This window comes from Scyliorhinus canicula, chromosome 5, assembly GCF_902713615.1.
Source record: "Scyliorhinus canicula chromosome 5, sScyCan1.1, whole genome shotgun sequence".
In the NCBI taxonomy this organism is placed as follows: domain Eukaryota; kingdom Metazoa; phylum Chordata; class Chondrichthyes; order Carcharhiniformes; family Scyliorhinidae; genus Scyliorhinus; species Scyliorhinus canicula.
The window spans coordinates 45150126-45221903 of record NC_052150.1 but is presented as its reverse complement, the minus strand read 5'-3'; the positions used below and the strand labels follow the sequence as shown (position 1 = coordinate 45221903).

The following is a 71778-nucleotide window of genomic DNA, read 5'->3' as shown; positions in this document are numbered from 1 at the left end:
TATTAACAGGAAATGGGGACGTTCCAAAATAGTGCTAAATTTTGTACCCGAATGTTTCAACGTTGTTCTAATCGCCAACTGCCTTTGCTTTGCATTTAAAATTCCATGCCATAAATAAGTCAAACATAGGAAACAGTGTGCAGAGCCAAGAGGTCTCTCCGATTTAGAAAGTTACATAGTTCCAGTCTTGAGGAATTACGCTGGGACTTGCAATGAAATTGCAACAGTCCTTGATGAGCCATGTGCACCTCAAGAGCAAAACCTGCACAACCATATTCCTGCACCTTTAGGTAGTCTGGAGAATGCACCCCACTGTCACCATGGTGCTATCAGACTTCAAACAGGGTCCCCAAACGACAGAGGACCCAAAATGCAGGGCAAATCTGACAAATTAATTGTAAACTGCCAACGAAAAAGAAAAAGCACCTCTGTCTGCTGCATAATGCATGCACAAAGGAGCGATGACCAGAATCAAGATGACATTTGCTGGTTTCCTTGGCAAAAATAGACAGTAGAATGTGAGTTGGGCACGGTCTAAGATTGCTGGTTTTAGTGGTGTAAAAAAAGTCTCTAAGTGTGTGTTTGTGTGCATGCTCGTGGGTCAGGTCCTCTGCATTAAGACATGCATGGCTTAATCTTTGAGACAAGCATATGCTAATGGCAGGATCAACCAGATCCAGTCTGGCCAGTCCTGCTCTCCAAAAGGGCAACTGAGGGCCCAGGCGTGGGGGAGCAAGGTCACAGGGGCATGAGCATCACTGACATTGGCCGTTTGCTGAATGGGAAATGTTTGCCATCTGCACCTCTCAGCTTCGCAACAACACTTTGCCACACTCAGCTCTGTACCCATCCTCCACCCCACCTCAAGGCCCTGGGACTCATCCCCCCTTCCACCTCCTTCCACCCCCCCTTCCATTCAAGGCCCTGTGACCCCCTCCCAACTGACAAGATGGGATCTGGATGTCAAACGCCAAAGCTGTCAACGCATTGAGCAGCCACACAGCTGAAGTAGAAAGGAAAGGCAGGTGCGTGTTGTCAGGTTAGTTGGAATTATACCTTTAATAATCCACTAACAAATCCTTTTTAAAATATTTTTTTGGCGGTCATTAATTCCGCAACATTCAAATTCTTATGCTCCAATTTGTTCTTTATGAATGGGCTGGAGCGAGAGCCCTGGTTATGGGGTGGTCATGGAGCATTGGAGGAGGCCATTCTGCCCATCTGGCCAGTGTTGCTCTCCAAAAGGGCAATTGAATTATCAGAACGCACACTGTCTCTTTCATGCGCACCATCCATCTGCATTTTGCAAAAAAGCTCTTCTCATAAAGCACGCAAGTGGGTGTTGGACCTACTTTATTCAATGATAATTATCCTGTATTTGGCGACAATTTGATCTGGTTTATCAGGGAGTAGAGAATTTGCGATAAAAGTATCACTGCATAGTGAAAATTAAGCCTTTTTTTTCTGTATCTTTAAAGACGGTTGTATTTTTAAGCAAATAAGAATGATTGAATATTCTTTCCCTGACTGCTTGCATACGCGATATGTTAAAATAATGAAAATGGCGTCTACTTAATGAAAATGATAAATGCCCTCTTAACATTTTCAAAGAATGCAAAATGGGGGTGGGGGGAGATAAGAGAGAATGTTTATTTTCCTGGCAGGTTCCCGAGGTTGGGGGGGGGGAACGGGTGGTTTTCTGAAAATGAAGCTGCACACAGGGTCACTAACTTTTATCTGCCACTGGATTTCATTCTTGTTTCTGCTGCCCATTGTTCATTTCTGTTCAAACTGGCTTGGTGGAAAATGAAACATTGCGCGCGATTTAAAGGCTTTCCGATGTATTGTTGTACTAACCCCCCAAGCGACTTTCCACTGTTGCAAGTCTACTGCTGGGAGCTGGGGTGGGGGGAAAGCGGTGGGTTGATTCGGATATTGGTGACTTCATTGTACTGTTGACTGTTTCATGTTTCACATGCATTTGGTTTTCTTTGTGTGACTGGATTGTTGTAGATTGGTGTTTGTACCAGTATTCTGTCGTGTGAAAGGTGCTTGTGTGTGTATGGCACCGTGCCTTTCAATGTCATTTAATGGCTATTGCGATATATAGACTGTTAAGTAGTTTTACCTTTTTGCATAAAGGTATTGTTGATTGTTGAATGAACAAAATATTCTCAAGTGCTGCTGTTGCATGGTGTGTTTGCTGATTGCTCCTGCTTGTGGCTGTAAATGCTTGAAGGTCATGAGCTTGTTTGCTGCCACATCTTCTGCTTCTGTGGCCTGGAGTAAGGAACATGGAGGGAGTAAGTTGACCTATTGCCAGTGCTGGAGAAAGGGACAGGGTGGTGGACTGATTGGTCTGAGCAACTTGTTGCAGGTATTGAAGAACTGCTTTTGCAGATTGCTGGTGACTTTATTGTATTGTTGGCTGTTTAATGTTTGGCAGCTGTGTGTCTGTTCGCCCCCATCTCTTTTGCCCCTGTGGAGCCAATCCCATTTTTTGGGGAACATTCCATTCTCTGTTCGATCAGGAATCATGTTACCAGTGTCGGGCAATGAAGTATCCACCCCATAAAAAGGAAATGGGGAGGTGAATATTGCACACAGAAATGTGTACAATTACTTAATTACCGGATTAATTAGCTATTGTTGGTTGAGAAATATTGGGCTGCATTCTCTGATTTGAAGACTAAGTATTGATGCCGGTGTGGGAACAGTGGCATTTTACTCCAGAAAAAACAGCGCAAAAGCTGCACCAATCCTCCTTCTGATAAGGGGGTAGCAGGCACACAGCATAAAGCCCCTGGCTTTACCTGCGGATACGGCCGGAGAATTGTCGGGTCTGTGGCTGCGCGTGCGCACGGCGGCGGCCTGCAGCGGCAGCGGCGTGCAGCGTGGTGCACCGGACGTGCGCAGACCCGGCCTGACACATACTATCCCCCGGTAAACCCCCTCGCCACCCCAGGACCACCCTCCGCCAGTGCCCCCAGCCCCTACCAAAGCCCCCCCTCCTGTGCACGGAATGGCTCCCCCCCGACTGTAGCATCGCTGGACTCAGTCCACAGCCGCCATGCTGGGTTCACGGAAAAAAAAGGATAGGTTTTCCACGCCGTCGGGAACTCGGCCCATCCGGGGCGGAGAATCGGGGGAGGGCCTTGGGTGACGTCCTGAGGCCATACTGACGGCGTGTGACATACTCTTTGAGTACGCCATTTTCAAGGTGGCGGAGCCGCCCCTGGTTTTGGCGCAAACAGGGATTGCCGATTGCGATTTTGGCGTCAGCGACCGGCGAATCCCGCCCATTGGCTAGGACACCAGGAAGACCTCCCCCCTGCTCTTCCTCAAATAATGCTCTGTGATATTTTACATCCACCTGTGAGGACAGACACGTCTCACCTGAACATAACAGCACCCCCCTCCGGACTACACTGGATTGGAGGTCAAGATTCCATGCTCAAGTCTCTGGAATGGGACTTGAACTCAGAACCTTCTAACTCAGTGGCAGGGGCACAGCTGACATACTCCACAGAACAGTGCAATTCCACACAGCTTCTTGTGGTCTCTTGCTGCATCTCCAATGGAGGACTGGCCAAACGTGTCACTCTTCCCACCCTCCATAAAAAGCAGCTAAAACTGGGTCTGCACCAATTTTGGGGGATTCTGCCAGTGTTCTTGTGGGAAATGAAGAGAAACCTCAGAACTGCAGGCCTGTGTATAGTTGAGTATTGCCACTAGGTCACAAGTAGGTCAAGCCTGGCTGTGATGCCCCTTCCCCACAATTGTCACGGTACAGTGTTTTATTCCACACTTAGAAATGTGAGTGGGACATTCCTCCCCTCAGAGAAATAGGGGGGGATAAGAACCACTGTCCCTTTGGCCCACTGCAAGGTCCACCACACCAGGGCCATGATGGCAGAGACCATCCAACCCCATTCCCTCCCACCAGCAATCAGCCCTGAAATCATCTCCCCCCCGGCATTGCACATCAGCCCCCAACCCCAGATTTCCTGGGTGCCACCCGACCCGCACCACCCTCTCAGGACCCCTGTAATAGGGGGAGCCCCCACAGGGACCCCTGTGATAGGGTGAGCCCCGCGGGACACACTGCCCAAAGGAACTCTCCACAGACCCGCCAACCCTGCCCAGAATAGGGACCCCTGCCTGGATGCTATGGAACAGTCCAGACATGGGCTGTGGGAAGCATTAAAGCTGAAATACGTCCCTTACAACTCCATTCCTGGAAGGTGAGCAGCTGTGCCTTCCTCTGGTTCCACAGGTCCACTGTCTGAAATCTATTCATGGCATTCCAGTAGTGGAAAGCTCGTAAAAACATTTGCAGCTTTGATCTATTCATATCCTTTCAGTGGCCGATTCAGTATTTGCACATTGACCACAACAAAGAGAGGTAAGTGCTGTGAAATCACACGCTTGAGTGATTTGAATGCACTTAAGTGCACTTACATGTTTACAAACATTAGCGTATGTATTGCAGCTCTAATGCTTCCCATGGAGGTAGGGGGGTCATCTGAGTGGGGGGTGGTGTCTGTGTGTGTGTGGGTCTGTGGAGGGGCTACCCTTTAGACAGGGGGCATCTCTGGGAGGATCCCCCTTTTACAGGGGCCTCTCATGGGGGTCGGGGCTGACTTGCTGTACGGGGTGGGGGTCGGGGCTGACTTGCTGTACGGGGTGGGGGTCGGGGCTGACTTGCTGTACGGGGTGGGGGTCGAGGCAGACCTGCTGTACGGGGTGGGGGTCACGGCTGACTTGCTGTACGGGGTGGGGGTCGGGGCTGACTTGCTGTACGGGGTGGGGGTCGGGGCTGACTTGCTGTACGGGGTTGGGGTCGCGGCTGACTTGCTGTACGGGGTGGGGGTCGGGACTGACTTGCTGTACGGGGTGGGGGTCGCGGCTGACTTGCTGTACGGGGTGGGGGTAGTGGCTGACTTGCTGTATGGGTGGGGGTCGCGGCTGACTTGCTGTACGGGGTGGGGGTCGGGCTGATTTGCTGTACGGGGATGGGGGTCACGGCTGACTTGCTGTACGGGGTGGGGGTCGGGGCTGACTTGCTGTACGGGGTGGGGGTCGGGGCTGACTTGCTGTACGGGGTGGAGGTCGGGGCTGACTTGCTGTACGGGGTGGGGGTCCCGGCTGACTTGCTGTACGGGGTGGGGGCCGGGGCTGACTTGCTGTACTGGGTGGGGGTCGGGGCTGACTTGCTGTACGGGGTGGGGGTCGGGGCTGACTTGCTGTACGGGGTGGGGGTCGGGGCTGACTTGCTGTACGGGGTGGGGGTCGGGGCTGACTTGCTGTACGGGGTGGGGGTAGCAGCTGACTTGCTGTACGGGGTGGGGGTCGGGACTGACTTGCTGTACGGGGTGGGGGTCGCGGCTGACTTGCTGTACGGGGTGGGGGTAGCGGCTGACTTGCTGTATGGGTGGGGGTCGCGGCTGACTTGCTGTACGGGGTGGGGGTCGGGCTGACTTGCTGTACGGGGATGGGGGTCACGGCTGACTTGCTGTACGGGGTGGGGGTCGGGGCTGACTTGCTGTACGGGGTGGGGGCCGGAGCTGACTTGCTGTACGGGGTGGGGGTCGGGGCTGAATTGTTGTACGGGGTGGGGGTCGGGGCTGACTTGCTGTACGGGGTGGGGGTCGGGGCTGACTTGCTGTACGGGGTGGGGGTCGCAGCTGACTTGCTGTATGGGGTGGGGGTCGCGGCTGACTTGCTGTACGGGGTGGGGGTAGCAGCTGAATTGTTGTACGGGGTGGGGGTCGGGGCTGACTTGCTGTACGGGGTGGGGGTCGGAGCTGACTTGCTGTACGGGGTGGGGGACGCGGCTGACTTGCTGTACGGGGTGGGGGTAGCAGCTGACTTGCTGTACGGGGTGGGGGTAGCAGCTGACTTGCTGTACGGGGTGGGGGTAGCAGCTGACTTGCTGTACGGGGTGGGGGTCGGGGCTGACTTGCTGTACGGGGTGGGGGTCGGGGCTGACTTGCTGTACGGGGTGGGGGTCGGGGCTGACTAGCTGTACGGGGTGGGGGTAGCGGCTGACTTGCTGTACGGGGTGGGGGTCGGGGCTGACTTGCTGTACGGGGTGGGGGTTGGGGCTGACATGCTGTACAGGGTGGGGGTAGCAGCTGACTTGCTGTACGGGGTGGGGGTCGGAGCTGACTTGCTGTACGGGGTGGGGGTCGGGGCTGACTTGCTGTACGGGGTGGGGGTTGGGGCTGACTTGCTGTACGGGCTGGGGGCTGGGGCTGACTTGCTGTACGGGGTGGGGGATTGGGGCTGACTTGCTGTACGGGGTGGGGGTCGGGGCTGACTTGCTGTACGGGATGGGGGTCGGTGCTGACTTCCTGTACGGGGTGGGGGCCGGGGCTGACTTGCGGTACGGGGGTGGGGGTCGGGGCTGACTTGCTGTACGGGGTGGGGGTCGCGGCTGACTTGCTGTACGGGGTGGGGGTCGCGGCTGACTTGCTGTACGGGGTGGGGGTCGGGGCTGACTTGCTGTACGGGGTGGGGGTAGCGGCTGACTTGCTGTACGGGGTGGGGGTCGGGGCTGACTTGCTGTACGGGGTGGGGGTTGGGGCTGACATGCTGTACAAGGTGGGGGTAGCAGCTGACTTGCTGTACGGGGTGGGGGTCGGAGCTGACTTGCTGTACGGGGTGGGGGCCGGGGCAGACTTGCTGTACGGGGTGGGGGTCGGGGCTGACTTGCTGTACGGGGTGGGGGCCGGGGCTGACTTGCTGTACGGGGTGGGGGATTGGGGCTGACTTGCTGTACGGGGTGGGGGTCGGGGCTGACTTGCTGTACGGGATGGGGGTCGGTGCTGACTTGCTGTACGGGGTGGGGGCCGGGGCTGACTTGCTGTACGGGGGTGGGGGTCGGGGCTGACTTGCTGTACGGGGTGGGGGTCGCGGCTGACTTGCTGTACGGGGTTGGGGTCGCGGCTGACTTGCTGTACGGGGTGGGGGGTCACGGCTGACTTGCTGTACGGGGTGGGGGTCGGGGCTGACTTGCTGTACGGGGTGGGGGTCACGGCTGACTTGCTGTACGGGGTGGGGGTCGGGGCTGACTTGCTGTACGGGGTGGGGGGTCACGGCTGACTTGCTGTACGGGGTGGGGGTCGGGGCTGACTTGCTGTACGGGGTGGGGGTCGGGGCTGACTTGCTGTACGGGGTGGGGGTCGGGGCTGACTTGCTGTACGGGGTGGGGGTCGCGGCTGACTTGCTGTACGGGGTGGGGGTCGCGGCTGACTTGCTGTACGGGGTGGGGGTCGGGGCTGACTTGCTGTACGGGGTGGGGGTCGGGGCTGACTTGCTGTACGGGGTGGGGGTCGCGGCTGACTTGCTGTACGGGGTGGGGGTCGCGGCTGACTTGCTGTACGGGGTGGGGGTCGCGGCTGACTTGCTGTACGGTGTGGGGGTCGGGGCTGACTTGCTGTACTGGGTGGGGGTCGGGGCTGACTTGCTGTACGGGGTGGGGGTCGGGGCTGACTTGCTGTACGGGGTGGGGGTCGGGGCTGACTTGCTGTACGGGGTGGGGGTCGGGGCTGACTTGCTGTACGGGGTGGGGGTAGCGGCTGACTTGCTGTATGGGGTGGGGGTCGCGGCTGACTTGCTGTACGGGGTGGGGGTCGGGGCTGACTTGCTGTACGGGTGGGGGTCGGCTGCTGGACTCCACTATTTGGCTGCCCAGTCAAGATGGAGGCCCGCTATCGGGATTCCCCACCAGGCATAAATTTGGAGTAGCCATAGAACAGAGAATTGCATCACGCTTTACGACCGCAAGATGATCTTTAAACTAGTGCAATTCAGCTCCGGTGGGCGAACATCTCCCAAACGAAGAATTCTCTACAGATGTACCTCCTACCTTGACTCACAAAGAATCACATAAGCACTTATAAGGCTGTCACGTATTCTAATGGATCTTCTGTATCATTTTAGCAATAATTTCCTAGCCTGGAGCACCTAGCAGGCAATAATCATATTTTAATGAAGATTACTCTGCAATCCCTGAAGTGGCTACTGATTAAATGTTTAACATACAGCATCAAATAATAGTGCTTCCTGTATTGAAACGATACCATTATAGCCTTCTCCCCATGAAGTATTTTTATGGCAAGCCTCAGTATTCGGCTTTGTGATTGGTCAAACAGAGCAACGTTTGCTGTGGGTCAGTGACACTCGATGTCCAGTTTGGGCCCCGTTACTGCCCAGTTACTGATGGGACCACTTTGTGCTCTTAGTGGTGAGGCTCAGCATCTTCCTCCTTGAGATCCACTCCATGGGGAGAGCACTTCCATTCTGTATCGCCTCCTCTTTCCAGTGAAGTAATGAGCAATGTCTGGGCTCCATTGGCTTCAGTGAAATGCTCTGTACAACATTGTTATGAAGGTCACGACAAAATCTAGCAGAAGAAGGTTGCAGATTTCCATTTGTTTTGTGGTGGTTTGGTCAATTATTTTCAAGCCCCCTCAGTCCTTTTGACACCCCAGCCAAGGATTGCAGAAAGTTTTCTTACAGAATCCCTACAAGTGTAGAAGGAGGCCATTCGACCCGTCGAGTCTGCGTCGACCCTCCAAAAGAGCACCCTAGCCCATGCCCCACCTTATCTTCGTAACTCAGTAACCCCCACCTAACCTTTGGGACACTAAAGGGCAATTTAGCATGGCCAATCCACCTAACCTGAACAACTTTGGACTTGTGGGAGGAAACGGAGCTCCCGGAGGAAACCTGTGGTAATACCACTGATGTGTGCCTCTATTAGGGGATGTACAATAGTACCGGCTATTACAGGTTTGTCGGTAAGCCCCTGCATAGTTTGTCGGTGTGGTAATACCACTGTATATATATATGTGTGTGCCTCTATTAGGGGATATACAATAGTACCGGCTATTACAGGTTTGTCGGTAAGCCCCCGCATAGTTTGTCGGTAAGCCCCTGCCGGCTAGCTCCGCCCACAGGAGCAGTATAAATATCCATGAGGTCTCCTGAGCTGCCATTTTACAGCTCCACTTGAGGTAATAACATCTCACGGTAATAAAGCCTCTTTTGTACCGTTTCGTGTTTCTGTGTGCAATTGTTAGCGCAACAAAACCCACGCAGACACGGGGAGAAAGTGCAAACTCCACACAGACAAGGTCGGAATTGAATCCGGGTCCCTGGCGCTGTGAGGCAGCAGTGCTAACCACTGTGCCACCCCATTTTTCTTTACAACTCCGACAGCGCACCAATTGACTTAGGTTTTGCTGCTCATCAGTATGTATGAATTGACATCACTTGCTGTGGAGAAATAAAACTATGAGTTGCAACTGTGGCAATCTACTTTCTGCATTTTTGGAGAACAGTAATTAAGTCTTTGTGGGTCCTTAATAAACTGAGGCCACAAGATGACAGCTGATTTAGGATTCAGCAAGGTGTGGAGTGAAGGGAAACTGCAGCTTGTGGCACTGAATGGCTGCACGTTGTAGATAATCAGATGCCCCATGGTCTACCTGCATTAATTGACAGGAGACTCAGTGGTGTTGATTGCTCACACAGCTGACATTAACAGAATCGGCCCACAGCTCCCCCCCCCCTCAAGCCTGACTTTGCTCATTATCAACCTTGAACCTGAAAAGGTCACGGGACAACGCTGCTCATATCAAGGTGACAGGTGTCTGAAGGCTTTTAACCCTCCCTGGCATGATAATCCCCACCGACGATTTCCAGCAGTTTTAAAGGCGCATGACCATCTTTGACTGTACTGTAGCTGTCACTAGTTGGGTGGAAACAACCGTCTCCAGAGCTTTAAGGAAGTCTGATATTATGGATTCTTCCCTACACATACATTCATTTTAAGATGCTCTGTACAAGACAGGTAAATAGATTTGCTTTTTTCTCTCACTATTAGAACAAACTAGATACCGATTGACTCAACAGAAGACCCCGAGACCTGTTAATGCTCATGTACCAACATCTCGACACTAAGGTTGTGCACTGCACTTCCTCAGGTTTATTATCATCCTTTTTTTTAACAGGAATGTCTGCTTCGCTGTCTAGGCTGGCATTTATTACCCATCCCTAATTGTCCGTGAGAAGGTGGTGTTGAGCTGCCTTCTTGAACTGTTGCAGTCCATGTGGTGTAGGTACACCCACAGTGCTGTCGGAGAGGGGATTCCAGGTGTATGACCTAGCCACAGTGAAAGAACGGCGACGTATTTCCAAGTCAGGATGGTGAGCGACTTGGAGAGGAACCTCTGTTGCTACCGATCTCCGTGCAGTGTCCTTTTCCAGGGGCTGGTTTAGCACAGTGAGCTAAACAGCTGACTTGTAATGCAGAACAAGGCCAGCAGCGCGGGTTCAATTCCTGTACCGGCCTCCCGAACAGGTGCGGAATGTGGTGACTAGGGGCTTTTCACAGTAATTTCATTGAAGCCTACTCGTGACAATAAGCGATTATTATTATTCTATTATTATTATTCCATTCCACTGGCTCTCCCTCGTGTCACAATTTCCAATCAGCTTTTCTTTACTTACATCCTGAAATTGATCACTTCGATTAATGAATGAGAGTTTAAGGCACCCTTTCTACATTGCTTCAGATTTGAGACTGGAAATTGCTTCTCAAAGGTTTATTTATTCATTCACACTTTATAGAACATAGAACATAGACCAGTACAGCACAGAACAGGCCCTTCAGCCCTCGATGTTGTGCCGAGCAATGATCACCCTACTCAAACCCACGTATCCGCCCTATACCCGTAACCCAACAGCCCCCCCCCCCCTTAACCTTACTTTTTTAGGACACTACGGGCAATTTAGCATGGCCAATCCACCTAACCCGCACATCTTTGGACTGTGGGAGGAAACCGGAGCACCCGGAGGAAACCCACGCACACACGGGGAGGACGTGCAGACTCCGCACAGACAGTGACCCAGCCGGGAACCGAACCTGGGACCCTGGAGCTGTGAAGCATTTATGCTAACCACCATGCTACCGTGCGGCCCACTTTAATAAATTTGCGCCTGTGTTAAACACAGGGCATGAAAACGTCTCAGAGGAGTACAAATCAGCTATTGCCAATTTTTAAGGTACGGGGAGCATTTTGTTGCACTCCCCCGCCTGGGTTTTTGGAATTCACTGTCTGTGTGGCTCTGAATGCCACATTTGCAGTCTGTGGAGGCTGTAACATTTAAGGTCCAGGATGTTCCAATGTTTGTTACATTGGTTCCTGCCTGGTAACAAGGGTGGGACCTTCTGCGAGTATTTTGATAGGCCACCAGGTCAGTTCAAGGGTCAGTGAACAGCAGTTGGCAGTCAGTCGGTTCTGGGGAGTCTGCCAGCCAAGAAGCATTGCAGACAAAAGGGATGGAAACAGGACCCAGTTAAGTTAAAGAAAGAGCTGTGGGGAGCAGACTTGAAGAAGACCGTCGGAGAATATCCCTCTTTGGAGCAGCGATGTTCTGCTTGGCACGGCCCTCGATCTGAAAGCGTGCTCTGAGTTAGTGTTGAGCATTCTTGAAATCCAAGGAGGAGGAATCTTGTGATTGAGACCCTGTGAGGTGGGTCATTGTTAAAGCTGTCCGACTTCTGGGGAGAAGTCCAAGGGGAGATCTTCGAAAGTGAAGCTAGGATCCCTCGTGAGACAGAGTTTCACCGAGATTGTTTGACCGGGTTGACTTCTGTTAGGATCAGAGGCCCCAAATGTTTTTTTTATTTTGTAAAACTGAAGAAAGGCTACTTCACCCAAGAGTGATGACTTTGACCAATAGGTATCTTTTATGTTAAAACAAACTTTAATTTAATGGGCAGCACGGTAGCATTGTGGATAGCACAATCGCTTCACAGCTCCAGGGTCCCAGGTTCGATTCTGGCTTGGGTCACTGTCTGTGTGGAGTCTGCACATCCTCCCCGTGTGTGCGTGGGTTAGCTCCGGGTGCTCCGGTTTCCTCCCACAGTTCAAAGATGTGCAGGTTAGGTGGATTGGCCATGATAAATTGCCCTTAGTGTTGGGTGGGGTTGCTGGGTTATGGGGATGGAGGTGCTGACCATGGGTAGGGTGCTCTATCCAAGAGCCAGTGCAGACCTGATGGGCTGAATGGCCTCCTTCTGCACTGTAAATTCTATGAAACACAGAATTAACCACATTGACATTAAAGAAATAGCTAATTAGCCACATTGACGTCAAGGAAATAGCTTATAAATAAAGTTAACAAAACAGGTTTACTTGCTTTGCTGTGCAGATCTTTGGAGAGAGTTAAGAGCAGATCCTGTGCACTTCTGCTCAACTTAACAGCATTTGGCAAAACTGATGTTCAAATTAAAATCCTTCTGTCTTGTCGAACTCAAATCTTAAAGCAAACTTCAAAACTACAGACAGACTTGGCTCTTTCCATTAATTACATCATCTGTATCCCACTAAGATGTCACGTGACCTGCGTAGCTTGGACTAAATACAACCCCTCATAAAGTAACTACTCTCCAGGGAATCTCCAGTGATCTTAACAATGTCCCATTAGCCCTTTATCTCCAACCAAGCAAGTGGTTGGAAATAATCATGACCACCCTTTTTATGACTCCTTAATTACAGCTTTAGCAGTTATACTGCCTGCATGTATTTTCAACCAGGGCTTTCAATAACTTTACCGCAACAGACTGCAATATGTAACAATTTCTACATTCATCACACAGATTTGTAAATGGTTTTATCTTTCTGAACTTGTAAAGCTTGTTTTGTTCAAAATCTGTGAAATCTTGTGGATTATTCCAAAAGCAGGTGCCTTGAATCTCAACCTTTATCTACTTAAAAAAATTATTGATTCCTAATCAAATCTCCCCCCCAACCCCATCATGTCTTGGGTTCTGGCCAAGGATCGTAATACATTATTATACAATTAGATATTGGGGAGAATGGGTGAGCTGGCAAAATGGATACAAAACTGGCTCAGTCATAGAAGGCAGAGGGTAGCTGTGGAAGAGTGCTTTTCTGAATGGAGAGCTATGACTAGTGGTGTTCAGCAGGGAATTGTGCTGGGACCTTTACTGTTTATAGTATATATAAATGATTTGGAGGAAAATGTGACTGTTCTGATTAGTAAGTTTGTGGTCGACACAGAGGTTGGTGGAATTGTGGATAGCGATGACGACTGTCAGAGGATACAGCAGAATGTAGATCGGATGGAGACTTGGGCGGAGAGATGGCAGATGGAGTTTAATCCGGACAAATGTGAGGTAATGCATTTTGAAAGGTCTAATACAGGTGGGAAATTTACAGCAAATGGCAAAACCCTTAAGAGTATTGACAGGCAGAGGGATCTGGGTGTACAGGTCCACAGGTCATTGAAAGGGGCAACACAGGTGGAGAAGGTAGTCAAGAAGGCATACTGCATTCTTCCCTTCATTGGCTGGGACATTGAGTATAAAAATTAGAAAGTCATGTTGCAGTTGTATAGAACCTTAGTTAGGCCACACTTGGAGTATAGTGTTCAATTCTGGTCACCACACTACCAGAAGGATGTGGAGGCTTTGGAGAAGGTGCAAAAGGGGCTTACTAGGGTGTGGCCTGGTATGGAGGGAATTGGCTATGAGGAGAGATTGGATAAACTTGTTTTTTTCTCACTGTAATGACGGAGATTGAGGGGTGACCTGTTAGAAGTCTACAAAATTGTTGTTATTTTTTGTTTATTCAGGGGCAATTTAGCGTGGCCAATTCACCTACCCTGCACATCTTTGGGTTGTGCGGTTGAGAACCACACAGGCACGGGGAGAATGTGCAAACTCCACACGGACAGTGACCCGGGGCCAGGATTGATCAGGGCCTTCAGCGCAGTGAGGCAGCAGTGCTAACCACTGCGCCACCATGCTGGCCGAAGTCTACAAAATTATGAGAGGCATGGACAGAGTGGATAGTCAGAAGCTTTTTCCCAGGGTGGAAGAGTAAATTACTAGGGGACATAGGTTTATGGCGTGAGGGGCAAAGTTTAGAGGAGAGTGCGAGGTAAGTTTTTTACACAGAGGGTAGTGGGTGCCTGGAACTCATTGCCGGAGGAGGTAGTGGAAGCAGGTATGAGAGTGACGCTTAAGAGGCGTCTTGACAAATACATGAATAGAATGGGACTAGAGGGATATGGACCACGGAAATGTAGAAGGCTTTAGGTTAGACGGGCAGCATGGTTGGCGTTGGCTTGGAGGGCCGAAGGGCCAGTTCTTGTACTGTATTTTCTTTGTTCTTGGTTCTCTTTGTTCTTTTACTCCTCAACAGAAGGAACTCCGGTCAGTTACAGCATTACCATACCTATGAGAATATATAAGGTGGATCTGAATTTTGTAACCAAGCCTTGGCGATAGTAATAGTAATGAATCCCCTGGACTGGATTCTCCGATTCTGCGGCTATGTCCGGAGGATGCGTCTGGTCTTACGACCAAAAGGCGGGTGCCGCCGGCTCCGTCTATGATGCTCTCTCTAGCGGGGGGGGGGGGCTAGCAGCCGCGGCACGTAAAGCTCCCGGTTTTACCTGCCGTTACGGACGCACAATGGCCGGGTCCTCGGCTGCATATGCGCACGGTGGTGGGCGCGCCGGACAGCACGGCGCCTGCCGCGCACACCTGGCCTGCCAAAATCGGCCCCATGTAACCCGCCTCACCACCCCTGGACCACCCTCTACCAGTCCCCCCCAACCTCCGCTGAAGCCCCTCCTGCCAACGGAACGGCTCCCCCCCCCCCCGACTGTGGTGGCGCTGGACACAGTCCGCAGCCGCAACGCCAGGTTTACGAAAGTTGAGAGGACACGCGACCATAAGGAAGCCGGCCCATCGGGGTGGAGCATCGGGGGGAGAGCCTCAGGCGACGACCTGAGGCCTTCCCAACGGCATGCATGCCGTTTGGAAGGGGGCATGGCATCGTAAAAACGGCGCCGCCCCCAATTTCGGCGAAAAAACGGATTCTCCGGCCGATCGCCGAACACGATTTTGGCATCTGCAATCGGAGAATCCCGCCCCCCCCCCCCCCCCCGCCCATGTCTATGCATAAAAAGCATAGATATTTCTTGAATTTCTTCTGGGGCATAATGTCACTCACAGGGAGGATTAATCCGCACCTTTATTTGAATGGGGATGTTAGTTTGAGACAGTTTAAGGATTAAATATTCTCGTGCTGCCCAACTTTGCAAAATACACGATCGGTAAAGCAGCAGCATACTTCACTTTAGGATCAGATGGATCTAGATTAGTGGTTCTCGAACATTTAGGTTTAAGGACCCTGTTTCACGGACTCCATATATAAATTATAATACTATATTCCATTTCAATTCTCTTCCTACACCTGGTGGTGCACTGAGGTAAACATTCGTCTGTTTCCATAGCTAGTTATTCCAGGAACTGTTGGCCAGTCACGCCGGGGGCTTATAGCTCAGAGGGTACCACTCCACATCAAGCATGGTTGACCAGGAGTCAGGCCTGTTCTAACCGCCAGCCATTGGTGTGTGCGGAAGGATTTGCAGGTTGACACTCAACCTGTTTGGCTGTGTTCTGAATGCACATTCTTTGGCCATCAAGTCCTGGGGTGGGACTCGAACCTGGAGCTTCTGGCTCAGAGGTAGGGACACTACCCATTGAGCCACAAAACCTCCTGTGATACTGTATAATGTTCACAATGTGAAAGCGTTGTGTGAGAAGTGTTTTAATTATACCTTTAAGACAACAAGGGCGGGAATCTCTGTTGGCCGACGCCCGAATTGGAAAAGACGATTGAGCAGAGAATAGGTCAGGAAGCCAGAATCATGGCGGGCACCAATGCCATGCGCTGGTGCCTCGACAGCGGCGTCAATGCACTCTATTCCGCATACACAGTAAATGTCGTTCGCATATCATTAGCTGGCCTGCCCCCACCCCGCACCCCATTCCTCATCCTCCACCCCACCAACTCTCCCCCCCCCCCGCCTCCCCAAACCAGGCGACATCCGCCAGCAGGGCAGCACGCGGCCCACCCAAGGACAGCGCCCACAGTAGCCCCTGCAGGAGGATGCCGGATGGGGGCCGTGGAGCACAATGCTGGCATGGGTAGTGCCAGCCATTGGTATCCCTGGCAGCAGGGATGGATACCAGGGCCAGAGCCCACCCCCCCCCAATGCCAGGCACCGACAGGGCCAGGAGTGCAGAGTGCCCGGGGGAATGTCCCGGGAGTGAGTGTGGGGATGGGGGAGGAGAAGTGAGTGGCGGGGTTATGGGTATGTGGGTCGGGGGGTTATTGCCACGGGCAGAGTGCTGCATACTCACCCTTGCCGGCCTGAAAAGGTTGTGTAGTTTCTTACGGCACTGCTAGCCAGTCCCCCCGGTGTTGCCCACGGCAAGGGGGGTTTCCATGGGGGGCACACTCTGGCAGATTGGGTCCGCGCACAGCCGGCGCCATGTTGTACGGCGCGACCTCTGCAGATCGGCGACGTGCGAATGCGCGGCCAAAGGACCTGGCCATTCGCCAGCCGATTTTGGCGTGGAAGCTGGGAGTTTTACCTGGCGCCGGTGCTAGGTCCTCACTGGTCCTGGAATCGGTGAGGGTGCGGCGCCGATTTTGGTGTTGTGGAACGCCACAGTTCCCACGCCGGCGTTGTCACTTAACCGCAAAATCGGAGAATCCAGCCCATAGTTTTTGAAATGGAGAATCCCATTGCAGGTATTTACTTACTGTTAACTGGGGTGGCATGGTAGCACAGTGGTTAGCACCGTTGCCTCACAGCACCAGGGTCCCAGGTTCGATTCCCGGCTTGGATCACTGTGCAGAGTCCGCACGGTCTCCCTGTGTCTGCGTAGGTTTTCTCCGGGAGATCCGGTTTCCTCCCGCAAGTCCTGAAAGACGTGCTGTTAGGTGCATTGGACATTCTGAATTCTCCCTCTGTGTACCCAAACAGGCGCCGGACTGTGACGACTAGGGGATTTTCACAGTAACTTCTTTGCAGTGTTAATGTAAGCCTACTTGTGACAGTAATAAAGATTTTTATTATTAGGAGCAGTGTTCAGGAGCTCTGGGGGAGCAGGAGGTATGGGAGAGCAGGAGGTATGGGGGAGGAGGAGGTATGGGAGAGCAGGAGGTATGGGAGAGCAGGAGGTATGGGAGAGCAGGAGGTGTGGGAGAGCAGGAGGTATGGGAGAGCAGGAGGTATGGGAGAGCAGGAGGTATGGGGGAGCAGGAGGTATGGGAGAGCAGGAGGTATGGGAGAGCAGGAGGTATGGGGGAGCAGGAGGTATGGAAGGGCAGGAGGTATGGAAGAGCAGGAGGTATGGGGAGGAGGAGGTATGGGGGAGGAGGAGGTATGGGGGAGGAGGAGGTATGGGGAGGAGGAGGTATGGAAGAGCAGGAGGTACGGGGGAGCAGGAGGTATGGGGGAGCAGGAGGTATGGGAGAGCAGGAGGTATGGGGGAGCAGGAGGTATGGAAGGGCAGGAGGTATGGAAGAGCAGGAGGTATGGGGAGGAGGAGGTATGGGGGAGGAGGAGGTATGGAAGAGTAGGAGGTATGGGGGAGCAGGAGGTATGGAAGAGCAGGAGGTATGGGAGAGCAGGAGGTATGGAAGAGCAGGAGGTATGGGAGAGCAGGAGGTGTGGGGGAGCAGGAGGTATGGAAGGGCAGGAGGTATGGGGGAGGAGGAGGTATGGGGGAGGAGGAGGTATGGGGGAGCAGGAGGTATGGGGGAGCAGGAGGTATGGAAGAGCAGGAGGTATGGGGAGGAGGAGGTATGGGGGAGGAGGAGGTATTGGGGAGCAGGAGGTATGGGGGAGCAGGAGGTATGGAAGAGCAGGAGGTATGGGAGAGCAGGAGGTATGGGAGAGCAGGAGGTATGGGAGAGCAGGAGGTATGGGAGAGCAGGAGGTATGGGAGAGCAGGAGGTACAGGCAAGCAGGAGGTACGGGAGAGCAGGAGGTATGGGAGAGCAGGAGGTATGGGGGAGGAGGAGGTATGGGGGAGGAGGAGGTATGGGAGAGCAGGACGTATGGGGGAGCAGGAGGTATGGGAGAGCAGGAGGTATGGGGGACGTATGGGGGAGCAGGAGGTACGGGGGAGCAGGAGGTACGGGGGAGCAGGAGGTACGGGGGAGCAGGAGGTACGGAAGAGCAGGAGGTACGGAAGAGCAGGAGGTACGGAAGAGCAGGAGGTACGGAAGAGCAGGAGGTACGGAAGAGCAGGAGGTACGGAAGAGCAGGAGGTATGGAAGAGCAGGAGGTATGGAAGAGCAGGAGGTATGGGGGAGCAGGAGGTATGGAAGAGCAGGAGGTATGGGGGAGCAGGAGGTATGGGAGAGCAGGAGGTATGGAAGAGCAGGAGGTATGGAAGAGCAGGAGGTATGGAAGAGCAGGAGGTATGGAAGAGCAGGAGGTACGGGAGAGCAGGAGGTATGGGAGAGCAGGAGGTATGGGAGAGCAGGACGTATGGGAGAGCAGGACGTATGGGAGAGCAGGAGGTATGGGGGAGGAGGAGGTATGGGGGAGCAGGAGGTACGGAAGAGCAGGAGGTACGGAAGAGCAGGAGGTACGGAAGAGCAGGAGGTACGGAAGAGCAGGAGGTATGGAAGAGCAGGAGGTATGGAAGAGCAGGAGGTATGGGGGAGCAGGAGGTATGGAAGAGCAGGAGGTATGGAAGAGCAGGAGGTATGGGGGAGCAGGAGGTATGGGAGAGCAGGAGGTATGGAAGAGCAGGAGGTATGGAAGAGCAGGAGGTACGGAAGAGCAGGAGGTACGGGAGAGCAGGAGGTATGGGAGAGCAGGAGGTATGGGAGAGCAGGAGGTATGGGAGAGCAGGAGGTATGGGAGAGCAGGACGTATGGGAGAGCAGGACGTATGGGAGAGCAGGAGGTATGGGGGAGGAGGAGGTACGGGGGAGCAGGAGGTACGGGGAGCAGGAGGTATGGGGGAGCAGGAGGTATGGGAGAGCAGGAGGTATGGGAGAGCAGGAGGTACGGGGAGCAGGAGGTATGGGGGAGCAGGAGGTATGGGAGAGCAGGAGGTATGGGGGAGCAGGAGGTACGGGGGAGGAGGAGGTACGGGGGAGCAGGAGGTATGGGGGAGGAGGAGGTACGGGGGAGCAGGGCGTATGGGGGAGCAGGAGGTATGGGGGAGCAGGAGGTATGGGGGAGCAGGAGGTATGGGAGAGCAGGACGTATGGGGGAGCAGGAGGTATTGGAGAGCAGGAGGTAGGGGGGAGCAGGAGGTATGGGAGAGCAGGAGGTAGGGGGGAGCAGGAGGTAGGGGGGAGCAGGAGGTATGGGAGAGCAGGACGTATGGGGGAGCAGGAGGTACGGGGGAGCAGGAGGTATGGAAGGGCAGGAGGTATGGAAGAGCAGGAGGTATGGGAGAGCAGGAGTTATGGAAGAGCAGGAGGTATGGGAGAGCAGGAGGTATGGGGGAGCAGGAGGTATGAGGGAGGAGGAGGTATGGAAGAGCAGGAGGTATGGAAGAGCAGGAGGTATGGGAGAGCAGGAGGTATGGGGGAGCAGGAGTTATGGAAGAGCAGGAGGTATGGGAGAGCAGGAGGTATGGAAGAGCAGGAGGTATGGGAGAGCAGGAGGTATGGGAGAGCAGGAGGTATGGGAGAGCAGGAGTTATGGAAGAGCAGGAGGTATGGGAGAGCAGGACGTATGGAAGAGCAGGAGGTATGGGAGAGCAGGAGGTATGGAAGAGCAGGAGGTATGGAAGAGCAGGAGGTATGGGAGAGCAGGAGGTATGGGAGAGCAGGAGGTATGGGAGAGCAGGAGTTATGGAAGAGCAGGAGGTACGGGAGAGCAGGAGGTACGGGGGAGCAGGAGGTATGGGGAGGAGGAGGTATGGGGGAGCAGGAGGTATGGGGAGGAGGAGGTATGGGGGAGCAGGAGGTATGGGAGAGCAGGAGGTATGGGAGAGCAGGAGTTATGGAAGAGCAGGAGGTATGGGAGAGCAGAAGCCCCATGGAGTGCAGGATTGAAGGAAGAGTGGAACATGCCTCTGGCCAATTCGTTCGCTTACTCTTGACCATGGTGCCCTTGACATTCACTCAAGTCGGACCTGTATCATAGACCCCTTTGGAAGGTCTCTGCAGACCCTCAGGGATCCATGCACCCCAAGCTCAGTTGGCTGGACAGCTGGTTCGTGATGCGGAGTGAGGCCAGCAGCGTGGGTTCAATTCCCGTAACAGGCTGAGGTTATCCATGAAGGCCTCGCCTTCTCAACCTTGCCCCTCACCTGAGGTGTGGTGATCCTCCAGTTAAATCACCCCCAGTCAGCTCTTCCCCCTCAAAGGGGAAAGCGGCCTATGGTCATCTGGTGTCTTTACCTTACTCACTTTTAGACTTCCCCTCTCTTTTCTCTTACACTTGAACAAACTGCTCCCTTAAAATGGAGGACACTTCTTGCTGCCTGTCTGACTGGGTTACTTGACAAATGGGAAGTTGGTGCTTCCCCAGGGGCCTATTTCAATCTAAGATGCAAGTGGCAGCAAGCCAGTCTATCCTCACCTAGCGTCAAGATATATTCATGTACCTGCACCAATTTGTTTGGAACCCTCTACTGAATTGAAACATTTGCTTGTCAAGCCTGATTTATGCTGCAGCAGAGTTAATGAGAGGAGTGAAAAATCTAGCTCACCGATGCTTGCACAGCCCTGTCTCCCGTGCATAGGGTTCGTGCACTGATATTAATCCAAGGTCAAGTAGCTTGTAGTCCTATTGTCCCCCGTGCCCCTGACAACAGACTGTAAAAGAAACAAGCAGCTTGCATTCATATAGCATCTTTCACAACCTCGAGGCACCTCAGAGCACTTTTATTTACAAAGTGTGGCCACTGCTGCAGTGTGGGGAAATGCTGCCACTTCTTTACACACAGCAAGATCCCACAACCAGCAATGTGAGCATGACCAGTTCATTTGACCAGGGCAGCACGGTAGCATTGTGGATAGCATAATTGCTTCACAGCTCCAGGGTCCCAGGTTCGATTCCGGCTTGGGTCACTGTCTGTGAGGAGTCTGCACATCCTCCCCGTGTGTGTATGGGTTTCCTCCGGGTACTCCGGTTTCCTCCCACAGTCCAAAGATGTGCAGGTTAGGTGGATTGGCCATGATAAATTGCCCTTAGTGTACAAAATTACCCTTAGTGTTGGGTGGGGTTACTGGGTTATGGGGATAGGGGGAGGTGTTCACCTTGGGTGGGGTGCTCTTTCCAAGAGCCGGTGCAGACTCGATGGGCCGAATGGCCTCCTTCTGAACTGTAAATTCTATGAAATTTGTTTTTTTTGTGATGTTGGTTAAGGGACGAATATCGGAAACCCACCCACTCCCTTGCTTTTCTTCAAAACAGCATGGGATCTTTTATGCTCACCTGAGAAGGCAAATGCGGCCTCAGTTTAATATCTCATGTGAATGACAGTGCCTCTGGCAATGCAGTATTCCCTTAGTGCAGCACTGTGTTGTCAGCCCAGATCACGCCCACCGTTCGAGCGACTGGGGCTTGAATCCAGTGCCCGGTGATTCAGGGGTAGGAGTGTGACCTCAGTGCCAAAGTTTACAACCCTTAATGTGCATCAGGCATTGCTGCAGCTTCCGGAGAAGTGGCAAATAAGCTGAAAAGGCGATCCTCTGACCCTCTCCGGAGATTGCAGCCGCTCCGGGGGAGATGTGCACAAACACTGTTGTGGCTGACACAAAGCACAAGCAGTCAGCAGAGTGGTTTGCAGCTTATTACTGTGCATGAAGCTCCCCTGGGAATTAGGGATGCTGGGCATTTTCAGCTACGACGCAGAGGCAAGATTTACTTTGTTCAAAAATTGGGATTGGCTATGTGGGAACATTCATTGTGGGGAAGATTCTGAAAGAGGGGGAATCTGCACTTTACTGGCAGAACAGTTATTATAGTTATAAAATTATCAACCTCTGAGCAGTTGCTGAGGAGATTTACCAGAACGATACCAGGAATGAAGGAGGCTGGATTCTCCGCTTCCCAATGCCAAAATCACGTTCGGCGACGGGGCGGAGAATCCGTTTTGGTGCCGAAATCGGGGGCGGCGCCAGATTCTTATTTCTCTGCCCCCTGAAAAGTGGCATTCTCTAGGAGTACGCCGTGCCGTGTATCCACCGGCTCAGGCCATTGCCAGAGGCCCGCCCCGCCATGCTCCTTTGCTGACTGGCCGAATTCCCGACGGCGTGGGTTATGTGTGCTCACACCGTCCGGGATCCTCGCGTGGCGTCTGTGGACCCCTGTCCAGCGCCGCCACGGTCGGAGGAGGGCCGATCTGCGGGCGGGGGCGGGGGTGGGTCTATTCGGGGCTGGGGGCAATGTGGACGGGCGGTCCGGGGCGTGCGAGCGGTTGGAGGGGGGCACTACTTCGGTGGTCCAGGTCCGCGGGCTGAGTCCGCCATGGAGCACGGTGCGGCCGCTGCAGGCTGCCGCTATGCCCATATGTGGCCTCTGAACCAGAGGTGCTGGGGGCCGTATTGGCAGCTAGAGCTCTATGCAGGCTCTCTGCTAGCCCCCAGCAAAAGGGGGATTCGGTGGCCTTTTGACGCCAGTTTTCCTGCTGTAAAAGACCACCATTTTCACGCCGCCGTCATGACTTAGTCTCCAAAACGGAGAACCCAGCCTCAGATCTGCAGAGTGATAAGAGAAGCTAGGATTGTGTTCCTTACAGCTAGAGCTGTTGACTCGATTCACTGACATGGGAATCAAGTCAACTTTTTCTTGACTTGTGACTTGAACAAAGGTGATTCATGTTTTGCTGTTACTTGGAATAAATGGACTTGGGGACATTCCTCAATCAAAAAAAAAAGTTTGTTTTAATCCCAGCACAACACAGTCGATTGATGTTTCAGTGCGAATCGTGATGTATGTATCCACAGGGTTTTGTCCTGCTCCTGCCACTGATTGGCTGCTTTGGGGACTGGGCTGACAGATCCAGAGCAGTGGTTGGCTGAGCAGCCTGTCAATTGGGGAAAGTCCAAGTGCCTGATACCCTACAGATGCCCCTGACCCGAACCTTCCATGGCCAACCCTGAACCTCCTCTTCCTCTCCCTCCACTAACTGGGAAGGCGGACGGCAGGCTGGAGGAGGAAGATGGGATGAGAGAGGATTAGAGCTTCATGGTCATGGCTTCAGAAATGGCTCATGCCATAATTTTTAAGACATTCATTTGAGCGATGTGGGCTTCGCTGGTAAGGTCAGCATTCATTGCCCATTCCTAATTGCCCTTGAGAAGGTGGTGGTGGAGCTGCCTTCTTGAACCACTGCAGGCCATGTGACGTAAGTACACCCACAGAGCTGTTAGGGAGGAAGTTCCAAGATTATGTTTTTAGAAAATATTTTATTGAGGCATTTATAATCTTAACATTTTAAACAAAGAGATCCAACACACACAAAACCCCCACAATAACATACCCAACCCTCCCCAAGCATAAACCCTAGCTACCCATGCATTAGATTACCTAGCCTTATTCGCCACTCCCATGCCTCCCCTTTCCCTGCCCCCTGCTGACGGTCAATTTTCCTTGAAGAAGTCGATGAACTGCTGCCACCTCCGAGTGAACCCCTGTAGTGAACCCTTTAAGGTGAATTTAATTTTCTCTAAACTAAGAAACTCTAAGAAACTCTAAACTAAGGGGCAGCACGGTAGCATAGGGGCAGCACGGTAGCATAGTGGTTAGCATCAATGCTTCACAGCTCCAGGGCCCCAGGTTCGGTTCCCGGCTGGGTCACTGCCTGTGCGGAGTCTGCACGTCCTCCCCGTGTCTGCGTGGGTTTCCTCCGGGGGCTCTGGTTTCCTCCCACAGTCCAAAGATGTGCAGGTTAGGTGGATTGGCCACGCTAAATTGCCTGTAGTGTCCTAAAAAGTAAGGTTAAGGGGGAGTTGTTGGGTTACGGGTATAGGGTGGATACGTGAGTTTGAGTAGGGTGATCATTGCTCGGCACAACATCGAGGGCCGAAGGGCCTGTTCTGTGCTGTACTGTTCTAAATTCTAAAACCCTGCCATGTCACTGCCCCAAACACCCGACTTTGGAGGCTCCGAGTCCCTCCATCCCAACCGAATCCATCTCCGGGCCACCAAGGAGGCAAAGACTAAATCAACGGCCTCTCTCCCACCCTGGGCTCCCGGATCTTCCGACACTCCAAATATTGGCAACTCTGGACTCGCAGTCACCCTCCCTTCCAGGACCTCTGCCATGACATCTGAAAATCCCTGCCAGAATCCCCTCAGCCTCGGACACGCCCAAAACATATGCACATAGTTCGCAGAACTTCCCCCACACAGCCCACACCTGTCATCTACCTCCTCAAAAAACCTACTCATCCGGGCCACAGTCATATAAGCCTGCGGACCACCTTGAATTGGATCAGGCTAAGCCTGGCACCTGATGAAGATCCATTGACTCTCCTCAGGGTCTCCTCACATAACCCGACTTCCAACTCCCCTCCCAACTCTTCCTCCCACTTCCTTGTCACCTCCCCTATTGGGACCCCTTCCCATCCCATCAGTTCCTTATATATTTCCGAGCCTCTCCCCTCCCCGACCCCTGTTTTTGACATCACCTTATCCTGTAGCCCCCATAGTGTGCCATGCAGATGGTGGACAGGCTTTGGGGAGTTAGGAGGTGAGTTACTCACCACAGGATTCCTAGCCCCTGTCCTGCTCTTGTAATCACAGTATTTATATGGCTAGTCCAGTTGCAGTTTCTGCTCAATGGTAAAGCATGCAGGCGCACCTGTCCTTTAGCAGTTCTTTCCGGCTGTCTCTTGTTTGGCGTCACCTCCTGCAAGAAACAGGAAAGTGTGTCAGTAAGTGTCCTGCGGTGTGTTTGGATTATGTGGCTGTCATGATTGAACAGCTGCCAATGTAGACGTTCGTGTGTGTGTGAAGCTTGCAATAGTGCTAGGTGTCTGATAGTGAGGTAAAGTATACGATTTAAATGGTTGAGTACTGACTGACAGTTGATGGGTCAGTGATGGGGACATAGTGAATTGAGCAATGGATGAGATGATTGGCACAGTTGAAGGCATTTGAAGATGAACTCACTCACCTTGATGACACAGGTCGGGATCATTAAACTCATTCCTGCACCCCATTCATTTCCTTGGAGCAGTATTATTGGCATGGACCTCCACCACTACTTGTTCTCAATCCCTCCTGAGCATAGGTCTGGAGTGCATCTTGCTTCCTCTAGACGTAGGGCAGATGCTTCCTCTTGTGGGGCAAGCTAAAACGAGAGGTCATAGTCTTAGGTCGCAGATTTAAAACAAAGATGAGAAGAAATTACTTCTCTCAAAGGGTCGTGAATCTGTGGAATTCATTACTCGAGAGTGCCAGGATATTGAGTAAATTTAACGAGCAGATAGACAGATTTTTAATGAGTATGGGGTTAGAACATAGAACATACAGTTCAGAAGGAGGCCATTCAGCCCATTGAGATTGCACTGACCCATTTTAAGCCCTCACTTCCACCCTATCCCCGTAACCCAATAACCCTTCCTAACCCTTTTGGTCACTAAGGGCAATTTATCATGGCCAATCCACCTAACCTGCACGTCTTTGTGGGAGGAAACCGGAGCACCCGGAGGAAACCCACACAGACACAGGGAGAACATGTAGACAGCGTACAGACAGTGACCCAGTGGGGAATCGAACCTGGGACCCTGGTGCTGTGAAACCACAGTGTTAACCACTTGTGCTGGGCTGAAGGGTTATGGAGAACAGGCAGGTAAGTGGAGTTTCGGCCGAGAGGAGATCGGCCATGATCACATTGAATGGCGGAGCAAGCTCGAGGGGCTGAAGTTCTTTTGTTTTTCCCTGTGGGGACAGCATATGTTTCCTGCAGGAGTGAGCCAATTAAACTTCCCCCATATGTAATAAGAGTAAAACCAAGGGTGAAATCCTGTAGGCCATAGCGGTCTCGGCTGCCTGCTGGAAAGTCGGTAAGGGCCCAGCACCACCTCTTTTAAGGAAGGACCACGCAGCTTGTTCCACTCAGGCACTTGGTAGGTCAGCAGCAGACCTTCCTTGTGACCAAAGATCCCAGGACGGAGGTCCCTCCTGCTGATGGCTGCCGGCCAATCAAAACTATTCAATGGCCGTGACACCGGGGAGATGGTGCCTGGTGCTGGTACGGCATCCACCTGAAGCCTGGGTCCCAGGCCGCTTGTCACAGAGGAGGGGTGTCAGCGTCAATGGCAGTGGGCAGTGGGTGACCCCTTGATGAGGCACCGAGTCCCTTTGAGTGAGGAACATTCTCGCACCCCCTACACCCCACTCTAACCCGAGCCTGGTTTACTGGTGATACTTCCTTGCTTGGCCAACCCGGGCTTAATCGAGCTGGAGGCGGGAAAGTGGCAGGGTCCTCACTTGCCATCCTCCTGCCCGTTTGAATGCCTCTCCACTTCCAAACCTGCCACTGTGGAGGGTCCAATATTGCACCCTCTACATTTAGAGAAACAGAAAATGTTGGAATTACAATCATTAATTGGGGTTCACGAAGGGTTAATCCATTTAAAAAAAGAATAACGTACATTCTTGTTTATCTCTTCCGACCTTTAGCAATAGCAGCCGACCTTGCAATAGCAGCCATGAAGAACACCGAATCCCCGGACAGGCGCCGGAATGTGGCGACTAGGGGCTTTTCACAGTAACTTCATTGAAGCCTACTCGTGACAATAAGCGATTTTCATTTTCATTTTCGAATAGCAAAATTAACGCTGGCAAGTGGTGCTTTTCAATGCAGCAGTGTCAATATACCACTCTGAGGGGTATCATGAAGTTAGCTGACTGGATGCAAGAGGTTTATTCAGAAATAGTGCATGCTGTTTTATAGGAGTATCAGATGTTTTGACTGCAATGTTACAGCCCTGCAAGAAAAGGGCACAGCAGGCAAGTAAGTCAATAAAGTTGATGGGAGTGGACAGACAGTGCAGGGTGCCCTAAGTTGGCAATGCCACTCATGATGGCTAGAATGGGCAACAGGGGTGTTACTCTAGTGCAGTAGAGGGCACCTTCCTGAAACCAGGGCCAATATGCCTTGTTGGGGAAGAAGGAGGGAGGTTCTTGCTATTGCACAATTCCTGACCTGGGAATGCTAAGTATTGACTCTGGATGCCTGGAAACGTTCCTTTCATTAACACGACAATACTTTTCTGCTTAATCCATCACACATGTAGCAACTGCATCGAGGAGAAGAATAAAGTGATTGTCTTAAACAATGGCACTGTTCCTTACCATCACTGTGGAAATGGGAATTCATAGAATGGCATCTTGCCAACAAGCCTAATTGTAGACGGGTACTAGACCTTTATGTTTCCAGTGATAAAACAACAGTTTGAGTGAAAGCACCAATAATGCAAATTACATTTGTTTTGTATCTGGATCTTTACTCATTCTTTAGTAATCAGTTGAGGCAAATGAGGCGGTTTCTGAACCTTTTTGTTTTTCCATGTGTTTGTGTCAGGATGACCTTCTTTCCTGTTACATTGCCAACCTTTTAAAGAAGTCACATGCCGAGGCATCGTCCTGGCACTGCAACAAAAAGGAAAAAAAAGCTAGTGTATTCCAAGAGGTCTTTACGCCATCGGTTTCCCAGTTGGGAGAATTGCAGGATTCTATAGGAAAGATCCAGTCAAGTTAACCACTCAAAGACATTGGGCGGGATTCTGTTGGCGGAATCGGGAAAAGCCATTGGGCGGAGAATTGTGCTTGAGGTGAAATTAGTGGCCGGCGCCAGGCGCTTGACAGAATACCATGCTCCTTTGATTTGATTTATTATTGTCACATGTATTAGTATGCAGCGAAAAGTATTGTTTTTTGCATGCTGTACAGACAATGCATACCGTACATAAGGAAGGAAAGAGAGACTGCAGAATATAATGTTACAGTTATAGCAAGGTGTAGAGGAAAGATCAACTTAATACGAGGTAGGTCCATTCAAAAGTCTGATGGCAGTAGGGAAGAAGCTGTTCTTCAGTCGGTTGGTACGTGACCTCAAACTTTGGTATCTTTTTCCTGACGGAAGGAGGTGGAAGAGAGTATGTCCGGGGTGCGTGGGGTCCTTAATTATGCTGGCTGCCTTTCTGAGGCAGCGGGAATTATTGATAGAGTCAATGGATGGGAGGCTGGTTTGCGTGATGGACAGGGCTACATTCACGACCTTTTGTAGTTTCCTGTGGTCTTGGGTAGAGCAGGATCCATACCAAGCTGTGATACAACCAAAAATAATGCTTTCTATGGTGCATCTGTAGAAGTTGGTGAGGGTCGCAGCTGACATGCCAAATATCCTCAGTCTTCTGAGAAAGTAGAGTCGTTGGTGAGCTTACTAACTGTAGTGTCGACATGGGGGGACAAGAACAGGCTGTTGGTGATCTGTACACCTAAAAACTTGAAGCTCTCGACCCTTTCTACTTCGTTCACATTGATGTAGACAGGGGCATGTTCTCCACTACGCTTCCTGAAGTCGATGATAATCTCCTTTGTTTTGTTGACATTGAGGAGGGAGAGATTGTTGTCGTCGCATCAGTTCACCAGATTCTCTATCTCATTCATGTACTCTGTCTCGTCATTGTTTGAAATATGACCCACTACTGTGGTGTCATCAGCAAATTTGAAAATCGAGTTGGAGGGGAATTTGGCCACACTGTCATAGGTGTATAAGGAGTATAGTAGGGGGCTGAGGACACAGTCTTGTGGGGCACCGGTGTTGAGGATGATCGTGGAGGAGGTGTTGTTGTCTATCTTTGCTGATTGTGGTCTGTGGGTTAGAAAGTTCAGGATCCAGTCGCAGAGGGAGGAGCCGAGGCCAAGGCCATGGAGTTTGGAGATGAGTTTCGCAGGAATGATGGTGTTGAAGGCTGAGCTGTAGTCGATAAATAGGAGTCTGACAGAGGTGTCTTTGTTATCTAGGTGTTCCAGGGTTGAGTGCAGGGCCATGGAGATGGTGTCTGCTGTGGACCTGTTGCAGTGGTAGGCGAACTATAGTAGATCAAGGCAATCTGGGAGGCTGGAGTTGATTCGTGCCATGACTAACCTTTCAAAGCACTTCATGATGATGGATGTCAGAGCCACTGGACGATAGTCATTAAGGCACGCTGCTTGACTTTTGTTTGGTACCAGGATGATTGTCGTCTTCTTGAAGCAGATAGGGACCTCAGATTGTTGTAAAGAGAGGTTGAAGATGTCTGTGAATACCCCCGCCAGCTGATCCGTGCAAGACCTGAGTGCTTGTCCGAGTATCCCATCCGGGCCTCCAGTGCCTCGACAGCGGCGTCAATGCCTTGTACTCCACACATACAGTAAATGCCGTTGGAATGTCATTATTGGGCCTGACCCGGTATTCTCCGGGGCCTCCGCGATGCTCCAACTCCGCCAGAAGGAATCACCGACAGCGAGAAACAGGCACCATGGCTGCTGAGGGGGAGAGAGGAGATAGGACATGCAGAGGCACGACCGTGGGCTGCCGGTCCTGACACTGACAGGGCTGGCTGGGGCTGGGGGTGGGAGGTACTGCCAGGTCCATGGGGTGGGGAGCAGAGGGTGACCAGGGGATGGCCCGTGGGGTCAGAGTGACCCCGTGAGACCTGGGCATCCAGGCATGAACCGCCATCTTGCTGCCACCCCACTGACCGCCCTCCGTGGCCAGTGGTTGCGCATAGTGACACTGGCCGTATGGGTGTCACCATACCACCACCCCCACACTCCTCCACCCACCCTACCACCCCCGCACTCCAATCTCCTCGCCCTTAACTCCACCAATGCCCCTAACCCCCCCCCCCCCCACCCGCTGGCAGGGCATCACACGGCCCACCGAAGGGCAACGCACACAGTAGCCTCTACAGGAGAGTGATGGACGGGGGCCACGGAGTTTACCGCTGGCATGGGTAAGGCCAGCCACCAGTACCCCTGTCAGCAGGGATGGACGCCAGGGCCAGAGGTCCCCACGGTGACCACAGGGCCAGGGGGTGCAGAGGGGAGAGTGCCAGGGGGTCGGCTGGGTGTGCGCGTGGGGATTGCGGGGGGGGGGGGGGGGGGGGGGGGGGGGAAGGGGACATGCAGTGTAGACCAGGGCCACCGTGTAGCCCGGTGGAGCTGGTTGGGTACGGGGGTATGCACCATGCTAACATGTCTGCCTTTTACCCCCTGCAGACAATGGCTATCGGAATCCAACCAGGTATGGTGGCCTTCATACTGGTCACCGCATCCCTGGGGGATGGACTCAGGCTGTACGAGCAGGAGCTGCTCGAGGAGGACCCTGTAGAAGTGAAGCTTGCCCGAGAGGAACAGGAGCCAGCCGGTGAGGACAGAGAGCCAGCCACCCAACAGGCTGAGGAGGGGGTGGGAAGGAGGCGCCACATGAAGCCTTGTGTATACTGGCAGCACCTGTCATCCGAGTACCTGCCAGACCGGGCATATCGTTGGAGACTCTGGCTGAGCGGGGGGACAGTGCAACATATCTGCCGGATCATGGTGCACCTGGCACTGCGGGGGTTTGTGGGAAGACACCGGTTGCTGATGGACGGTCTTGGTCGCCCTGAACCCTTACACCACAGGGTCCTTCCAGGCCCTGTTGGTCGTTCTGGGTGAGTGTGCTTAACACTCAACTTAGCTCTGTTTCTTTTCTAAGCTCTGGAGTCGCCAGGTGTCGTTAAGACACCGCCACAAGCTTCAAGGTGAAGTTCAAAGCAATAAAACCATACACCAATTAGTAAGTCCAAACAACTGAGTTTATTATAATACAATTATAATAACTACCCATGCACACGCTAAAAGGATTAAACTTACTCCTACCGCTAAGTAACTAATACTTATCTCGAAGGAACTGCTGGGTCAGGGAACAAGGCCTCTTGCTCTGCTCTGGTCTGCAGACTTCAGGTTGGTATCAATTAAAAAGGGGTCAGGAGTGCCTATCTCTGGTAGCGGTCGTTGGGAGGCACTGACTTGTTGGTGGCTACTGTCCGAAGGCTGGATCAGGAGACAGGAGACTGAACCATGTGTGGGACCTGTCTTATAGGTCCCAGGGGATCCGCGCCCCTTTGGGCGGACTCCCTTACCTGCTTGGAATCGATTGGGTCTCTTCCCAATCGATATGTTTGAACCCCCCCAATCATGGGGCAGTTCCTCGGTCACTGGGGCGGTTCTTGGGACTTATTGTTTTGGGCTTCTCTGGCGCCGAAGGGTCTGGCCTTCCATTGAATGTATCGATCTGTGTTTAACTTGTTTCCATTGTATCTGGGTATCGCCTCATTAGTATGTTAACTGGTTTCTTTTCACAGTGCTGTCTGGTTTCTGCAACAGGCAAAACTTGTTTCTGCAGTCGTCCCAATATACAATCGCTTTGCAAGCTGCTTTACAACATGTCCATTTTCCCTGCATTCCTTGCAATCTTCCATTTTGTGTTGGGCAGTGGCCACCCCAGGTGGCTACAGCCCCGAGTGCAGGCCTCAGTGCACAGGTTCATCCGCCCATTTAAACAAAAAAAACCTATGGAATCATTCAGCTGGCTGTGGAGGAATCGGAAGTTTCTATAGAAGGATGACTTTGACTTTGATGGGTTTGAATGGCTTCCTGCAATGATACTTTGCTCTCTGATCTTTGCCATCCCTCAATCCACAGCATTGAGACATTTAGCATGTGCAGGACTTGATATGAAATTAGTCTCCAGCCCTACCTTCACCTCATTCCAGCAGAGATTTGACGGGCAATTCGCGAACTGTCTCCCAGCTGTGCGGTGCTGGGGGGCGGGGGGGGGGGGGGGGGGGGGGGGGCGCCATTGAGAAGGTGATCTAGACCTCCACCACAGTGGCTGAAATGCTGTCCGAATGGTTGTATTTGGTTGTCAAACGCGGGGATAACATTAAGGATAACATTAAGGATAACATAAGGGCAGCAGGGTAGCATGGTGGTTAGCATAAATGCTTCACAGCTCCAGGGTCCCGGGTTCGATTCCCGGCTGGGTCACTGTCTGTGCGGAGTCTGCACGTCCTCCCCGTGTGTGCGTGGGTTTCCTCCGGGTGCTCCGGTTTCCTCCCACAGTCCAAAGATGTGCGGGTTAGGTGGATTGGCCATGCTAAATTGCCCGTAGTGTCCTAATAAAAGTGGGGGGGGGGGGGGGGGTTACGGGTATAGGGTGGATACGTGGGTTTGAGTAGGGTGATCATGGCTCGGCACAACATTGAGGGCCGAAGGGCCTGTTCTGTGCTGTACTGTTCTATGTTCTATGTTCTAAATCAGTTCATCAGGAGTAAGATTTTCATCTCAACTCCCCCTACCCACATTGCCCCGCCCCCCACTTCCGCCTTTGAGCTCCTCCCACTCCTACCCCAGAGGCCTCCCATATCCCGACCATCCCCGTCCAGGGCCTCCCCCGCTACCCAACTCCACCTCCCCGCCCCCACCCAACCGTCCCCACAAACTCCCCCCCCACCCCAACTTGGCCTATGCCCCCCCCCCACCTCTACCCCCGGCCCCCTCTCCACTACAACGTTTCTCAACTCACGGTTTTTAAACTCACTGCTTCACAGTACACACACGCCTGCTTTTCATGATCCGCCATTTTGCATCCAGCTGAATATAAATTCTCCGATACAAAGTTGTCCTAATTAGTTTTCCATGACACCGAGCCCCTGACATGCTTGGTAGGCACTAGCTCTTTTCGTTCTGTATTCTTACAGTGCACAAAATTCCAATTAATAAAACCGACTGTTCTCGGCAATTTTAGCAGCCGTTCGCGATCCGCCATTTTGTCAAGCACACTTTTAGACCAGCATTCTGCGGTTCAGTGTTTTTGCTTCCTGCAACCTCCTGTCATCAAATCCTTTTAAACACACCTGTCCCTAAACACATTCCCCTCAATTCAATTTTAAAACTTAAAATTAATTAAAAAAAAGACATTCAACGCTCCAAAATTACTGCATTTCATCAGAACATGGGGCAGCATTCTCCTGCACTTGACGGCATGGCCCGACGCCAGTGCCACGAGCGGCGTGAACCACTCTGGCATTGAGACGCCCGGAAGTTGCCGAATCCTCCGCACTTCCGGGGGCTAGGCAGTCGCTGGAAGGGTTGGCGCCGCGCCAACTGGTGCTGAAGGGCCGACGCGTGCCGGCGCAAGTTGGCGCATGCGCAGGACTGCTGGCATGTTCTGGCGCATGTGCAGAACTGCCAGCGTGTTTCCTGCGCAAGCACAGGGGGTTTCTTCTCTGCACCGGCCATGGGAGAGCCTTATAGAGGCCGGCGCGGAGGGAAAGAGTGCCCCCACGGCACAGGCCCGCCCGCAGATCGGTGGGGCCCGATCGCGGGCCAGGCCACCGTGGCCCCCACCCCCCCCCCCCCCCCTTGTAGCTGGATCCCCTCCGAGGACCCCACTAGCCGCCCTCCAAGCCAGGTCCCACCGGGATGGACCATGGGCGGGATTCTCCGACCCCCTGCCGGGATGAACCATGGGCGGGATTCTCTGACACCCCCCGCTGTCAACCTGCGCTATGGCCGGCGTGGAGAAGAGCCCCCTGCGCATGCGCCGGGATGACGCCACCACACTGGCGCTCCCGCACATGCGCCAACTCGCGCAGGCCAGCGGAGGCCCTTTGGCGCCGGTTGGCGTGGCGCTAAGTCCTTCCGCGTTTTCCGGACGGCCCGACGCCGGAGTGGTTCACGCCACTCCACGGCGACGGTACGGCCCGTCCTGCCGGATAGATGAGAATCCCGCCCTAAGTTTATTTCATGCCGGCGGGACTGGCCGAAAACGGGTGGCAGCTCGGCCCATTGGGGCCCGGAGAATTGCCGGGGGTGGGGGGGGGGGCACTGCAAACGGCCCCCGACCGGCGCGGCGAATCCCCGTCCCCACCCGAAAACCGGCGCTGGAGAATTCGGCAGCCGGCGTCAGAGTGGCGGGGCGGGATTCGGGGCAGGGGGGGTCGGAGAATCCCGCCCATAGATTTCCTAATTCAGCATTACCAACCAACCGTGTATATTTTTACTAATCTATGATCCACTATATCACAAGAAACCAAATTAACCTATCTATTTCGTTTTTATTTAAATTACTAATTAAAAAAAAACAAAAGGTTTTTATTTGAAAGTATGTACATATCTGTAGAACGAATATATGTGTGTGTATTTTTTTATATATACATATATTTTAGGGATGGAGAGCTTGGTATCAGTGAGATGTGTGATTGGGGGGAGGATTCTCTTTGATTAATACTTTTAGTCAAATATATAAATCAACAATAATTTAAATGGTTTACATTTAAATTTCAAATGGTAACCAAAAGAGATCAAAAAATATATGACAATTAATATTCACTATTTTAAATTTGACTTCAATGTTCCTGAATCCGCAAGTCCTAATTTAAATATGTTAATTCTTTCAGGACCGTTTCTCTACACCTGCTTAGTCAGAAGATTCCAGATACAATCTGCAGCCATCAATCAGCTTGGCGATATTCTCCACATTCTAAGGTTAATTTTTGAGAAAAGGTCTGCTATTTTTTACTGTGCTGAGATGAAACCATTTCCATAGTTAAACAGCTTTTTCATAGTTATAAGATTTCTTTTTTTTTAATAAACAATTTTATTGAGGTAGTTTTTGGCTTTGTAAACAGTTACAGGCATCAACAGAAAGAAAGCAAAAAAGGCAAAAATGTGCAAACATCCACGTACATTCAATACTTCAATCGTAACATACTGCACAAGCCCGCTCCTCTCCCACCGGTACTACCCGCCATTTTATCCCTCCTACTCTACTCTCCCCCACCCCCTGCTGACGCTCACTCTCCCGCAAAGAAGTCAATAAATGGTTGCCACCTCCGGGCGAACCCCTGTACAGATTCCCTCAAGGCGAACTTAATTTTTTCCATACCCAGGAAACTCAGCATGTCCGCAAGCCAGAACTCAGTCTTCGGGGGCTTTGAGTCCCTCCACGCCAATAGTATTCGTCGCCGGGCTATCAGGGAAGCAAAGGCCAAAACATCGGCCTCTTTCTCCCCCTGGACTCCCGGGTCTTCCGAAAACCCAAAAATTGCCACCCCTGGACCCATCGCCACCCTTGTTTTTAGCACCCGGGACATGACGCCCGCAAATCCCTCCCAGTACCCCCTAAGCTTAGGGCATGCCCAAAACATGTGAACATGGTTCGCTGGTCCTCCTGCACACCTAGCGCATTTGTCTTCTATCCCAAAGAATTTGCTCATCCGAGCCACCGACATGTGGGCCCGGTGAACGACCTTAAATTGAATCAGCCTGAGCCTGGCACATGTCGCGGTCGAATTTACCCTACTCAGGGCCTCTGCCCACAGCCCGTCCTCCATTTCCCCACCTAGCTCCTCCTCCCATTTAAGTTTCAGTTCCTCCGTCTGGGACCCTTCCTCCCTCATTAGCACCTTATAAATATCAGAGACTCTACCCTCCCCTTCTTCCCCCTAGAGACTATTCTGTCTTGGATCCCCATTAGCGGGAGGCGTGGGAAAGGTGGGACCTGTCTACGGACAAAGTCCCGCAACTGTAGGTACCTAAAATCATTTCCCCTTACCAGACCAAATTTCTCCTCCAAGCTCCTCAAACTCGCAAAGCTCCCTTCCAGGAACATATCGCCCACCCTTCCCACCCCTGCCCGCCGCCATGCTCGAAACCCCCCATCCATACTCAGTTATAAGATTTCTTCAATAAATTTTAATTTTTTAATAAGGATTTTTAATTTGGAAATTTGTGCTACACACTTGTTGGGAGGAAGGCTCTTGGTGGACGAAAAACAGTCCCCTGACGAGCAGCAGGTACTGCGAAACATGTAGGGACAAATGCCTAGGAAAAGGTTTTTGTAGCCCACATAAAGACCTTGGGCTGTATTCCCCGCAGCCCCGCGCTGAAATTGCGTCCGGCATGGGGGAGGAAAATCCACTTCCACGCCGAAATCGGGCCCGACGCCGAGTACGCCACGCGGCTGGGGGCCCATCGACAGAGGCCTACCCAGCGATCCTCCGCTCCTGACCGGCCAAGTTCCGATGGCGTGGAACTAATCCCCTATTGTCGGTCGGGATGCTGGTGTGGCAGCTGTGGACTTAGTCTGCGGCGTCCTGGTGGGGGGCAGGGGGATCAAACACCAGGGGGGGGTGGGTCTAATTTTTCTGTCTGCCTCCGTGGCCCGAGTCCGCCATGGAGCTGGAGTCCGCTGGAGGCCGCCGCTGTGCGCATGCGCGGACTCCAAAATGGAAGTGCGGGGGCCCGTATCTGCAGCTAAAGCTGCGAGAATCACTCCGGGTCCCTGTTAGCCCCCTGCAGGGCATTGAATTAGGTCAACTTTTTTACAGGAATCTCTGGAGTAAAACTCCAGCGTTTTTACGCCGGCATGGGGACATAGTCCCCTTCTCGGAGAATCCAGCCCCTATACTGTCTACTTTAGTGCAGGCAGCACACTTGTAAATTCAGATTCTTTGACAAAAACAAAACATAAAACATCTTCAAAAATCGATTCCTAACGCTAGGCAGTCGAGTGCGAGACTATGATCCGATTCGAAATTTCAACAGGACCACTTTTCAGGTCTGTCCTAAATTTAAAAAAAACGTCCTATTCGATTATCCTGTGCGCGATTCTCCGCTGCCCACGACGGGTCGGAGAATAGCGGGAGGGCGTCCCCGACATTTTTCCCGCCCTCTCGCTATTCTCCCCCCTCCCCACGGCCGCCCCACGACACGAATCGCTGCTCGCCATTTTTTACGGCGAACAGCGATTCTCCCCAGGCCGATGGGCCGAGTTCCCAGGCCTTTACGACTGTTTTTATGGCAGCAAACACACCTGCTTGCTGCTGTAGTAAAAACGGCCGCAACATGCCCGTTCTGGGCATCCAGGGCCCCGATTGGCACGGCTGTACCACGGCTGTGCCAAGGGGGGCATGTGCGCGCGATCGGTGCCCACCGATCCCGGGCAGTGCGTCCGTAACGGACGCACTCTTTCTCCCTCCGCCGCCCCGTAGGATCAGTCCGCGGGGCGGCCGAGGGAGATGACGGCCCCACGCATGCGCGGCTGACGTCATCGTGCGTGACGGTCGCTAAGTCCACTATGCCATGCTTCACGGGGCCCCGCTCCTAGCCCCGCCTGGGGGGGGAGAATCGGGTCCCGGGAGGGGGCGCGGAGGCTGCCGTGAAACACGGCCAGTTTCACGGCAGCCTTTACGATTCGCCGCATTTGCGGAGAATCGCGCCCCTTATTTTAATTCATTTGATTTTAGGAGTTCCTTTGCAGTCTCATGTCTTGTTAATTGATCCCGGGCTCTCTACCTTTTGTCTGATTAAATAGTTTAAAATTTTAATATTAACTGAGTTAATTTTTTGTCAAAAAATCTTTTTCTCTTTTATTTATTAAATTTGCGATTTTTATGTTGTATTCTTTCTTTCTTCATATAATGTTTTGAAAATAAAACATTTCGCATATAAAGCTTTTAGACGTATAGAAGAATTTAACTTTTTCTGTTTTCTCCCAAGGACGAACATCACAATTAGTCCACTTTCTCCCCGAAAAGACATTTTCTCCTCAACAGTCAAAATTATCTTTAAACTGATGCAAGCCATGCAGCACCTGACAATTCTCGAAGTGGATACTCCCAAAAATATTGAAACATTATCAAAGATATTAATTGATTCGATTTGACCCATAGGGGTGACCACTGAAACAACTACAAAATTAACAATTAATGCAAACAATCAATGCATAACCTTCCCAATTCAGCCAATGAAATTCCCCAAGCCTATTCTAACCTTCCTGTTCATATTTCTTCTACTGTACCAACATGTCTTCCACAACTGGACAGCTGAGAACACTACATACACAAAAGAACACACGGGAAAACAAAGACTACCTTATTGATGCGACCATCAATTCACTCCAGACAAGAGTAGAAGTAAACCGTGGCTTTAATCAACTTAGAACAGTGCCTGCCTGCGACTGATCCAATACTGAGAACCGCCTACAGGTCGACTGCTCTTTATACCTCCCTTCAAGGGGAGGAGCCATGGGCAGAGCCCATATGTGCCCCAACATGTTCCCCTATGGATAATGCCGTACAATGGCCCATAGGAGAAGCCCACAAGGGCAAGAGCAGAGCACAGATACAAATACACTGGTGGATTATTGTCATAATACATTCACCACACTTATTAACCCCCATAAAAAATTCATCACACCAACAGCCCACAAAAGTAATGATTGCTTTTTGGAACCTTTTGAAAATTAAATGTTGCCCTGATCCAAATATTCAAATCGACTGTTTTCCTGGAGCAAAATGTTGTCATATCACCACTATTTTAAATAATTACAACCCTATTCGGAGGCACAAAAAGTAATATTTTCAATTGGAATTAATAACCAAACACAAAAACCTTCCACCACGATTAAACATCGAAATTTTATTAAATACAGAAAAACGCAATTCCCTAAAGCCAAAATCTTTATCACTGAACTCAATTACAAAAAGAGTCTCCCACAAGAACAGAAGAATCATGGCCTTAAATCAGAATATTAACCAACAAATTTTCATCCCAGCAATACCAAACAAATTTGTCCGAGTACAATTAGACAACATTCATTGAACAAATGAGACAGCCACTGCTATTCTAAATAATTGGCTGACTCAGTTAAACTGTAGCAAAAAAAACTAGAAAAAGAGCATTTAAACTCGACAGTACAATAGTTAACTTATCAAACACATTCAAACTCACCACCATACAAGAAAAGATTTTAAATAAAAGTTTAACATTTGTCCCAGTATTAAAGCCAGACAATACACCGATCCAAATAGATCTTGAAACATTTTATGGAAGAATCAAAATCCTGGGCTACTTTGAATACTCAACATCAGATGATAAACAGCCATTCATAGCCCACTCGAATTGCAACCCACTGGAACAGAAAATAGACCAGAATACAAAATCTGATCCAAAAAATCGACATTATTAAGATCAAACAAGTAAGGGATAAACAAAATCTAACCAGAACAGAGAGACAAGCAATCACGCAGCTAAAATCAAACTCACATATCATTATACAACCATCAGACAAAGGAAATAATATTGTTATTGTGGATCGGCAACAATACCTTATTGAAGCTTATCGACAACTCAATAATGCTGAATACTAGGTTGAATTAACAGCACCATATACCACCAAACATACGAACAATCACAGACCTGTAGTACAATTAGACAATTCACACTACATTACTGTGAAACAAATGGACTATTTTAAACAATTTTTAACATTTACCACAAATTTTACCTCCTCACAAATATACATAAGAATCCCAAAATATGGGGCAGGATTCTCCCCTACCCGGTAGGGCGGGGGGTCCTGGCACCGAGGAGTGGCGTGAACAAACTCCGGCGTCGGGCAGCCCCAAAGAAGCGGAATCCTCTGCACCTTCATGGGCTAGGCCGGCCCCGGGATGGCTTGTGCCGTGCCGGCCGGCAGGGAAGGGGCTTGACGTCACGCCAACCGGCGCCAAAGGGCCTCCGACAGCCGGTGCGTGTGCTGGCGTCATCCCAGCGCACGCGCAGAGGGGATCTTCTCCGCGTCGGCCATCGCAGAGGACCACAGCAGCTGACGCGGAGGAATAGAGTGCCCCCACGGCACAGGCCCGCCCGCGGCTTAGTGAGCCCTGATTGCGGACCAGGCCACCGTGGGGCCACCGGCCGGGGCCAGATCACCCCGTGCCCCCCCGAGAACCCTGAAGGCCGCCCGCGCCGCCTGGTCCCGCCGGTAAGTACATACTCTAATTTACGCCGACGGGACCGGCTGAAAACGGGCGTATTTCTAAACCTCTTAGCCCCAAAACACCCAAGTTACATTAAAGACACATATAATTTCATTGAAATTATTAAATCCCTAACTATTAGTTCAAATACAATACTATTTACCATGGATGTCGACAGTCTTTTAACCAACATTGAGACTGATAGGGGAATTGAAGCGGTGGAAAATATTGCGTGGAATTCTCCCCCCCCCCCCCCACACCGGGTGGGCGAATCGCCGGGGCACGCGCACGCGATTCTCCCACCCCCCCTCCAAATCAGTGCGGCAAGAATCACGGCCGGCCACTCGGAGAATCCCGGACGGGCCGAGCGGCCGCCCCAACACGACAGGTTCCCACCGGCGCCGTCCACACCTGGTCGCTGCCGGGAGGGTCCTCCAATGGGGTCTGGCCCGCGATCGGGACCCACCGATCGGCGGGCCAACCTCTCTAAAGGAGGACCTCCTTTCCTCCGCCGCCCCGCAAGATCCATCCGCAATCTTCCTGCGGGGCGGCCTCGGGGAGGACGGCAACTGCGCATGCGCGGGTGACTTCATTTACGCGACGCCGGCCGCGTCATTTACGTGGCGCCGCTTTTTACGCGCCGCCAAGGCCCAGTGCATGTAAAATACGTGACGCCGCTCCTAGCCCCCCGGGGGCGGGAGAATAGGGGGCTGGGAGCGGGCTCTGACTCCGGTTTTCACTCCGGCGTCGGGACTTTGTCTCCATTTCGGAGAATCGTGCCCATTATTAAAAAATATGCACAATCTAATGGACCGGATGCAATCCTTATTCAACTATTACACCTAGGGCTGATTAGCAATTACTTTGAATTTAACAACGGACATTATCTACAGATTAAGGGAACAGCAATGGACAAAAGATTTGCACAGACCTATGCCAATATTTACATGGCCGAATGGGAAGGAACTATCTTCAAGAAATGCCCCAGCACACAATGATGCTACCACAGATATCTGGATGATATATGATATATTTGGACACACACACGCAACTAGAATTCGAACAATTCGTTCATATCCTTAACAATCATCACCTGTCTTAAAATATAAGTCACTACACACAAACATACAATAGATTTTTTTGGGCACGACTGTATATAAAGTCAGATATACAAGTTGCGAATACAAATTAGCTACTAAAGTTTTACACACTAACTAATCACCGAAACACATTTTTCGGGGTCTCGTTAAATCACAATTAACAAGATTCCACCGCATTTGCTCAGAAAAGACAGATTTCGAGACTCCAGTACATACTTTATTTACAGCTTTACAACATAGAGGACATACAAAAAGATTTCTTGGGCACATTAAATCAATTTTTAAAGCAGAATTACATTCCCCCCCCCAATCAATAAGACTTTGTCCTCAAAAATACCTTTTGTACAACAATACAACCACAGAAATACATAAACTCATCAAAAAACTTGAACAGGACATTGTTCCATTAGCCCAATGGGATATAGTCACTGCATACAAAAGAAGCAAAAAACTATAAGACCTTTTGGTCAAGAGCAAAGTGACTTTGGGCGATATCCACAATTGCGAACGTAATAACTGCACAAGTTGCAAGTGTTTAAAATCTACACCCACAATTCAAAATCCCAGGGCAGGAAAAGCGGCTTCCATAAATCAAAAAATAACATGCCAACAGAAAAATTTGGTTTTTGCGATACAATGTAAACAGTATCATATTTTGTATATCGATGATCCAGATCCCGCCGTGTGGGACCTGAGTAACCCTCCCCGGCGGGACTTGGCTGAACTCGGCGGCCACTCGGCTCATTGGGGCCCGGAGAATCGCCGGGGTGGGCACTTTCAATGGCCCGCGATTGGCGAGGCGGGAATCCCGCGGACGCCCGAGAATCGGCGGGGGAGAATCGGGAAGCCGGCGTTGAGGCGCGATTCTAGCATCCCCCTGGGGATTCTCCGACCCGGCGCGGGGTCGGAGAATACAGGCCCATAGTCTTGATTCAAACAGCATATGGTCAACCCCACAAAGAAAACAACGTGAAATACACTGGATTCTGAATCTAAGGACAAAGTCACCGAACGCTCTTAATTGAAATTGACCAAAATGTTCAAACATAAATACAAAAGCCATATTGGTTAATAACTTCAAGATCATAAAGAACATCAACAAATTTCAATGTATGTCTATTCCAATAGGTTCCTACAATTGTCTGTTCTTCCCTACCCTAACCCTAAAACTAACCCTAACACTAACCCCAAGACCCCAAACCATGAAATGGAAAAATTCACAGCTCGAGTTACTCTGTGTAGTGTCTACACGTTCTCCCTGTGTCTGTGTGGGTTTCCTCCGGATGCTCCAGTTTCTTCCCACAAGTCCCATAAGACATGCTGTTAGGTAATTTGGACCTTCTGAACTCTGGAGACGAGGTCTTCTTCAAAATAACTCCATTGCAGAGTTAATTAATGTAAGTCGACATGAGACAATAAATATTATTGGTATTATAATCCTAACCCTAAGTACTTCTATAGTGGTACTGACCCCGACCATGATCCTAACCCTAACCCGAAGTACCCAATGATAACCCTAACCCTAATTTTAACTTAAACTTAAAAAAGAACCCTAACATCAGTAATCCCGACCCTAAATCTACCCCAAGTCCCTTGATGATGACACTTACCCGTACCCTGACACTAATGACTCCATACCCTAATCGTTCTATGTAGCCCTTTCTCTGTTCCACACCCTAAACCTAACCCTAAGTCTCTTTATGGAAACATGTTTCCTGACCCTAACCCTAAACTTAAGTCTAACCCTAAACGTCAGCCTAAACCTAACTTACCCCAACTCGAACTCCTAAACCTAACCGTAAGCCCCTTGATGGCAATACTTATCCAGACCCCAACCCTGAGCCTAACCTAAACTTAACCCTAACCTTAAGCCTAAATCTAACCCTCACCCGAAACCTAATGCTAACCCGAAATCGGGAAAAGTAAACAGGACTCATCCCTAACCAAAAAAACCTGGCCGCTTGACGTTGTAGCCCCAGGTAGAGGACAGGGAACAAAAACACCAAAAATGATTTACCTTATCATATCACTAGAATATAGGGGTGGCATGTGCCACAGTGGTTAATGCTGGGACTGCAGAGTTGAGGACCCGGGTTCAAATCCCGGCCCTGGGTCACTGACCGTGTGGAATTTTCACATTCTCCCCGTGTCTGAGTGGGTTTCACCCCCACAACCCAAAGATGTGCAGGTTAGATGGATGGTGGGGGGTCTGTACCTGGACTTTCAGAAGCCATTCCGTTCTATCTTTCTGTGATTCATGCATGAGGATACCCTGGTCCCTCTGCACAAAAGGATTTTGAGATTTCTCTCCCCTAAGATAATAAGTTGCCTTTTTATTCCTCCGACCACAATGAATAACCTCACACTTATCCACGTTACATTGTACCCGTCGAATTTTGGCCCACTCACCCACCCTATCCACATCCATTTGGATCATTCCATAAAGCGTCGCAGAAACATTGAGGGGCTGGATTCTCTGTTTCTGAGACTAAGTGTTGACGCAGTTGTGAAAACAGTGGGGTGGGATTCTCCGACCCCGGGTGGGAGAATTGCCGGGGGTCGGCGTGAATTCAGCCCCCGCCGTCCTCTCAATTCTCCCGCCGCCCAAAAACAGGCCCGGCGTGAGTCACGCCGCCCGCCCCGGAGAATGGCAGGGTCCGGCGCGACTCAATGGGCGCCGGGGCCGCCCGAATTCTCCAGCCGGCGATGGGCCGAAGTCCCACCCATATGTAGCCGGTCCCGCCGGCGTAAATTAGAGTAGGTCCCTTACCGGCGGGATCTGGCGGCGCGGGCGGGCTCCGGGGATCCTGGGGGGTTGCGGGGGATCTGGCCCTGGGAGGTGCCTCCACGGTGGCCTGGCCCGTGGTTAGGGCCCACTGATCCGTGGGTGGGCCTGTGGCGTGGGGGCACTCTGTTGTTCCGCATCGGAGACCGTGGTCCTCCGCCATTCCCGGTGCGGAAGCAAATCCCTCTGCGCATGTACGGGGATGACGCCAGCACGCGCTGCGCTCCCGCGCATGCGCCGACTTGTGCCGACCGGTGGAGGCTCTTTGGTGCCGGTTGGCGTGGCGCCAAGCCCCTTTCCCACCAGCTGGCGGGGCGCAAACCACTCCGGGGCGGGCTTAGCCCCTGAAGGTGCGGAGGATTCTGCACCTTTGGGGAGGCCCGACGCCGGAGTGGTTCACGTCACTCCGTCCCGCCGGGACCCACCGCCCCGCCGGGTAGGGGAGAATCCTGCCCGTGGAGTTTCACTATGGCAAAAACGGCACCACAGGTGAAAGTATTCAGCCACTCCAAAGGGGCTAGCACGGGCGTCATGTGAAATGCCACACTTTGGAAGCAGAACGGCGCTGGATTCGCCGGTTCCGTGATTGCCACACAACTGAAGGCGCCCTTAAGGGATTCTCCCCCTCCCACACACGAGCATCGCAGCCAACATGGCTGGAAAGAGAGCAGCGCGGAGCTTCTGCGATGCAGAATTGGAGAACCTCCTTAACTCCGTGGAGGAGAGGCGGCTGATGCTGTACCCCTGCCCGGGCGGGAGATCCGCAGGCGCCACCTTGCCCCACGTGCCAGCACCCATGCCAGCCACAATGGCCGTGTGCCCTGGCCACTGATGCCACCATCTACCTAACCCCTGGGCTACATGCGCCGGACTGTCTAACAGTGTCGTTGATTGTGTTTGCGCTCCCCCCCCCCCCAGGATAAGGCTGCGCACAACTGCCGGGAGCGGGAGAAGGCCGGAGGGGGTCCACCAGACCTGCGTCCACTCACCGTGCCCGAGCAGGGGGCACTGGATGTGGTCGGTGGCTCGGGGAAAGGGAGGTCACTGACGCGGAGGTCGGTGGCGTGCTACAAAGTGAGACACCCAGCCTAGTTATGGATCCTCTTGACATGTGTGCCCCCCCAACGCCTATCACCCCAGCCCAACGCCCATCTCCCCAGCCCAACCCCCCTCCTCCCCGCCCCAACCCCCCTCACCACACCCAATCTTCCTCCCCACCCCAACCCCACTCTCCACCCCGCAACCCCCCCTCACGCCAACCCTCACCACCTCACCTCAGCCCTCACCACATCACGACTCACCCCCGTCCGGCTGGCTAACCGTACATGCCATCTTGTGTCTTACAGGATCTGCTGGAGATGGGCCTGGCCCATCTGGAGCCCTCCGCCCCCAGCTAGTGCCCCCCAGATGGCGGAGCACCGACGGGCAGAGCAGCCAGAACACCAGCCCTCTGCCCGAGTCTCAGGAGACCCTGGAGCTTGGGTCTGAGGAGGACACGGACTTTCCGTCACAGCCGTCTCCAACACCCTCCACCCTCCCAGAGACTCTCACCTCGGTTGGGCAAATTAATGAAGAGGGTCCTGGGACACTCTCTGGTGCGCACCACACAGTCGTTCCGGTGGAGGTAGGAGCAGCTGAGGTGCTGGACGGCCGGAGGGCTGCCTTGCCCCAGGAACCAGCTGTTGCCCAGACGGGTCACGGGCTCCTGGAACATCTAGTCCCAGCCACAGTGCAGGTGCAGTCAAAGAACCAGGGACCACAGTGGGGGTTGACGGCCGGCTTCCAGCACCTGCAGCCGCAGGTGGAGGAGTCCATCCGTGTGCAGGAGTAGGGGGTGGTGCCGGTCATGCCTGCCACCCAGGCCAACACCGCATGGGTGGCATCTGTGGTGGAGGCGACGGTGTCGGACATGGGTCAACATGTGCAAGGCCTGGGGCATTCTGTGCAGGCGGGGGCCGAGGCCCAGAGCAGGACTGCCCACTCACAGGCAACCATGCGCCTGAGCCAGCTGCAGAACGCAGCAGCGCTCCTCAGCGTGGCCCAGTCACAGCAGGCCACTGCTGAGAACGGCGGTGGCAATGCCCAGGTGCAGGCCGGCATGGCGCAGACACAGAGGGAGGTGATTCAGACCCAGAGGGATGTGGCCCACTCGCTGGCTGCTGTGGCCCACTCGCTGGCTGCTGTGGCCCACTCGCTGGCTGCTGTGGCCCACTCGCTGGCTGCTGTGGCCCACTCGCTGGCTGCTGTGGCCCACTCGCTGGCTGCTGTGGCCCACTCGCTGGTTTCTGTGGCCCACTCGCTGGCTGATGTGGCACAGACCCAGAGGGATGTGGCCCACTCACTGGATGGTGTGGCACAGATCCAGAGGGATGTGGCCCACTCACTGGCAGACACCGCCCACACCCTGAGGCACGTGGCCCACACCATGAGTGATGCGGCCCACTCACTGGCTGCTGTGGCGCAGACCCTCAGGGTGGTGGCACAGTCGCAACGCGAGTTCCAGATGGAGATGGGCCACTCCCTGTGCTCCATGGCTGCTAATGTTCAGACCATTGTCGATATCAGAGCGGGCCTCCAAGATTGGCAGCGCCAGGTGGCGGGGGGGCCTCGGGGGATGACTCCACTCGGCAACCCTGTCCCATGGAGAAGTCCGGGGGCCATCGGGCACTCAGAGGGAGGAGGAGGTGATGGGGCCTATGCCGGTGGCACCTGCAGAGGTGGTGCCGGAATACCGCAGCACCTCAGACTCCCCCCTGTCCCTGGTGAATCTGGTGGGCAGCGGGCCCTTCCAGGCCAGGCCACTCCAGGAGACCTGCGCCAACAGGGACCCTCGCCGCAGGGCAGGAGTCACAGCAGGCCGCCACCACTCCTGCTATACCGTTTGAGGAATCACCTAAGCATAGTGTTAGGGCCCGTAAGGCCAGGTAGTTAGACACCAGTTAAGTTGCCACGGGTGCAGGGCACAGTTTAGTTGTAGGGGCTAGGGCACAGACTGTATATATTAGTTCACAATAATCACATGTTCACACCATTCAAACCTGCCTCAGTGCTCTGGCTGATGGGTGTGGGGGTGGGATGGTCAGTGCTGGCCACTGGGAGTGAGGGGTGGGAGGCAGGTGAGGCCCAGTGGGTGGACAGTGTAGCACCTCCTCTCCCCCATCCCCCGACCGTCCCCAGCACCCCATCCCTGTGGTGATCTCTACCACTGTATATATGTGTGTGCTTGCATTAGGGGATGTATGACAGCACCTGTAGTATAGGTTTGCTGGTAAGCCACTGCTGGCTAGCTCCGCCCCCAGGGAGCAGTATAAATATTCATAGGTTTCCCTGAATTGCCATTCTACAGCTGCAGCCGGAGGAATAGCATTTCACTGTAATAAAGCCTCTCTTGACCTTATCGAGTCTTTTGTGTGCAATTGTTAGCGCCACAATTTATTAAAGTGAGATTTTCCAACATAATGGACATCAGAATCAAGCCTGATCGCCTGCAGCTGGATCCACACTCGCCACACGCCAGGAAAGACTTTAACCACTGGCTGGCTGTTTTCGAGGCCTACATCTCCTCAGCGGACCCTGCACCATTGGAGGATCAGAAGGTACAACTCCTATACTCAAGGTTGAGCTCCAGCGTGTTCCCACTGATTCAGGGCGCACCTAATTACACCCGGGCCATGGAACTGCTCAAAGACAATTACGCTCAATCGACGAACACTCTGTTTGCGAGACATGTGCTCTCCACTCGCGTTCAACAACCGCAATTGAGGACTTCTGGCGGGCCCTTATCCCTCAAGTACGGGACTGCGACTGCCAGGCTGTCACGGCCACGGAACATTCCAATCTACTCATGCGGGATGCCTTTGTAACGGGTATTGCATCGGACCCCATCCGGCAACGACTGCTGGCAGGGGCCGCTCTCGATCTTGCGGCAACAAAGACCTTAGCGCTCTCAATGACGGCCGCTTCCCGTAATGTGCAATCTTACCCCGCCAGCCACGCGGCCCACCCATCCTACCCCTCGTGGACCCCGCAACTGACCCCCCCCCGACTGGGGCCGCTCCTGCGCAGTATGCCTGCGCTGCTCACCGCACCACGCACCCTGGGGGTCCCCGCTGCTACTGCTGCGGTCAGCAGAAGCACCCCCGCCAGCGCTGCCTGGCCCGCACCGCGACCTGCAAGTCTTGTGGCAAGAAAGGCCACTATGCAGCGGTGTGTCAGTCCCGCGCAGTTGCCGCTATCGCGCCTGAACTCCCCCCCTCGCCACAGCCGATCGCACAATGGGCCCTGTCATCCGCCGCACCCGGGGCCACGTGCGATCAGTGGGCGCCATCTTTCTTCCCCGACTCCACGTGCGATCAGTGGGCGCTGCCATCTTTTGCCGCCCCCGCCATGTGCGCACCATGGGTGCCGCCATCTTGCCCCGCCCCCGCAACATGCGCTGCCACCTTTTTCCCTGCAGGTACTCCAGACGCCGCCATTTTGTCCTCCCCTCGGAACTGGACCACGGGACCCAGGTCACTGCCGCTACTCATCGTACTCTTCGGTCAATCACCCGCTACTCGCCTCCATGACGCTCGACCAATCCAGTCCTCGTAACCTGGCCACCGCTTCTACGACGGTGCTTGTCAACGGCCACGCGACCTCCTGCCTCATCGACTCCGGGAGAACAGACAGCTTCATTCATCCGGACACGGTAAGGCGCTGCTCCCTCGCGGTCCATCCCACCAACCAGCGGATCTCCCTGGTCTCCGGATCCCACTCTGTCCCGATCCGGACAGTCTGTCTGGTTAAACTCACCGGACAGGGTGTTGAATTCAACCGTTTCTGCCTGTACGTTCTCCCCAACCTCTGTGCGACACTTTTACTGGGCCTGGACTTCCAATGTAACCTCCAGAGCCTCACCCTCAAATTCGGCAGACCCCTACCTCCCCTCACTGTTTGCGGCCTCACGACCCTGAAGGTTGACCCTCCCTCCCTCTTTGCCAATCTGACTGCAGATTGCAAGCCTGTCGCCACCAGGAGCAGACGGTATAGCACCCAGGACAAGACCTTCATCAGGTCCGAGGTCCAGCGGCTGCTTCGGGAGAGTATTATCAAGGCCAGCAACAGTCCCTGGAGAGCCCAAGTGGTGGTGGTTAAAACTGGGGAGAAACACAGGATGGTCGTGGACTACAGCCAGACCATCAACCAGTACACGCAGCTCGATGCGTATCCCCTCCCTCGCATATCTGATATGGTCAATCAGATTGCACAGTACCGGGTCTTCTTGACAATTGACCTGAAGTTCGCCTACCACCAGCTCCCCATCCGTAAATCGGACTGTCCCTACACTGCCTTCGAGGCGGACGGTCGCCTCTATCAATTCCTTAGGGTTCCCTTCGGCGTCACTAACGGGGTCTCGGTTTTTCAGCGAGAAATGGACCGAATGGTTGACCGGTATGGACTGCGGGCCACATTTCCGTACTTAGACAATGTCACCATCTGCGGCCATGACCAGCAGGACCACGACGCCAACCGTGCTAAATTTCTCCACGCCGCATCTCTCCTCAACCTCACTTATAACAAGGAGAAGTGCGTGTTCCGCACAGACCGCTTAGCCATCCTCGGCTACGTAGTCCAGAACGGATTACTGGGGCCCGATCCCCCTTTCCCACTGCTCCAAGGCCCTCAAACGCTGCCTGGGGTTCTTTTCTTACTACGCCCAGTGGGTCCCACAATACGCGGACAAGGCCCGCCCACTGATCCAGTCCACACAATTTCCCCTCACGGCCGAGGCACAACAGGCCTTCGCTCGTATTCGCTCAGACATAGCCAAGGCCGGGATGCAAACAGTAGACGAGACGCTGCCCTTCCAAGTAGAGAGCGACGCTTCAGATGTCGCCCTTGCCACCACTCTAAACCAGGCAGGCAGACCCGTGGCATTCTTTTCCCGCACCCTCCATGCCTCCGAAATTCGACATTCGTCTAGAGGCATTACCTGGCCGGCAGGAGATTCACTCTCCTCACTGACCAACGGTCGGTAGCCTTCATGTTTAACACCACGCAGCGGGGCAAGATCAAAAACCACAAAATCTTGCGGTGGAGAATCGAGCTCTCCACCTATAATTACGAGATCTTGTATCGCCCCGGCAAGCTCAACGAACCCCCAGACGCCATCTCCCGAGGTACATGTGCCAGCGGACAAGTAAACCAGCTCCGTGCCCTGCACGAGAGCCTTTGCCATCCGGGGATTACTCGGTTGTACCATCTGGTCAAAGCCCACAATCTTCCCTACTCCGTCGAGGAAGTACGGACAGTCACCAGGGACTGCCAGGTCTGTGCGGAGTGCAAGCCACACTTCTACCGGCCAGACCGCGCGCGCCTGGTGAAAGCGTCCCACCCCTTTGAACGCCTCAGCGTGGATTTCAAAGGGCCCCTCCCCTCCACCGACCGCAATACCTATATCCTTAGTGTGGTCGATGAATTCTCTCGGTTCCCCTTTGCCATCCCATGCCCGAATATGACGTCTGCCACCGTCATCAAGGCCTTTGATTCCATATTCGCCCTGTTCGGTTTCCCCGACTATATCCACAGTGACAGGGGATCCTCATTCATGAGTGATGAGCTGCGTCAGTTCCTGCTCAGCAGGGGTATCGCCTCCAGCAGGACGACCAGCTACAACCCCCGGGGAAACGGGCAGGTAGAGAGGGAGAACGGGACGGTATGGAGGGCCGTCCAGCTGGCCCTACGGTCCAGGAACGTCCCAGCCGCTCGCTGGCAGGAGGTCCCCCCTGATGCGCTCCATTCCATTCGGTCACTGCTGTGCACCACACCTAACAACACACCCCATGAACGTGTTTTTGCCTTCCCTAGGAAATCTATATCCGGGGTGTTGCTCCAGACTTGGCTCGCAGCTCCAGGGCCGGTCCTACTTCGTAGGAATGTTAGGCTCCACAAGGCAGACCCTCTGGTGGACAAGGTACGCCTGCTCCACGCGAACCCCCAATATGCCTCCGTGGAGTTCCCCGACGGCCGCCAGGATACAGTCTCGCTCAGGGACCTGGCTCCCGCAGGTGCCGATCCCATGCCCACACTCCTCCCTACCCATGCGCCACCCTCTTTTTCCCCGGCGCCCCCGAATTCAGCCCCACCAGCTCCGTCCCTCGTTCCCCTGCCCACACTAGAGGACACGGAAGACTTTGGCTCGCTCCCGGAGTCATCCCGCCACTGGCCAGCACCAGCACCTATGCTGTCGTCGCCGACACCGCCCGTGCAAACGTCGCCACCACTGCTGCGTCGCTCGCAATGGAACGTCCGACCGCCGGTCCGACTCAACTTGTGACGGGCACAGAGTTGCCCGATGGACTCTTGGTTCCTTTTCCACCCCCCCCCCCCCCCCTCTGTAATTATATCACTTTTATGTATTATAGTTTCACCTCAACCCCGCTGGACTCATTTGCGGTGAATGCGGTGATCTCTACCACTGTATATATGTGTGTGCTTGCATTAGGGGATGTATGACAGTACCTGTATTACAGGTTTGCTGGCAAGCCCCTGCCGGCTAGCTCCGCCCCCAGGGAGCAGTATGAATATTCATAAGTTTCCCTGAGGTGCCATTCTACAGCGCAGCCGGAGGAATAGCATCTCACTATAATAAAGCCTCTTGTACCTTATCGAGTCTTTTGTGTGCAATTGTTAGCGCCACAATCCCTAGCTACTCGCTAGGGCCATGTGATGGGCTGGCCAGCTCGCATGCAGGGATCACCCAGGTGGAAGGTGCTAATATTAATACTACTAATCGCTTACTGTCACGAGTAGGCTTCAATGAAGTTACTGTGAAAAGCCCCTAGTTGCCACATTCCGGTACCTGTTCGGGGAGGCCGGTACGGGAATTGACACCGCACTACTGGCATTGTTCTGCATTATAAGCCAGCTGTTTAGCCCACTATGCTAAACCAGCTCCTGGTCACACCTTCACAGCTGTGGGCATGAGTCAGACGTTGTCTAACAATGTGGAGCACGGAGCTCATTGCAGAGCGGGCTGTCATCATCCTCCATCCCATGGACCAAAACCGCTGTCACAGCCAACCCAGTGCCCCCGGCTTGTAGGGTATATATAACGTAGGGGCTGTGCATGCGGGTGGTTTGGTGGTGTGGGAGGTGAGGGTGTTTGGTGGTGTGGGAGAGGCTATGGTATGGTGGTGTCCGTGCCCCTGGCCAGCGACCCCCCCTCCCCCCAGTCTGTGAAGCGTGTTTCGATGAGTGTGTCCCGTGCGCACTGGCCCTGGCGATGGCGTTGTGCGGCCTCCCGTGCCTAGCCAAGCCCCATGTCACCCTCCCCCTCATCTGACGAGGCCTGCACTTCCTCCTCATCCTCCTTCAGCACATCGCCCCTCTGCTGCGCGGTATTGTGGAGGACGCAGCAGACCATCAAGATGCGGGCAACGTTCTTGGCCTCCTACTGGAGGGCCCTTCCAGAGCGGTCCAGGCACCTGAAGCGCATCTTCAGGACCCCGAAGCACCTCTCGACCAAACCCCCGGTCACACAATGGGCCTCATTGTAGCGGGTCTCCGCTTCAGTCTGTGGCCTCTGTATAGGCATTATCAACTGCAACGGGTAACCCCTGTCGCCCAGCAACCAGCCCCGCAGCCGGCAGGGGGGTGTCCTTCGAACATGCCTGGGATCACCGAGTAAGGCAAGATGGAAGAGTCTTGTACACTGCCCGGGAATCGGGGCAGACCTGCAGGATCCGCATCTCATGATCACAAACCACCTGAATGTTCATCGAATGGTACCCTTTCAGTTGGTGAACAGTGGCCTTTTATCCGCCGGTGGCCGTAGGGTGACATGCACCCCATCGATGACCCCCTACACCCGGGGCATCCAGGTGGGTGCGGTCCACAGGGTGTTGGATGTAACGATCTGCCTAGGCACACAGGGCGCCAGCGAATGCACCTATGCGCCGATGCCTGGGTGATGCCGGACAGGTCCCCACTCGGAGACTGGAACGACCCCGTTGTGTAAAAGTTTAGTCCTCCTCCATACCCATGCGGTGCCAGGTGTGCCATCATGTGGCAGATGTGTCTCACTGTCTTCCTGCTCATCCGTAGTCTCCACCTGCATGCCCGGTCCAGAAGGTCCTCAAAGACATGCGGTTGCGGTAAATGCATGGCTTCATCCGGCGCCTCCTTGGCCCCTCCTCCTCCTCCTCGTCCTGTCGGGCGGCCAGCCCTCCAGACTGAGCGACTGCCACCTGCCCCTCAGCAGCCCATTCTTTTGCTGTAGCCTCCGCCTCCTCTCTGAGCCGCCATCGCTCACGCTGCCACAGGGCTGCATGCAGGGCAGCGGCCATGACCACAGCGGCCAACATCACAGGTTGATGCCCAAAAGCCATAATTCTCTGCAGGGGGTGAGTGGCAAACATGTAATCCTGGTGCATACACCCATGCACAACCAGGTACCATGGGCTATACGGCTCCGGTCTGGTTGTCACCATGCGCCACAACCATGCATGCCCCCCACCCCCGCATCCCAGCCCCTTCCATGCCCCCGGTCCTGGCGGCCATCCAAGCTGCCAGGTGCACCGTTGGATGGCACTGCCCTCACTGGGTGCTGCCGGTTGGGTGGGGTGGTTGAGGGGGAGGGGTCACCTATACGGCCGTTTTCATTGTGTGCACCCAGGGTCCTGAGGGATCACCCATCCTTACATGCGCCCCTACCCTCCGGGGTTTCCCTTTGTTAGGGGGCCGTCCAAAATGGCCATGGATGTCGTTCTCACCATGAGGTCGGACCCCAGCGTTCCAGGGTTTCCCATTGTCCAGGGGACAACCAATATAGCCACCAGCTATGTGTACGTCACGTGGGTGCGCCCCTGCCCTCCCTTCACCCTGATGCCCTCCCGAGTGGCTGCTTGCGGTGCCATTTGGATTTCTCGGCCGGGATTCTCCCCTACCTGGCGGGGCGGGGGGGGGTCCCGGAGTGTTGGAGTGGCATGAACCACTCCGGCGTTGAGCTGCCCCAAAGGTGCGGAGATCCCTGCATGCGAGCTGGCCAGCCCAGCACCTTTAGGGGCCAAGGCCTCACATTGAGGGGCTAGGCCCGCGTCGGAGTGGATCCCACTCCGCCGTTTGGCGTGAACGGCCTTTGGCGCCACGGCAGCCGGGGCCGAAGGGATTTTGCCGGCCGGTGTAACTCCACGCATGCACCGGAGCGTCAGCGGCTGCTGATGTCATCCCCGCATATGCGCAGGGGAGGGGGTCACTTCCGCCACCGCCATGGTGAAGACTATCATGAAGGCGGAAGGAAAAGAGTGCCCCCACGGCACAGGCCCGCCCTCCGATTGGTGGGCCACGATCGCGGACAAGGCCACCGTGGCGGCACCCCGCGGGGCCAGATCGCCCCGCGCCCCCCCAGGACCCCGGAGCCTGCCCGCGCCGCCTGCTCCCGCCGGTAAGGTAGGTGGTTTGATCCACGCCGGCGGGAGAAGCATGACAGCGGCGGGACTGCAGCCCATCGCGGGCCAGAGAATCGCCGGGACACGCCGACCGGCGCGGAGCGATTCCCGCCCCCGCCGAATCTCCGGTGCCGGAGAATTCGGGGGCGGGATTGACGCCGGCCCCCGACAATTCTCTGACCAGGCGGGGTGTTGGAGAATCCCGCCCCTGGTCCTGCTCCACGTCTGCTGAGGCCTGTGTCCGTTCTGTTTCTTACCACAACCTTCTCTTTGCTTCTTCTTTGTTCTGCACTCTCCCTGACCCCTCTATCCCCTGTCCCTCTGCCCCCCCCGTGTTCTCCCCCCTCTTCTGCCCCGTCCCCGTCTCCTCTTTGTGCCCAGCACTCCCTCTCCCCTGAGAGGTGTGCCGCTGCCCTCCTTCGTTCCTGCCCTCCCGTGTTGGCCCTCCTCGCGAGTACGGTGGCTCCCCTCCCAGTACTTGCCCAGCTTTGGCCCAGCTTTACCTTCCTTCTTCCAGCCCTTGTCTCGCCCTCCTGTCCGCTTTTCTCACCCTCGCTTCCCTTGCTCCGCTCCCTCACTGAGAGAAGAGACGAGCCCGAAAACGAGGCAGCACAGTCCCGCGTAAAACAGAAAACAAATGTGTACTATTCATGATATTATTGTCTGTTTGCCGTCTGTTCTCCGCTCTTTGTTCCGATCCCGCCCCCCGCCCCTGCGGCTTTCATTGTTGTTGCGGCTGTTCCTGCCCCAACTTGTTTGATTTCATGAACATATCAGCCTCGGCTGGTGTGTTGAAATGCAGTTCCTTTCCCTTGAATGTTACCCAGACTCTGGCCGGGAATAACATCCCAAATCGCACCGCACTTTTGTTGAGTGCTGAGTTTGTTCAATTGAACTCGGCCCTCTTTTTAGCCAGGTCCACCCCAATGTCTTGGTACACTCTTTTATTCCTCCCTTCCCACGTGCACGCGTTTGTCTAACGGGCCCACCATAGGATTTTTTTCCAGGTCCTGGAACCAGTGCAGCTTCGCCATAATCGCTCTGGACTGCTCCCCGGCGTTGGGCTTGGGTCAAAGTGACCTGTGCGCCCTGCCTATTTCTGGGGGGTTTGGAAAGCCCTCCCTCCCCACTAGCGTGGCCAGCATTTGGATGATGTAGCCCGTTGGGTCTCTGCCCTCTATCTCCTCTGGCAGACCCTCTATTCTGACGTTCTGCCATCGGCAGCCGTTTTCCTGGTCCTCCACATTCCCTCTTAGGCTCCCCTGGGTCGTCACTAACCTTCTCACCTCGGTTTCCACAGCTACAATCCTGTCGCACTGGTCCAAGGCGGTCTTCTCCAACTCCAGGACTGTCTTCTCCTGCGCCTCCACCTTCCTTCCCAGGCCTTCGATGATTCGCTGCCTTTTGTCTGTCTCCTCCAACAGCACCTCCTTCATCATCGTGTGGAGTCCTGTCCTGATCACCTCCTTTATGGTATGTGATGAATGGTATCGGTATAACTGCTGTAACTGTACCTTGCCTTTAATACATTGGCCCTTTAAGACTGGGCTTGGAACCCTGGGAGACTCTGCCTCTGGCTCCTGTAGCCACCTGGGGTGGCCACTGCCCAACACAAAATGGAAGATTGCAAGGAATGCAGGGAAAATGGACATGTTGTAAAGCAAGCAGCTTGCAAAGCGATTGTATATTGGGACGACTGCAGAAACCAGTTTTGACTGTTGCAGAAACCAGACAGTACTGTGAAAAGAAACCAGTTAACATACTAATGAGGTGATACCGGGCGATCCCTAGATACAATGGAAACAAGTTAAACACAGATCGATACATTCAATGGAAGGCCAGATCCTTCAGCGCCAGAGAAGCCCAAAACAATAAGTCCCAAGAACCGCCCCAATGACCGAGGAACTGCCCCATGATTGGGGGGTTCAAACATATCGATTGGGAAGAGACCCAATTGATTCCAAGCAGGTAAGGGAGTCCGCCCAAAGGGGCGCAGATCCCCTGGGACCTATAAAAGACAGGTCCCACACATGGTTCAGTCTCCTGCTCCAGCCTTCGGACAGCAGCCGCCAACAAGTAAGTGCCTCACAACGATCGCTACCAGAGATAGGCACTCCTGACCCCTTTTTAATTGATACCAACCTGAAGTCTGCAGACCAGAGCAGAGCAAGAGGCCTTGTTCCCTGACCCAGCAGTTCATTCGAGATAAGTATTAGTTATTTAGCGGTAGGAATAAGTTTAATCCTTTTAGCGTGTGCATGGGTAGTTATTATAATTGTTTGGACTTACTAATTGGTGTATGGTTTTATTGCTTTGAACTTCACCTTGAAGCTTGTGGCGGTGCCTTAACGACACCTGGCGACTCCAGAGCTTAGAAAAGAAACAGAGCCAAATTGAATGTTCAGCACACTCACCCAGAACGACCAACACTCCGCCCCCAGGAAACTGTATATAGGGTGATGCTTAGTGGGCAGCATGCTGTGAGCACACTTCTCGGCAGCTGTCCGGTTCTCTGGTAATTAAAGCCTTTGAATTACCAATCTGCTCTCCTGTGTCGTAATTGAGGGTATCTCAATTTAATTACCAGACACATCAAGATGGACAGCGCTCTAAAGCCGGAGAAACTCAACCAAGACGCTCGGTCGCCGGAGGCCCCAGAAATTTTTTAATATTGGCTCCGGTGTTTTGAGGCCGATCTAAACTCCTCAGAGACTGAAATCGACGGCGCTCGCTAGCTGAGCTTACTACATGCCAGGGTGGACCACTGACTCTCCTCTGTGATCGAGAACGCTACGACATACGAAACTGCGGTCGAAATACTAAAGAAACGCTTCGTAAAGGCGATTAACGAGGTACACGCCAGACATTTGCTCTCGACCTGCAGTCAGCGCTCCGGGGAAACTCTAGACGAATACGTGGAGAGACTCACTGCGCTCGCGAGGAACTGCAATCATAAAGAAGTGACGGCAGAAGTCCACATGTACTTACATATTCGTGATGCTTTAGTGTCCGGTATCAGGTCCTCGTACATCCGGCAGCGGCTCCTAGAAGACGGGGCAAAGGACCTCTATGGCATGGTAACGCTCGCCTCTTCTCTAGAAACGGCCCACCTTAACCTCTGTACATACTCCGCGGACCTTGTGAACCCCTCTCGATCCCCTCCAGACCCGGCCACGCTACGGGCATGCGCCGCGCGGCAATCCGCTCACTCCGGGGGTTCCCCATGCTATTTCTGTGGGCAACGCCAGTACCCACGTCAGCGTTGCCCGGCCCGCTTGGCGATCTGCAACGACTGCGGGAAGAAGGGGCACTTCTCAAAACTCTGCCTGGCTGGGCCCAAAGGCCGCAAACAAAAGTCTCACCAGGCCCAGAAATCAAGCTCACGGCCTCACAGGCCCCGCAACGTGGCTACACGGCGTCGGACACGCCTACTTCCGACGCGTCATCGACCTCGTGCGAGTCATGGGGCGACCATCTTGACGGCGGCCATCTTCGAATCCCGACAAGTGCGACCGACGGTGGCCATTTTGTGACTCCCGGCGGACATTTTGTGAGTCCGACTCAACCGAGGACTCTGACTACCCGCAACTAGGAGCGATCACACTCGATCAATCGCGGCCGAAGCACCTGCGGAACTCAATGATGCAGGTACAAATCAACGGCCACGACACTCCTTGTCTATTCGACTCCGGGGGCACGGAGAGCTTTATTCATCTGGACACGGTAAGGCGTTGCTCCCAGCGCACCCACCCCGCCTCCCAAACTATCGCCCTCGCTTCGTGGTCCCATTTGGTCCAAATCACGGGGTATTGTGTCGCAGACCTCGCGATTCAAGGCGCTGAATACACCCGCTTTAAACTTTGCATCGTCCCTCACCTCTAGGCCCCCCTGCTGCTTGGTCTGGACTTTCAGTGCAGCCACCAGAGCCTGACACTGAAGTTTGGCGGACCCCTGCCCCCACTCACAGTATGCAGCCTAGCGACTCTCAAAGTTGCGCCACCTTCGCGAACCTCACTCCCGACTGTAAGCCCGTCTCCACCAGGAGTCGGTGGTACAGTGCTCAAGACATGACTTTTATCAAGTCAGAGGTTCAGCGGCTACTAAAAGAGGGAGTCATAGAGGCCAACAACAGCCCTTGGAGGGCTCAAGTATTGGTAGTCCGCTCCAGGGAAAAGCAACGAATGGTAGTGGATTATAGCCAGACCATAAACCGCTTTACGCAACTCGATGCGTACCCACTTCCCCACATAGTGGAAATGGTGAATCAAATCTCCCAGTATCGGGTATTCTCCACGGTCGACCTAAAATCGGCCTATCATCAACTCCCTATCCGCCCAGAGGACCGCCCCTACACGGCCTTCGAAGCAGCAGGTCGGCTGTTTCACTTTCTCAGGGTCCCTTTTGGTGTCACAAACGGAGTCTCCGTTTTCCAAAGGGCGATGGATCAAATGGTGGACCAGTACGGCTTACAGGCTACCTTCCCGTACTTGGACAACGTCACCATCTGCGGCCATGACCAGCAGGACCATGACGCAAACCTGAGGAAGTTCCTCCAGACTGCCCGAGCCCTCAACCTCACATACAACAAAGAGAAATGCGTGTTCCACACAACCTGGCGAGCCATCCTCGGCTACGGTGTGGAAAGCGGGGTCCTAGGCCCAGACCCCGACCGCATGCGTCCCCTTAAGGAACTCCCCCTTCCCCGTAGCCTCAAGGCACTCAAACGGTGCTTGGGGCTTGATGGAACCATCAATTCAACAGACACGTGTTTCCGATATGAATCTAGGCTTTAATCGACTTACTTCGGAGCCAGCCTGTTACCGTTGATGAACTCTTAGTGAACTCAGGCTGACTCTGGACAAGGGTATTTATACAGCTGCACTAGGGGGAGGAGTCATGGACGGAGCCAAGGGTGGAGCCCAGTACAAGTTCCTGAGTACTCCCAGAGCTACTCCCCCTAGTGGTAGGATAGCGCTACTTCGCTTACAAAGACAGTGTGAATTATCATATATACATATATATATATTACATTCACCACATTCACCCCCTGCAAAGAAAATCCAGGCGGTGGTGGTGGCCTACAACGTCAGTCTGTCCGATGGTCGAATTGTCCGCTGTGATCTGCGGAGCACCGGGGTTGCAGCCTCTTGCGGTGGCTGGATGGGTGTTGTGTGCTGGGGTACGATGGCGGACTCCAGGGAGAGTTGTATCCCAGCTTCATACCTGGGGGCGCTGGGGGCTGGCCGGCACGGGTGCACGGAACTGGTGGACCGAGCTCGTGGGCTCGGGAGCGCAAAGGGGCGGCAGCATGGGGTGTAGGGTGAGGGGTCCTTCTGTGGGGGTAGAGGGGGCGCTGGATCCGGCAGGTGCCAGATCCCGGAGGGATACTGTGTCCTGACGGCCGTCAGGGAACTGGACGAATGCGTACTGGGGGTTGCAGTGGAGCAGGCGCACCTTTTCAACAAGGGGGTCGGTTTTGTTCGCCCTGAGGTGTTTCCTCAGGAGTACGGGGCCCGGCGTCCTCAGCCATGCCGGAAGTGAGACCCCCGTGGTAGTGCCCCTGGAAAGAATGAAGAGACTCTCGTGAGGGGTCTGGTTGGTCGCCGTGCACAAGAGGGACCTAATAGCGTGGAGCGCGTCTGGGAGGACCTCCTGCCACTGGGAGACTTGGAGCTTTCTAGACTGGAGGGTCAGTAGGACGGTCTTCCAGACCGTCACGTTCTCCCTTTCCACCTGCCCGTTCCGCCTGGGGTTGTAGCTGGTAGTCCTGCTCGAGACAATGCCCTTGTCAAGCAGGTACTGACGCAGCCCGTCGTTAATGAAGGACGAACCCCGGTCGCTGTGTACGTAGCTGGGGAAACCAAACAGGGTGAAGATGCTATGCAGGGCCCTAATGACTGTGTGGGAGGTCATGTCGAGGCACGGGATAGCGAATGGGAAACGGGAGAACTCGTCTACGACATTTAAAAAGTAAACGTTCTTGTTAGTTGAGGGGAGTGGCCCTTTGAAATCAATCGCGAGGCGTTCAAAGGGCCTAGAAGCCTGGACCAGGTGGGCCCTATCTGGTCTATAGAAGTGCGGTTTGCACTCCGCACAGATCGGGCAGTCCCTGGTGACCGCTTTTACCTCCTCGTTGGAGAAAGGCAGGTTTTGGGCCCTGATGTAGTGGGCGAGCCGGGTGACCCCCGGGTGGCAGAGGTCATTGTGGATGTCTTTTAATCGGTCGATCTGCGCGCTGGCGTATGTCCCGCGGGATAGGGCATCCGGAGGCTCAGACAAATGTGTTCCCCCTAGCTACTCCCCCTAGTGGTCGGATAACGCTACTGCGCTTACAATGGTATTGGTAAATACAGTGTGAATTACTAAGTTACATTCACCACAGACATCTTGTCCAAACTGTTAACCTCTGTTGAGAGCTGACCAGGCGTCTGTCACATACATCACTTGCCAACATTTTGCTGAATGTACCTAACTTGAGGTTGTATCTCCAGGCCTCACCCCATTGTGTACTTGGTAACAGGAGCAGCCTGCATAAAGTCACCTAGCACCCATTTGGTATCAAAGGCTGAGTTTAAATAATCAGAAAAACTGGACCAGTGGTATCAGAAATAAACAAGCAACTCCTGGCTTTTGGATAAGACATCCACAGGTGAACTTCAGAGGTCAAAAATGAGCAGGGGCATTCTACCTGTTATTGTGATCAATAATGATCCCTAACCGACCTCACTAAATCAGTACACACGATAATTTACTTCACTGTTAGTTCTGGGATCTTGCTGTGCGGAAATTGGCACTACAGAGGTAACAACATCACTTCATTGGCTGTGAAGCAGTAAATTCAAGTTTTTGTTTTCTTGAAACACCATGGGGTCTGAGCTTGATTCAGCCAAGGAACTTCTAATGTATCATTTTTGTTCATTCACGTTAAAGCAAAACCTGATCCAAGCATTGCAGTGGTTCTTTTTGGCGAATGGAGTGTGTGCTTGCCAGCACTAAAGTGCATTTTGCTCTATAGCTGGAGCGAGCTTGGATTTCAAGCAATCATCAGTCAGTTGCAGGTCTGTTTTCAGAGCGTTCACAGTGCAGTAGCTGCTGAGGCCTGTGTACTCTGGCTGACCCAACAGAGGTAGTGTCAGTAAGAAGATTACGTCAAGAAACATTTGCGACAATTTTAACTGGGTTAAAAAAGGGACCCAACATCACATGAATAAGTATGGAAATTCCAACCTGTGGGTTACAATATAATAATAATAGCTTATTATCACAAGTAGGCTTCAATGAAGTTATTGTGAAAAGCCCTAGTCGCCACATTCCGGCACCTGTTCGGAGAGGCCGGTACGGGAATTGAACCCGCGCAGGGCCTTGTTCTACATTACAAGCCAGCTGTTTAGCCCACTGTGCTAAACCAGGTCCTTCTGTGCTAACCTGATCCTGATGTGAATGTGTGAAGGAGGGCAAAAGAAGCGGAGAGCACCGCCCGGCTTAGACAATGTCAACTTTCATCATAACTAATAATTCAGTTGTCCTGAAGTGGTTCCAGGTCACGACTCCAGCTGGAAGGCAATTTTGGTTTGTGCGGGTTTTATGAATTTAGCCCAGAATCTGGTGGTCCATTATTTTTAAACAGGTTGCTCCACATTAAATGTTATAGGAATCTGTGTAATGGGAAATGAAAGTGCAGAATAATAATAATAATCGCTTATTGTCACAAGTCGGCTTCAATGAAGTTACTGCGAAAAGCCCCTGGTCGCCTGACGGGAGGACGGTACAGGAATTGAACCCTCGCTGCTGGCATTGTTCTGCATTACAAGCCAGACGTTTGGCCCACTGTGCTAAACAGGCAAGCCAGACGTTTGGTGGTGGTGGGGGGTGTTTCTGGCACTCTGAATCATATAGGCAGGCAGCCAGTTTCCTTGGGCGGCTAGAAGGTCACACAACTTCTCTCGGCACATTTCTGAAGGAGCTAGCCAATCAAAGCCATTTCCAACCCAATCCTACCCTCCAATGTATAAGCTGCTCTGCTCCTCCACACCCAATCAACTGAACAAGATCCATGGATGGTTGGGAATTTATGTCCCTTCCCGCCAGCAGGATCTTCCGGTCCCGCTGAAGGTGTTTGCCCGCCCCCCCCCCCTCCCCCCTCCCCCGGCAGGTTCCCCGGTGGTGGGACGGACAAGCCACGCAAAGCTCCATAAACATCGGGGGTGGGGTAGGGAGCCGAAAAACCCACCCATGGTGGTGGGGAGCCAAAAAGCCCACCCCATGGTGGTGGGGAGCCAAAAAGCCCACCCCATGGTGGTGAAACCTTATGGCTGGTTTAACTTCATACACAATTCAATGTCTGCTTGCCTCCTGCACTTTCATTTATTTCATTTTCACCTGAGGAAGGAGCAGTGCTCCGAAAGCTAGTGATTCGAAACAAACCTGTTGGACTTTAACCTGGGTGTGTAAGACTTCTTACTGTGCAATAAGCACATCGTTGTGCTGGACAAGCCCCCATAAACTCTTCATTTGATAATGGGGTTGCTTTACTACCAAAAAATGAAATAAATTGCATGAAGTGTTCAATTTTCCAAGTCCAGGGTCCAGTGAGTGAACTTCCACACTAGTTAACTCATGATTTTTAAGCACTCCGGTCCATCAGACAGACCTGGAAATGGCGCGGTAACAAAAGGAATCTGTAGAGGTTGTTGGGTTGTACAGATCGGGGACAAGGGACTGACAAGCAGGAGGGATTATTCAACAGTCTTTGCAGCACTCGCGTGCTGTGTATCTGCTCGTGCTGGGGGAGAAATCCCGCGTTGCTGACACGCCACTTCCTGCGTCCAGGTCATCCCCATGAATGTGAGCACCTAGTCTACCGAGATCAAAGCTGTGCTGCGTGGGAAGGGCTAAAACCCAATGGTTCAAACAGCCACAATTAGAAGGAATGTGCTAAAAGTGGTGCAAGCTGATGCTGGCTATATTTCTATAATTATTTAGTTTGTTTATTTAAAACATTTCACTTGGTAACTGAAAAAGTGGGCATGTAGTGCTAGAATCTGCATTTCAAGAGAGCATTGCATTGCACTCCCTTCATTTAATTTAGAAGGATGTTTAATTAGGCTCCAGGCAACCATTCATTAATTAAATGAATCCTCCTCCTCTCTTACTTCCACTTACAGATTTTATTTCACCCTTCCCCGACAAATGACCCGGCTAAAGCAGTCCTGCAATATAAAATTGTTCGTGTGCACCACAATTTCTATTTGAATCCGGGTTTTATATTTTCACAAAGCTTTCAATATAATTTTTTTTCAATCAGTTGCTAAGCACGTTTGTCCGCAAAATGCCTGAAGGGAGGGAGATTTAGATTTGTCCAATTCATTTTTCAGCATGATTGTCGGCACTCTATTGTTCAATGCTGAACCTCTGTCTTTGCCACACCAGCCGTTCTTCGACCTCTGGGACGCTGAGGGGAATTGTGACATAGCTGCCCACCCCAGACCTCCCCCAGCTCCATGAAATGCTGTTAGGCAGTCGACTCTCCATCCATACAATTTTCAAGTTATCCATTATCTTTCATCCTGAACTATATTCCGCTGTACAATTCTAGTTTCTGATTTCAGCCACAAGAAGCCCCCAGGAGGTATGGAGAAATGATGGCTGCATGACCCACAGTTTTAAACAAGATGGCACTTGTGCTAGGCAGTCATGTGATTATTCTGGAAGCCATTCTTTGAGCTGTTTCCTTGGCAACCTCTTCCCCTTATAACTCTGTTGGATTCAACCAACAATTTATTGAAAGACTTTTTAAAAAAAACTTAAATGAAATTATTTAGGACCCTGCTCATTACTAAGTTTTTATTTTGCTCATTCTGGTGGATTTATTCAGAAATTTTTCTATTACAGGCATTATGATGCTGGCTCCAGATAGATCATATTCCCAAATGTTCTGCTCAGAACTCGGTCGTGGCAGGAGACTACCAGGAGGAGAGCAGACACACTTGAGGGATCTCTTCAAAGCTTCCCTGAAGAGGTTCAAACATTCATGGGAGTCCCACCTGATCGAGAACGTTTGTTCAGGAAGGCAGTGCGCTGAGGCAAAGTCACGGCATCGGAAAAATCTCACAAACCTTCAACACCTCACCTGCCTGACCTTTCAAGCACCATTTGCTCCGAATGTGCCAGAGAGAGCAGATCACACAATGGATTGAAAGCAATCTCAGAAACCATCAACCGGAGTGGATGCAAGTCATCCTTGACCATGAGGGATTGCCAAAGAAGATTAGTAGCATGATCAGAGATCGCGGATTGGATTTGTTATAACTCCCTTGGGGGCCAAGGATTGTGCTCCATTCGATTCCCCCCCCCCCCACCCTCCCCCTTACACAACTGAATATGAACTCCCTTGGTAATTGGGGGCAGGTTTTCCCCTTAACAAGTAAAAACCACAGAGTATAAAATCCTGACCTGAGTGTAGGGAGGTGGCCCCTTGGGGAGAGGAGTCTTTCGTAGTTTTGTGTACGCCATAATAAACCTGTCATTCATTTCTACCCTACCCTGTGTTCCTGTCGTCTCGGGTTCTACATTGGCGCCGAGTGTGAAGTGGAGCTGCTGCAGCCGCCAGGCGCTCTGCAGCAGACTCACTTCGTTCAGGCCCACGAGGGCCGACACTCCAGGCCACACATCGGAAAACTCGACCAGTTCGACGTAGATACCGACAATTGGACCAATACATCGAAAGGTGCAATATTCTTTCCTGTCACACGGAATCATTGGGGATGAAAGGCAGACCGTTATCCTGCTGGCGGTAGTTGGGGGACCCACCTACGCGCTCATCACGAGCCTCACAGACTGGACTCCAAGTCTTTCGCTACGTTGGTGGCTCTGGTCGGGGCACACCTCACCCTGCAACCCCAGATAGTGGTCTGCCAGTTCTGATATCACACACCGCTCAGGCCCAAGGAGAATCAAATGGCAACTTTCGGCGCGCTGGAGGACGCGTGCTGCCGCACGTGAGTTCAGGGCTGCACTGGCCGAATCCTTGTGGGACAGTTCCGTCTGTCGACTCGGAGATGCCATTACCCAAAGACGACTGCTGACACAGGCCGCCTTAACCTTCCAGAGGGCGGTGGACTTCACCATGACCCTGGGGAGTGCATGGCGTCGGGTCCAGGAGATGCAGGGCTTGGCGGTCCTGAACCTCAGTCGCCAGAGCGACGGCCAACTGACTGCTCCTAGGCCCGGATGACGCGAGCTATAATGAAGCGAGAGAGACAGCAGGACACAAGGCCAATGCTATGATGCACCTAGGAAGGATTCCCCCAAAACACAGCAGCAAGATGGTGGCCGAGGGCTATGTGCCACAAAGAGGACTAGGACGTTGGACAAGTCCAGGAAAATTAAATGAATGAAATCAAAAAGGCTTTTGTCACAAGTAGACTTCAAATGGAGTTACTGTGAAAAGCCCCCAGTCGCCACATTCCGGCGCCTGTTTGGGGAGGCTGGTACGGGAATCGAACCATGCTGCTGGTCTTCCATGGTCTGCTTTAAAAGCCAGCTATTTAGCCCTGTGCTAAACCAGCCCCTGTGGCCCAGGGCCACATTTCCCACAGGAACCCCAGACGTTAATGCCACTATAGAGGCCGGGCAATCTATGTGGAAGACCAGGAGGAAGAGTACCAGCAATTACACTGCGTTGCTGTCCCAAGCTCACGCCCGTCCGAATTGCGATAAATGTGAACAGCCGACATCCGTGCTGGTAATGTGCTGAACGGACGGATATCAGGTGACTCTCCTCCCTAACAAACCCAGCAGAGGAAATTTATCGGGAATTTCAGCTTAAAAAGCCCACCAAAACCCAACCAAAGGCGAAAGACGCATAAAAGGAATATGCCTAGCAATAATAAACAGAGAGGCTGCGAGATATTAGGAACAGCAGTGAAGGAAAAGGGCAGGCGCTACGGGCGTGCAGACAGGCGCCCCACGAGGCGGGACGGAGGTTCAGGCGAACCAGGAAGGGGAAAAGCTGGCGAATTGAAGTAGAGCAAGAACTGGACGCGGCACACCCCCCCCCCCCCCCCACAACACAGGGGGAAGAATGGAGAAGCATGCTGAAAAGGGAGCTAAACACCATGAGATACCCTCAATTGCGACACCGGAGAGAAGATTGGTAATTCAAAGGCTTTAATTACCAGAGAACCGGACAGCTGCCGAGAAGTGTGGTCACAGCACGCTGCCCAGTGAGCATCACCTTATATACCGTTTCCTGGGGGCGGAGCCAGAGGCGGAGTCCCCCAGGGTTCCAAGCCCGGTCTTAAAGGGCCAATGTATTAAAGGCAAGGTAGTTACAGCAGTTACCGATACCATTCATCACATTCACCCCCTGTTTAAAAAAAACACATAGTCCATCCGGGGTGAAGTGGAGTTATAGTCCATCGGGGGTGAAGTGGAATTATAAGTTCAGTCTTTTGGGTGGTCTGACCATCCGTGCTCACCATCTCCGCTCCGGTGGTGGTGCCGTGGATACGGTCAGTTTCGGTGGTGGTATATCCGGGAGCACAGTTGACTGAGCCTTTGCCGGCTTTGGAACGGGGGCGTATCCGGGGTGATTAGGGTGATTGGTGCCAGCGCTGACTGGGGGGGAAGGGGGTGCTATGGAGGGGGCGCTGTCGGGTCGGCAGTTGGTGCGGGGAGGGGAGCGTCGGTGGGGGGGGTCGGTGGGGAAGCCAGCGGGGTCGGTGGGAGAGCCAGCGGGTGCCAGGTCTCGCAGGGAGACGGTATCCTGCCTGCCGTCGGGGTGCTCGATGTAGGCGTATTAAGGGTTTGCGTGTAGCAATTGGACCCTCTCGACTATCGGATCTGTTTTATGGCTCCTCACGTGTCTCCGGAGTAGGACTGGTCCCGGAGTCGTCAGCCAGAGTGGAAGCGAGACCCCAGAGGTGGATTTCCTGGGGAAGACAAACAAACGGTTGTCAGGGGTCTCGTTTGTGGCCGGACAGAGGAGCGACCTAATGGAATGTAGGGCATCGGGTAGGACCTCCTGCCAGCGGGCGATTGGGAGACTCCTTGACCGGAGGGCTAGAAGGACAGCCTTCCAAACTGTCGCGTTCTCCCTCTCCACCTGCCCGTTTCCCCGTGGGTTATAGCTCCTCGTTCTGCTCGAGGCGATGCCCTTGCTGAGCAGATATCGACGCAGCTCATCGCTCATGAACGATGTACCCCGGTCGCTGTGGATATAAGCGGGGAAACCAAACAGTGTGAAGTTGCTGTGCAGTGCCTTGATCACGGAGGCCGAGGTCATATCGGGGCAGGGGACCGCAAAAGGGAAGCGGGAGAACTCATCGATAACGGTGAGGAAATAGATGTTGCGGTTGGTGGACGGGAGGGGCCCTTTGATGCCCACACTTAATCGCTCAAAGGGCCCAGAGGCCTTTATCAGGCAGGCCCTGTCTGGTCGGTAGAAGTGCGGTTTGCATTCCGCACAGGTATGGCATGCCTTAGTCATGGCCATGACCTCCTCTGTGGAGTAAGGTAGGTTGCGGGACTTGATGAAATGGGCAAGCCGGGTGACCCCATGGTGGCAGAGGTCATCGTGGATGGCTCTCAGGCGGTCTTTTTGCACGTTGACGCACGTGCCGCGGGACAGGGCATCCGGGGACTTGTTGAGCTTCCCCGGGCGATATTTAATATCGTACGTATAGGTGGCGAGCTCTAACCTCCACCTCAGAATTTTGTCATTCTTTATTTTGCCCCGTTGTGCGTTATCGAACATAAAGGCAACCGACCATTGGTTGGTGACGAGGGTGAACCTCCTACCGCCTAGGTAGTGCCTCCAGTGCACGGCCTCCACGATGCCTTGTGCCTCCTTCTCAACTGCAGAGTGCCCAATTTCCGAGGCGGTGAGGGTTCGGGAGAAGAACGCTACTGGTCTGCCCGCCTGGTTGAGGGTAGCAGCCAGGGCGACGTCTGATGTGTCGCTTTCTACCTGGAAGGGAATGGTTTCGTCCACCGCGTGCATGGCGGCCTTGATGATGTCGGCCTTGATACGGCTGAGAGCCGACTGGGCCTCAGCCGTCAGGGGGAAAACCATGGTCTTAATGAGTGGTCTGGCTTTGTCCGCATATCTGGGGACCTACTGGGCGTAATAGGAGAAGAGCCCTGTGGTGAATGTAATATATATATGTATATATGATAATTCACACTGTCTTTGTAAGCGCAGTAGCGATATCCTACCATTAGGGGGAATAGCTCTCGGAGTACTCAGGAACTTGTACTGGGCTCCACCCTTGGCTCCGTCCATGACTCCTCCCCCTAGTGCAGCTGTATAAATACCCTTGTCCAGAGTCAGCCTGAGTTCACTAAGAGTTCATCAACGGGTAACAGGCTGCCTCTGAAGTAAGTCGATTAAAGCCTAGATTCATATCGGAAACACGTGTCTGGTGAATTGATGGTTCCATCAATTTAATCGACTTAAGAACAGTAAAGATCGATTATGGAATCGGCCCTCAAGCCTGGACGCCTGGAACTCGACCCGCAGGATGCAGAGGCTAAAGAAATCTTCTCCCACTGGATCCGGTGCTTCAAGGTCTACCTGGCAGAAGCGAGCACGGCCGAAACGACAGAGGATCAGAAGCTAAGTCTACTGCACGCGAGGGTGAGCCACAGAATCTCTATGCAACTAAACTCGGCCAGTTCATATACTACGGCGCTAGCAGTTCGCGATAAAATTGATGTAAGGCCTATTAATGAAGTTTACGCTCGCCATGTGTTCACGACTCGCCGCCAGCAGCCTACAGAATCACTCGTCGAATTTCTAAGGGAACTCAATAATTTGTCCAATGACTGTAATTACCAAGCGGTTACCGCGGCTGAACACAGAGAACTTGCTGTACACGATGTTTTTGTAGCGGGCCTCAGGTCTAATTATGTGCGCCAACGACTGCTGGAAAAGGGAGCCCAAGACTTAGAAACAACTGCGGAAATTGCCACCACGATGGAGGTCTCCTTCCGCAGCCTCACCTCGTTCCCCGCGGCCCAATCATGGGCCCCCGACCAGCGACTCCCCCAGGCCTGTGCCGCACGGCCGCCCAGCCACCATGCTGCCCCAGCCAGCCACTATGCTGCTCCAGCCTGCCATTTCTGCGGCCAGAATCAGCACACGCGGCAGCACTGCCCGGCCCGCAACGTGCCCCAGCTACGTGCACAGCGACCGGGGTTCGTCCTTCATGAGCGACGAGCTGCATCAGTACCTGCTCGACAAGGGCATTGCCTCGAGCAGGACTACCAGCTATAACCCCAGGGGGAACGGGCAGGTGGAGAGGGAGAACGCGACTGTCTGGAAGACCGTCCTACTGACCCTCCGGTCTAGAAAGCTCCAAGTCTCCCAGTGGCAGGAAGTCCTCCCAGATGCGCTCCACGCTATTAGGTCCCTCTTATGCACAGTGACCAATCAGACCCCTCACGAGAGGCTCTTCATTTTTTCCAGGGGCACTACCACGGGGGTCTCACTTCCGGCATGGCTGAGGACACCGGGCCCGGTACTCCTGAGGAAACACGTCAGGGCACACAAAACCGACCCCCTTGTTGAGAAGGTGTGCCTGCTCCACTCCAACCCCCAGTACGCCTTCGTCGAGTTCCCTGACGGCCGTCAGGACACAGTATCCCTCCGGGATCTGGCACCCGCCGGATCCAGCGCCTCCTCTACCCCCACAGAAGGACCCCTCACCCTCCACCCCATGCTGCCGCCCCCTCACGCTCCCGAGCCCACGAGCTCGCTCCACCAGTTTCGTGCACCCGCGCCGGCCAGCCCCCAGCACCCCCAGTCCCCGGTCGAACCAGAAGAGTATGAAGCTCGGACACAACCCTCCCTGGAGTCCGCCATCGTACCCCAGCACACAACACCCATCCAGCCACTGCAACAGGCTGCAACCCCAGTGCTCCGCAGATCACAGCGGACAGTTCGACCACCGGACAGACTTACTCCACCACCACCACCACGGATAGACCACCACCCCCGCCGGACTTGATTTGTTTTGCAGGGGGTGAATGTGGTGAATATAACTTAGTAATTCACACTGTATTTACCAATACTATTGTAAGCGCAGTAGCGTTATCCAACCACTAGGGGGAGTAGCTCTGGGAATGCTCAGGAGTTTGTACAGGGCTCCACCCTTGGCTCCGCCCATGACTCCTCCCCCTGGACTACTGTATAAATACCCTTGTCCAGAGCCAGCCTGCAGTTCATCGAGAGTTCAACGGGTAACAGGCTGGCTCTGTAGTAAGTAGATTAAAACCACTGTTCATATCTTAAAGCTTGTGTCTAGTGAATTGATGGTTCCATCAATGTCATAACCTTTTAAAGTTTTAATATGGTGCAGAAAGATCAATTCATCCCTGGAGCGATAATATAAGAAATAGGGCTTGGTTATTTTATAAACAAATTTCATTAAAACAAAAGAAAGTAAAACAATATTTAAACCTTTACTTCAGTTCTAACACTAACAGGTTACATGCAGTTTCTTAACCTTAACAGATTAGTTCCCACTAAACAATACATCCAATAAACATACAACTCTAATTCCACTTTCATTGACAGGCTAAGATGATACTTGTATTTCCAAGCAATTCTCTGCTGTAAGTCAAGTTCTTTAAGAACCTTTTTTGAAAGTCTGTATCTGGAGCAGCTTCCTTCATGACCTCGCTGGGTGACCTCCACAGCCTTCTGCTGTAAAAAATTTAAAAAATCATTTATTCCTCTCTCTCTCTCTAAGCTCCGTTCACCCCCTCAAACAAAGATTCTCCCCTAGATGGCCAGACTGGAATCCCTTATGATTATCTTGGCTGATCTCCCATTTATACAAAAGAACAGAACTATGCCATTGATATGTAACTAACCTTCTATTGACAACCAAATAGGTCAGTAGACTCTATAATGGGCTAATGCCTGGTCAAACATGGTTGTCCAGAATGACAATGGAACTTGAGTGGATCTTCCTGGCTGATTGGGGCATCTTGTGTATTCTCATTAACGAGGTTAAGTCTGAACGGGACAATGTAACTTAGGCTGTGGGCGCATCCCTGACTCTGCTGTTAATAGTCTTTTCCTTCAGTCTAACCCCTAAATTGCCTGCTACATCTTGGACCCCATTTCTGGTTCCAAGTTTATCATATCTCCCTATCATGACATGTGTAACATTGACAATTATAACAAAATAAATATTTATGAAAGGAAGACATTGCTAAAAGCTTCACAGACTACAAAATGCATTATACTTACGGTCACAGTGAAATTTTGATAGGCAGACCTCTTTTCCCCCATGATCTAAAACTGACTCTTTTCCATGCCTTGAATAGTTTAAGAAGCTACAGGACGGGTGATCATCTTTTCACAGTGAGATTTCATGCTTTGTAATCTGCACATGCTCCCCACCAGGCCTAAAGATCCATTCCGAAAGATTGAAAGACCACAACGTTAGACATAATTTTCAGGCTAAACATGTTGTTGAGTTTATTGATGACATTTCTAATTACGCAGAAGCAAAAAGCACACTCTAAAACATCAACACAGCGGTTTATTTGCACAACAATTTAAACATAATTGAAAATTAATCTCTTTTAGAACTTTATGTTATGAATTTCCAAGTCACCACAATGATATAGAAGCAAGAAAACTACAGGATATGAAAGGCCAATAATTTTAGGTTCCAGGTAGGTTTCTGACGTCTAGCTCAAAGTAATAACTGCAAACTAGGTTTTCAAAGATTTAATCAATTTCTGCTTTCA

At 52.9% G+C, this 71778-nt stretch overlaps 1 protein-coding gene across 1 annotated transcript; it reads left to right on the top strand.

Moving 5' to 3' along the window:
- Nucleotides 1–11329: 11329 nt before the first annotated feature.
- Nucleotides 11330–64208, top strand: LOC119965660. Its single transcript, XM_038796426.1, has 5 exons — nucleotides 11330–11547; nucleotides 30105–30252; nucleotides 34331–34418; nucleotides 55313–55485; nucleotides 63904–64208. The coding sequence occupies exons 2-5, from the start codon at nucleotides 30108–30110 to the stop codon at nucleotides 64206–64208; spliced, it is 711 nt and encodes a 236-aa protein (XP_038652354.1). The 5' UTR covers nucleotides 11330–11547; nucleotides 30105–30107.
- Nucleotides 64209–71778: the final 7570 nt, after the last annotated feature.

Coding starts and splice junctions, on each gene's coding strand:
- LOC119965660 (XM_038796426.1), top strand. CDS start 30,108: ATGGCTATCGGAATCCAACCAGGTATGGTGGCCTTCATACTGGTCACC. Junction 30,253..34,330: donor AGAGGAACAGGAGCCAGCCG/GTGAGGACAGAG, acceptor TAATTCTTTCAG/GACCGTTTCTCTACACCTGC. Junction 34,419..55,312: donor GATATTCTCCACATTCTAAG/GTTAATTTTTGA, acceptor CGGTTTCCACAG/CTACAATCCTGTCGCACTGG.